This window comes from Onychostoma macrolepis, chromosome 02, assembly GCF_012432095.1.
Source record: "Onychostoma macrolepis isolate SWU-2019 chromosome 02, ASM1243209v1, whole genome shotgun sequence".
NCBI classification, from domain to species: domain Eukaryota; kingdom Metazoa; phylum Chordata; class Actinopteri; order Cypriniformes; family Cyprinidae; genus Onychostoma; species Onychostoma macrolepis.
The window spans coordinates 1,424,194-1,496,282 of record NC_081156.1 but is presented as its reverse complement, the minus strand read 5'-3'; the positions used below and the strand labels follow the sequence as shown (position 1 = coordinate 1,496,282).

Here is a 72,089-nt window from a genome sequence, read left to right as displayed (position 1 = left end):
GGCCCAATAAAGCGCGGCATCAGCTTACGAGAACTCTCCTGCATAGGCAAATTACGGGTGGAAAGCCACACCTTCTGACCACAAACATACCTGGGAGCCCTAACCCGGTGACGATTAGCGGCTCGACGTGTACGTGCTCTGGTACGACATAACGCTGATCTCACCCTCTTCCAGGTACGCTTACATCTCTGAATAAATGCCTCTACGGAGGGAACGGAGGCCTGGGACTCTTGGGACGTGAATAGAGGAGGTGGGTAACCCAGACAACACTCGAACGGGGATAACCCAGTGGCAGACGAGGGCAGAGAATTATGGGCATATTCGGCCCAGGACAGTTGGTCGCACCATGATGCGGGGTTCCGCGAGGTTAAGCTACGCAACATGCGACCCAGAATCTGATTAGTCCTCTCGGCTTGCCCATTGGTCTGTGGATGGAATCCTGACGACAGACTGGGGGATGCCCCTATCTGCCGACAGAACTCCCTCCAGAACTGAGAGGCGAACTGAGGCCCTCTGTCAGACACTATGTCCGAAGGAAGACCATGGATCTTGAACACGTGATCAACCATAACCTGGGCGGTCTCACGGGCGGACGGTAGTCTAGGGAGAGGGATAAAGTGAGCGGCCTTCGAAAATCGGTCCACAACGGTGAGGATGACCGTATTACCGGCCGAAAGCAGAAGACCGGTCACAAAATCCAACGCAATGTGAGACCACGGACGTGAAGGAATGGGGAGGGGTCTAAGAAGACCTGCCGGTGGAGTGTTACTAGATTTAGTCTGGGCACAAACATGACAGGAAGCAACGGCGCCCGAGCGTCACGTTCTCTAGTGGGCCACCAAAAGCGTTGACGAATCGCGCCAACGTACTAACTCCTGGGTGTGCCACCAATTTGGATGAGTGACCCCAACGAAGAACTGCAGAGCGTACGACCTCAGGAACGAATAACGTTCCCTCAGGGGCGCGGAGTGGTCTGGCGATACGTAAAAGGGCTCTCCTCACAGCCTGTTCCACTCCCCAGACGGCCGCCCCGACCACACAACGCTGAGGTAAAACACTCTCGTTGGTCGAGGGACCCCCTGACGAGCCGAACTGACGTGAGAGAGCATCCGGCTTGAGATTCTTAGAACCGGGTCTAAACGAAATAGAAAACTCAAAGCGGCCAAAGAAAAGCGCCCACCGAGCCTGACGGGCGTTAAGTCTCTTGGCGGAGCGGATGTATTCTAGATTCTGATGATCCGTCCAGACAATAAATGGCACACTGGCTCCCTCAAGCCAGTGTCGCCATTCACCAAGCGCCAGACGGATCGCCAAAAGCTCTCGGTTACCGACGTCGTAGTTGCGCTCGGTGGACGAAAGGCGATGAGAATAGAAAGCACATGGGTGAACCTTGTCGTCAAGGGAAGAGCGTTGCGACAAGATAGCTCCTACCGCGACGTCGGAGGCATCAACCTCAACAATAAACTGTCTCTCGGGATCTGGGGTGATAAGGATGGGGGCGGAGGTAAATAACCCCTTGAGCCGATCAAAAGCACCCTGCGCCGCCTCAGACCAAGCAAATCGAATCTTGGACGAGGTGAGGATAGTGAGTGGGGCAGCAACCTGACTAAAGTCTCGGATAAACGACGGTAAAAATTAGCGAACCCCAGAAACCGCTGAAGCGCGACTCGAGAATCTGGAACTGGCCAATCAATGACAGCACGAACCTTGTCAGGGTCCATGCTGATTCCCTCCGCCGAAACCACTGAACCGAGAAACGTGACAGACCGGGCATGAAACATGCACTTCTCCGCCTTGACAAACAGGCGGTTCTCAAGCAAGCACTGCAAAACTCGGCGGACATGCTGTACGTGTACCTGGAGAGAGGGTGAGAAAATAAGAATGTCGTCCAAATACACAAACACAAAGACATTTAGCATATCTCTCAAGGCGTCATTAACTAAGGCCTGAAAAGCGGGGCGTTGACCAGCCCGAACGGTAAAACCCGGTACTCAAAGTGCCCGACAGGGTGTTAAACGCAGTCTTCCACTCGTCTCCTCCTTAATACATACCAAGTGGTAGGCATTGCGCAAGTCCAGCTTTGTGAAGACCTTTGCGCCCTGTAAGATCTCGAAGGCCGACGACATAAGAGGCAAGGGATAGCGATTCTTGACTGTTATGCCGTTCAGCCCCCGATAATCAATACAGGGACGCAAGGACCCATCCTTTTCTTCACAAAGAAGAACCCGCACCGGCAGGAGAGGAGGATGGAACAATAATCCCGCAGCGAGGGACTCTGTGAGGTATTTCTCTAGAGCCTCCGCTCGGGCGCCGAGAGAGTATAATCGACCGCGGGTGGCATGGTGCCGGAAGGAGCTCAATGCTACAGTCGTAAGGACGATGAGGCGGCAAGGATGTAGCCGGGAGCGGCTGAAGACCGCCCGCAGATCGTGGTACTCCTCCGGAACTCCCGACAAATCACCAGGCTCCTCCTGAAACACAGACACAGAGGAAACAGCAGGGACAGCAGACACCAAACAGTTGACATGACACGACAAATTCCATGAGTGAATAGAACCCTTGACCCAGTCAATCTGAGGGTTGTGCTGAATAAGCCAGGGATGCCCTAGAACAATGGGGGTATAAGGGGACTGGAAAACAAAAAAAGAAATAGTCTCTTGGTGATTTCCTGAGACGGTAAGGCTCACCGGACTGGTGATATGGTGAACAGAAGAAAGTACACTACCGTCTAAGGCAAAGACTGTGGTGGTGTCATTCAAGTCCAGCAGGGGGATCTTCTGTTCGCTAGCCCATCTCTCGTCAATAAAATTGCCCTCTGCCCCCGAATCGATGAGCGCTGGACCAGTGACAGTAAACTCCGCCCATCGAAGAACAACAGAGACAGTCGTACGAGACCTGGGTGAAGAGGGGATGACAGTAGCGCTCGCCAGTATTCCTCCGTCTACTGGCGAGCTCTGGCTTTTAACAGGCACGAAGAGGCGAAATGTCCAGCCGCGCCGCAGTACAGGCAGAGACGGTTCAGAATCCGCCGTTGCCGTTCCTCCGCAGAGATGCAAAGCCCCCCCAGCTGCATAGGTTCAGGATCAGACTTGAGAGGAGAAGATGCCACAGCAGGTGTAAGAGTCTCTAGTGGTCTTGAATTCGAAGCTCGAACCCGCCTCCGCTGCTCGAAGCATCTGTCCAAACGAATGCCCAGTTCAATAAGCTGATCCAGCTGAGTCGGCGGTCCACGCGCATAAATCTCCTCTTTAAGATCCACATTTAGTCCCTCCAGAAAGCGAGCGACCAGAGCAGGTTCATTCCACTTGCACGTAGTCGCCAGGGTCCGGAACTCAATGGCGAAGTCAGCGACCGACCTTCTGCCCTGATGAAGCACAGCAAGAAGGCGCGAAGCCTCGCGGCCAAAAACAGATTGATCGAATACCTTGATCATCTCCTCCTTGAAGAGCTCGAAACGACCACAGCAAGGAGTCTGTGCCTCCCAAGCGGAAGTTCCCCATTCACGAGCACGTCCCGTGAGAAGCGACAGAACAAAGGCAATCCGGGCGGGATCTCCCGCATACGTCTGGGGCTGGAGAGAAAAGACAACCTCACATTGAGTCAGAAAAGCTCTGCACTCAGTGGGCTCACCAGCATAACAGGGGGGGTTGTTGACACGCGGCTCAGGAGGAGGATGTCGGCTGTAAAGAGTTGATGGATCTCGGTACAGTTGTAGTAGACGGGAAGATAAATCTGTTACCTGCGCGGTCAAACTCTCAACTGTGTGACGGGCGGCAGACAACTCCTCCTCATGTCTACCGAGCATGACTCCCTGAATCTCCACCGCTGATCGAAAAGGTTCCTCCTCTGCTGGATCCATCTTGGTTGGATTATTCTGTCACGGATGATATAAAGGATCCACGTGCAAAGGCAGTCAGTCAAAAACAGTCTTTAATGAAAGCATAAAACAAGGCAGTCTGTCGTACAATGACACAGAACTGGATGAGAACAAAACACAACTGAAGAAGGTCAGGCTCAGAGGACTCCCGACTTGGAGAGAGCTCGTAGGGCTGGGCTCACTGGAAGCAGCAACAGGACACCGAGAAAACTTAGATGAACACAGCAAGACAAGACATGGTAAGACTCCTGACGGTATCCTGACATGAAGGGCGAAACAAGAGCATAAGCATGACACACACAATAATCCGACAGAGAGCCGCATGCACAGCCACTGGAAATAGAGCCAATAATTAGAGCAGAGTGGAAACAGGTGTCACCGCCAAGCAGCGCGAGTGCTGATTGTGATGACAAACAGGTGGAGAAGAGAGCTAGAACGAGCATGGGCGTGCCTGAGTGTGTGAGTGTAAAATTGTGTAAGTATGTATGTATTTATGTGTAAGTGTGTGTGAGAGAGAGAGACAGAGAAGCAAACCCAGCTCATGACAATCTGAATCATCATTATGGTTGATGTTGAAATTTCAATGCAAAATAACCAAAACCCACGACGACACTGGCCAAACAAATAAATATAGTAAACAATATGATAAAACGGCAGATCATGTCCATGTTTTTGCCACAAAATTTCGCTTTATGTACGGAAAGCACTTATATCTCTCCCGCTCTCTCTCCCTCACAGACCGCACACACATAACAGTTTGCACACACACACTAGCATACACCTCGCTAATGTTGTTAGCGCTACTCTGACGATTTTATCAGTAAACAACTTAAAAACTATATGATTTCTCACAAGCGAGGTAACAACAACGGCGCTGTTCGTGAACAAAAGGAACTAAGTTTCACTATAACTAGAGACACTGCTGCCGAACACTATTGAGAGACGCACAGAGGTTTTTTTTCTCTCTCCCTCTCTCTCATAACTTAGTTATTAACTGCATTAGTCTGTTATCAACGGCTCAAGCCTCTGTTACTAGGTTTAAATGACGTTTTGGAATTATCAACGGAGGCGTTGGATGAGAATAATGCAATTATTACTCCGCTTCGCGTCGTGACCGCATCACCACCTCGGGTGTGCATTATTTTTCTAATAATTCAACGGCCCATCGTCAATTATTCCTTACTTAATCTATAAAGCAGCTTGGTAGAAAACAGTGATGTCATCATCCAGCTTAGCTCAGTCTTCCAATAGCGTCTCTGCAATCTTGTCAAATATCATGTGTCCCCAACTAAGCAAGTTGGGGGGTCCATTTGAATTCTTCCCAGACAAACACGAGTCAGACTGTAGACTGGCATCACTCTGAACATCCATCCAGTTCCTTCCCCTTTGATGATTGGGATACATCCTGCCAGCATTTGGTGGGGCTGGAGCTGGCCACAGGTTCTGTGCAGAGGACTGGTTCTGGTTCTCATGGTATTTGCTGAGGATCTGTGCCAATGGCCATCTAGTTGACGAGGTCTTTGCAGGATATCTGTCTCTGAGGCTCATTTAGTTGACATGGTCTCCGCTGACATTTAGAACCGCTGTGGTCATCTCTACCCAGACAGCAAGCCAACATTGAATAATCATTGTTTTTCCATCTGAATCATCATTATGGTTGATGTTGAAATTTCAATGCAAAATAAATGTTGAATCACGATTACCATATCGATGAAAACCTGATGTTATTAATGTTGATGGCAACAATATTGGAACAACATTGATCTATAGTTATCTTTATGATTGATTAAGCATTGATATTTGGTTTATCGGGCGATCGCTGAATGTGTTGAAGAGTCATCGGCATATAGTTGACCGGGAAATATGATTGAAAATGCATCGATATATAGTTGACCGGGAAATATGATTGAAAATCCATCGATTTTTGGTTGACCGGGAGATCAACACCAACGTACTGCACCGGACACAGCTCATTTCTGGACCTTGGCACAAGCGTACAGGTAGGCCTGTCGCGATAGTCGATATATTGATTTATCGCACGATATATGGAAATGAGCGCGATCATTTTTGGTGCCGCGATATATTGCGACTGGTCATTTTCTTAGAATTAAAAAATGATTATATAATTTTTTTACATAAAAATGAATATCACCAACATTTTAGTTGATCGCGCTGCCTCTGTCATCTCGTCTGCTCTCTGTGGCGGAGGCGGGGCTTAGGCAGCGTCTCCCTCACACACACGCACACAGAGCGGACAGCGACAGGTGAAGAGAAGGCGTGAACCCACTGCGTTATAAAGTGTTTCGTGACAACTACAGCCAGTTAGGAAGAAGAAGTCCTAATGGACTTGATTTCAAAGCCGCAATCTTCAGCTCCGGTGTGGGAACATTTTGGCTTTAAGCCGAATGAGAGAGGAGAGCCAATTAACGTGAATGAGCCGGTATTTGTTTTATTTATGTAGCATATATTTTTTTTCACATTCCGGTTCCAATGTCTAAATATTCTTAAGAATAAAATGTTCTTTGTTCTTTGAAAGAGTGTACTTGCATTATTATGCTATTATATTGTCATACTGTAATTACATAATTAGTTAAATAAAATTGTCTTAAAATGACAATAATATCGTTTATCGCAATTCATTTTGGTGCAATATATCGCACAACAAAAAGTAGTTATCGTGACAGCCCTACGTACAAGCTTGCTTAATGTTCGATATGAATGAATTGTAACAAATCAAATACTGTTAGGTTGATCGTTAACATGATGGTTAATGTAGTAACCGACGCAGTGCTGCAGTCACTGAAATAGATTTTTGTTTTACCAATGTGTCAAAATCTGCCAAAAGTACTTGATCTCTTCTAGGTTATAAAGTTAGCAAAACCTCATTGGTCCAGTCTATTTTTGTGACAGCTAGCTCAAAATACATGTCTGTACCCATTGCTAGTGTCGTGAAATCTATTAACAAAGCACCGCTATTTCTTCTGACCGCCGGAGAACACCGGCGGAACCAACGCTAGCATAGTGCTATATCTAGCGCTACCCACAGCAGTGACTGCGGCGGGCCAGAATTACACAAAAGACATAGTTCTGCATTGAATAAAGTAAAGGTAAACCGTTTCGAGTTGTAACGTTAACTGGAAATGCCGATTAGACCATCTCGTAATAGCCTACAAATCCAAAATATGAATAATCCTCGTGCATTGCTGCGATGTGCGATACAGTTTTGTAACTCCATTGTGTTTGTTTTCAGAAATGATAACAGTCGTTTTATACTAGTGCTTATGCGATATCACGATTTTTGATGATCTTCTGCACCTTTTCTGAGCGCGGGGAAGTGCGCGCGCACTGTTATACAGCGCCTGACAACCAGGCCTGGCGTCAAGGGGGGGCTTAGCCCCACATACTTCATTTAGAAACAATTAAAATGCCTAGTTAATTTTAAAGACATAGCCTTATTATTAGCCTGTTTTTGCGGTGAGATTTATGCATATTCCTCCATGCACCCAGTATTTAAGCAGAAATTAATGTGCAATTTAGTCAACCAGAAAAATCTTTTGTCTGTGGTAACTCTAATCAATACATTTACTATTTAATTAGTTATAAGTATCCAGTTATTTATATTTCATTTGTTGAGTTAACAATTAGTTCTGATTCAATAAAATAATAAACATGAATTTTTTTGGCCTCACTTGGCCTCATAAATTGTCCTTATGAAAGATGTCACTGCAAGCTAATCCTTTGCCTCTCTTTAATTCGAATACATCCATGAACATATTGGGCAGTTTTGAAAAGTGCTTTGAATGTAGTCCGTCTTATACAGCCTCAACAAAAATGCGTTTCTACCCAGAAATATAAAATGATTTACCCAACTATGAGATGGCAAGATGAGAGAGGGGGTAAAATCTTTGCGTGGCAGGTGGAGCTGCCACTCGACCAGTCACGGATATATGTTCCATTCAGACATTATAGCACATGTGACAGAAAATTAAGTGATGTGACGTGATATAGGTATCTTGTACTTAAATATAGTGAACGGAGTCCATTATTCATGAATAAAAATTGTTCAGTCTTTAGAAAAACCTTTGCAAGCCCAGTTTAAAAGAACATGTTATCATCTGCTTTGTGGGGAAATAATCAGGGCAGTGGATGATTCTGAATTAAATTGCTGTTTACTGACACTGTGATTTACTTTTTGTCCTTTTTTTCAGATCATTAATCCACATCGTTTTTCAAGTAAGCAAGTCTTTAGTATAATAAGCCTCATCTGAGAATCTTAAAATATCTGTTTCTGATTCTGCACACCACATGCACTCACAATGGCATCACGCTGGTCAAAGAGGCGCAAATGTAGGTCAATGCTTAAGGTCACAGAGTCAGAGATACTACAGCAATTTGAGGAGACCTTTAATAATACAAATATGCAAGGCAAGACTGACACAGCATCGGAACATGTAGAGTGCCCAAGGGAAGTAGTGGATCCAATTGTTTCAACCTCTAGTCACTCAGTTGTAGAGGAGCTACCAGTTATAGAGGAGCTTCCAGTTATAGTGAACTATGAGCCAAGTTCAGAATTCAGTGAGACCCATGAGTCAATAGACAACTCATATTGATTCAGATGATACTGAAACTCCATCTACAGAGTTTTTGATGACTGGTCTGAGATTTTGGGCCTCTACATTTTCAGTCTCTCTGGTGGCATTAACTGCACTTTTGAGCATTTTGCGCGTGTTTCATCCAGAATTGCCTAAAGATGCTCGGACAGTTCTGAGGACGCAAGGTCAAATAATAACTAAGAAGATGGAGGGTGGGGAATACTATCACTTTGGCCTAACCAATGGGTTAATGTCGAGGCTTAAATCTTTGACTCTCCCTGCCAACTTGAACACACTTAAGTTGCAGTTCAATATAGATGGGTTACCACTATTCAGAAGCAGTAGACTTCAATTCTGGCCAATTCTTGCAATGGTAGATGTTGATTACACCAGATCTCCCTTCCTTGTTGGCCTGTTCTGTGGCCATAGCAAGCCTAAAAGTGCTTTGGAATTCTTGGGCCTATTTATTGAGGACCTTAAGGCCATTCTGGAGAGGGGTTTAATTTATAATGGGCAGCAGCTAATGGCAAAAGTGTGCTCGTTCATTTGCGATGCCCCTGCACGAGCCTTTATTAAAAACACCAAGGGTCACAATGGTTACTCAGGTTACGATAAATGCATTCAAGTGGGTGAATGGCAGGGCAAAATGACATTTCCTGATGTCAATACTAAATTAAGAGCCGACGCAGACTTCGCCTCCATGATCGATGAGGACCACCACTTGAGTCGAACGCCATCTCCCCTAGTTAGTGTAGTGAAAATGGTGACAATGTTCCCATTGGACTACATGCATTTATGTTGTCTTGGGGTAACCAGAAAAATGCTGTATATATGGATGCGGGGCAAATGTCTTGCAACTAGGTTGGGCAGTAAAACAATTGGGGAGATTTCTGTGAAGTTGAAGGCATTGACACCTTACACTCCAACTGAGTTCAGTCGCAAACCCAGGGAACTCGCAGAAATTGATAGGTGGAAAGCAACAGAGCTCCGGTATTTTATGCTATACGCTGGCCCTGTAGTGCTGAGAGATACGATTCCTTTGGAGATGTTTAACAACTTTATGTTGTTTTCTGTTGCTATGCATCTCCTTTTGTCTCCTGGGACATCAGAGAAAATGGTGGACTGTGCTCACGAATTGCTAATTTCATTTGTGAGTCACTTTGGGCAGCTATATGGCAGAAGTGAAATAACTTACAATGTCCACCAGCTGACACACCTGGCAGCAGAATATCATCTCTATGGTCCCTTAGATAACATTGCTGCCTTTCCTTATGAGAACTATTTGGCCCAACTGAAACATTTACTGCAAACCTCATTTGCCTTTACAGCAAATAGTTAAAAGGCTTTCTGAAAGAGACCCTCAGACACCCCAAATCAACAAAGGCCATAAATTCATGCACCTCCATCATGATGGTCCATTGGTGCCTCATTTGGGACATGGGGATCAGTATAGAAAGGTTGTAACTAAAGATTTCACCTTATCATGTAGGTTTGGGGATAATTGCATTCAGATAGTTGAGGACATCGCTCTTGTTGACAACATAATCAAAGTAGCTGAGGAAACATATGTGATCTTCCGGAAATTTACAAAGAAGGAATCATATGTCCAATACCCCTTCGAATCAGCCATCATTGGCTGTTACAAAGTGTGGGACTTAAGCAGCGGTGTTGGTGTTGTAAAGCTCCAAATAATAAAAAACAAATATATACTTTTCCCCGATAAAAAAAGAGTTCATAGCCATTCCCCTCATACATACAAAGTAAATCATTTTTGTACAAATCAGTTCATAAAAATCAGTTCAGTTCATAAAAAACAGTTCATAAAAATCAGTTCATATGTTAATAACCAACCATTATCTTTACCATAAAAATAGTATGAAGCAGTGGTGCCTTGTAAAGTTCCACAGTGGTGGAACAGAAGTTGTGCCACACATATGGCTTCAGGGGGAGAAAGTTTTCTGGCCTCCATACCCTCTAAAAGAGTCTGGCAAGGTTCGTGCTGCCATCAGGAGGAGGGAGGAACCAAAAGAAAATTGGCAGACTTATGAGCCTGTCAGGGTCCTCATAAGCCGAGGTGGGTATTGTTAAATCGGGTTGACATTTTATCATAGCCCTTTGTATCAGTATCTCATAACAACTCTGTGTCTGCAGATACCTTTGAGGAAGCAGAGAGGTGCCTGGAGAGGTATTTGAAGCAGCAATGCGACACCACTGATATCCAGTCAGAGGAGGAGAGCCAACAGCCTCAGAAAAGGAGAAAGAAGTAATAATTTCCAAATTCACAGTGCGAAGTTGCTGAATTGTATGTGCACATGGCCATCCTCAGAAATATATGTTTACTGTAACATCGGAATAGTTGACATTTTGAATATTTCAGTAACTACAGATGAACAAATGTAAATAATGCAGTGTATTTATAGTTTATCCATGTTCACTTCTAGACCAAACCTAATCTACAAGAATTCGGATGACTCTGATGAAGATCAACCTCGGAGTAAATATGCCCAAGCTCCAAAAATTTTGTTCCCAGGTACAGTATAGTAGGTGTTACGATAGAGTTCCCCGTGTTTGTTCGTTCTCCTCCCATTCTCTACCTCTGCTCAGGTGCACTGCATCTGAGGACCTTGATTAGCAGCACATGACCAGCTGATTGATTGGGAGTTAAAGGCTCCAGTATCCTGTTCCTGAAGAGACGCCTTTGGTGTGGAGATTGCTGGCTGTCTTGCTGCTTCTCAGCCTGTGATTTTGTCTGATCTTGATTTGGACTTTGTGTCACGTATTAGTTTAGTGTCTTGATCTTAATAAATGAAAAAGTTATAGTGTGCACATCCCACCTTATGGCAGGTGCAGGACAAACTAACTCCAGTGAAGAAAAATATAATGTCTGCAACACTGATTTAGACTCCCATGTTTAATGAATGCAACGTTTTGACCCTGCTGGGTCTTCAGGCAAAATCTTCATTATATTTTTCTTCACTGGAGTTAATTTGTCCTGCACCTGCCAGAAGGTGGGATGTGCACACTATAACTTTTTCATTTATTAAGATCAAGACACTAAACTAATACATGACACAAAGTCCAACATGGGAGTCTAAATCAGTGTTGCGGTCATTATATTTTTCTTCATTGATCATAATAAATCCCACTGGTTGGGTGATTTTTAAAGGTGTTATTTATTAGGAGTTTGGGTCAGTGGTGGGCTTTTGTTTGCCCCTAAAGGGCTGTCTAAGGGTGGGGTGTAACATAGGCCACAGTGTGGTTTGTGTAACAAAGTAAGCAAAGAAGCCAATTCAGCATAATAACCTGTAACATCTTTTATACCCTCCCTTTCCACGCTTTCCACTCTGCAGTCTCCCTCTCCATCCTCCCAACTCCAACCTCTAGCCCCAGTAAATTTCCAGACCACTTTTAACAACCCAACCAGCTACCAAACCCTGCCCGCCCCAGCCAGCTGCCAGTCTCCGCTGCCCTACCCCAACAGCCAACCCATTACCTTCTCTGCTGAAGATTTTCAGTTGCCAGTGGCTTCTGCCGGTACTCCCCGGTGTGCACCCAATTTCTCTCCAGAAGGTATGTTTTAGAAAAGAGAGTTTCATGTTATTCCAAATACCTATAGCCAGTCTTATAGATAAAAAAATGTTTCTTCCATATTTGTCACAGACTCAAGAGACTCTGCCAGGCAGCTTTTAAAAGGCAAGTGCAAAACTGTTGTGCCTTGGGATTATTATAGGATTCCATTTATATATGAACGGAATAGCCTTGTGCATTAAAACACCTAAATATTACAGTGGTTTGCATTCTCTATGGAACAGTTAAAAACTAACTAAATATTGTGATTGGTGCTGGGTTGAATCCCCTACCTATAGCATTTAACATCCCTCGTGTATATTTGAAATTGGGTTGACCATTTGAAGAGTTTGGTTTCAAAATGCTATATCCACCATTTTCATTAATTTTCATAAATAATTTTACATTTTGTTTTGCAAGTAATTTCAGTAGAACTGCAATTGGATATTGTTATTTATCTTTACTCAATCAAAACAACAAAACAGCAATTTGATTGACATTACCTGAACTACAGAATTAAATAACATGACTTTTTAATGTTTTTAAAAATGGTGATATAGCGTTTTGGAACCAAACTCTTAATTTCTTTATTTTACGCTTTTTTACATTACAAAATAAAGGAATGCAAAGTTTTGCACTCAACCCAAAACTATTTGTTATTCCTGTCAATAGATGTAACCTTGCAGAAACTGCTCACCACTGTCACAGAGTTGACGAAGGAGGTGAGGGACCTGCGGCAGGACTTCCGAGAGTTCCGCCAGTCCTGTAGGTGTGGCCAAAGTGCTGGGGTGGTGGGCTTGACTGAAGAGCCACTGCAACTGCCTCTGCACAGCATGGAGGAGCTGGAGAACGCAGAGGTGATACTCCAGTCCCAGGAGGCTAGGATGGCAATGGTAATTATTTAATGATTAAATAGTGGTCACATCATTCTTCTGATTGACCTTCACTGATCTGCCCAATTTTGTTAAACTGTTTAACAAATCTGTTAAACTATGTGTGTTTAAGCTCATCCCAGACGAGGATAGAAACAAATATCACTTTAAAATGTCCCAGTCAACAATGTCTGATATTTTAGCACATCTTTATCAATCTCAGTTAAATTCAGACTTGACAATTGACAAACCTACATAGAGCAACATTTCATCATCTTTGAAAAAGAGCTTTTTTAAAATTGTTTACTTTTTAAACTGAAAATAGTTACTTTTTTATTTTGATAGGTGGCCCGCTTCACAGTTATTGGGGGGACCACCCTGGAGATCAGGGTCCGGCGCATGCTGGTATACAGCATGACCAATGAGCTGGCCTCAGGCCTAAACTGGGCAGGCAAGAAGAATAAGGATGTGGGCAAACAGAAGCGGCCCTTTAAAGAAATGGCTCTCTGCAAATGCATGTTTGGTAAGTCATTCTGCTTAAGTATGAATGCAGTATAAATGCAGTGCTTTCAGTAAAACAGTATGCCCTCAATTGAGTAAATAAACTCAAGCTTCACGCTTCTGTTCCATCCTATTCAATTTACTACCAATTGGACTATGTAACATGAAATTTATTATTAATTTAGCTTATTATTTTTTCCATTTTGTCTATATTTGACAAGTAGCCTAGTTTGACTGAACACCGATGTGCATTGAACCTTGAAACGAAAATGGGAATGAGTGAAGCTTGCTCCTATTCGGCCAATTCGCTAGTAGTTCGTCCATAGACTGTAAAGTTCGTCTGAAGAAAGGGCTAACCTGAGGCCGAATCACATCTGGCAGGCGGATGTCTACCTCAGCTAGGCTATTTCTCTAAATTGTGTAACACTAGACACATTAGGCCTACAGAAGAAATTAAAAGATTTTTCTCCCTCTGGTGAGAAGGGAGAAGCACTCCAAACAAATTTGAGCCTTAGCCTACTGTATGTCATAAAACTGTAGCCTAGGCTAAGATAGGCTATTTGACAGACTTTTCCAAATTGATGTTAAAAACGGCTACATTCACCTAGCCTATTAGACGTTGCCTTTGACTTACCAGTTAATGTTTCCAGATGTGAAGTTTGTTGTGGTGTCCCTGCTGCCACAAATTACCTCAGTGACTCTTCAGACCAGAGTGGAAAAATATCGGACCAGCACACACGTGACTGTTAAATTTTGCACCAATCAAAGAGTGATCACACCTGTAACGTGATTCAGAGAGAGAGTGGCGCGTGGGCCAGTGTGTGACATCATTTGTCCAGCTGAAGGGCATGAGCGGAAAATACATGGGTGTGCACAAATTAAATTAGTCAAGTCAATTGGGCTATTAAGACTTGGGTGTGAGGCGTTTTGAGGGAAGGATAGCTATGCCACACACACACTTTTTTCTACATTTCTAGGCTGCATGGCTAGGTTATCAAGTTTAGCCTATATCATTCACAGGCATAGGCTAATGTTAAACTGAAATGCACTGTAACGTCGGTGCCTATGCACTACGGCTCTGACGCTGATGCATGCTGGGATTCTGGGAGAACTTTGGGGTTGTTTCGTGTGTGTTATGCCTTATTTACTGTTTATGTATGTGTTTTAGTGTAGCGTGATTACCCTTTTAATTCTACCCCGTGTGTGACCCTTCGTGTGTGGGTGGCTGCGTCCACCCCTGTGTGTGTAGCGTGTGTGTGTATTTGACTTTCCTATGTGTACTGTGTTCGTGCCATGTTCTCAATCCTTGACGACAGCTTGATTGAACAAATCATTGACTAAATCACAGTAGCATACATTTACTTGTATTCTAGATGCCTTGACTCAGCGTCTTACAACAGCAAACACCTATGACTTCGCTCAAGCTGTACAGAAGTCCCTGATAGCACACGTACATCTTGGAGACGTCTATTTGATGTCTGCATTTACATCTGCAAGACGTATTTTTTATGGTGTTTGCTCATCTTCAATACGTCTATAGGATGTTTCCTTTTAGATGTCAAATAGAGGTCTATTAGATGTCTTTAAGATGTTTATGATTTAGAATGTATGTAAAACTGACATCTGAAAAATGTCTGTTAGACGTTTGTAGACAGCAGATGCTTTCCAGATCAAGAGATCTTTAAGAGATAAACATCTTAAAGACATCTAAAAGACGTCTATTTGACATCTAAAAGGAGACGTCATAGACGTATTGCAAAAAATATGTCTTGCAGATGTAAATGCAGACGTCAAATAGATGTCTCAGAGATGTACGTGTGCTATCATTAATTAAATAAACCCAGATAGCACACGTACATCTGCAAGATGTCTGTTAAAGATCTCTTGATCTGGAAAGCATCTGCTGTCTACAAACGTCTGACAGACATTTTTCAGATGTCAGTTTTACATACATTCTAAATCATAAACATCTTAAAGACATCTAATAGACGTCTATTTGACATCTAAAAGGAAACATCCTATAGACGTATTGAAGATGAGCAAACACCATAAAAAATACGTCTTGCAGATGTAAATGCAGACATCAAATAGACGTCTCCAAGATGTACGTGTGCTATCAGGGAACTCAGCAAAAACAAAGTTATGACTGCATATTTGCTGTACACTTCAATACTGGTCTGCGCTTGACTGTAGTTTCGTTTGTCTGCTGTTTAGTTTACTGAGTTTATTTAACCCATCGCAATTTATTAGAACTGTGTGAACTATAGGGGTAACTCACCTTGTTATTCTAAAGGCTTATTACCTTCCTTTTTGAACACAAACACACACACAAAATGTCTTGCTCTCATTTGGCAGAGAATGGCAGAGATGACTTTCACTTTTTTAAAAGGATGCAAATCTGTCGTAAAATAATCCTAATCCCATGCCGTATTCCAAGCGTTTTTAATGTATTCTGTGGGGTTTGGTGAGAATCAACCCGAAATGCAAGTTACATTCATGAAAATCTTGCGTTACAGTCCTGTGTGCGAGTGCACACGCAGATCACGGCCGGTGTCCTGACATTTTATCCTACCCGTCAGATTTTCCTACCAGAGTTTATTGCGCATGCGCACATCAATATTGCGTCTTTTTTTCTCATGCTGAACAACAATATTTAATGTATCTGCATTACTGTATGGGTAGGTTTAGGTTTGGGGTAGGTGTAGACATTAATAAAACACAATTTAATAGGTAGAAAAAATTATTTATTTTTGGTTTCCGGTAGCTGTATCCCTTCTAGCCACAACCGCGAATATAACACATAATTACTGTATTTGCATTACTGTAGGGTTGTGGCAGGTGTAGACATTAATAAATCATAATTTGACAGGTAGCATTTTTCGTTGACGAATTGTACTACCTGCAGTTTTAATGGGAGGTAGCAAAATCTGACAGGGTAGCACAAATCGACAGAACACCGGTACAAGCGCATATCCTTTTCAGATCTAAATTAATGAATTAAAAAAAAAAAAAAAAAGACTACATTATAAAACTCAAAAGAGTAGGCCTATGTATTTTATCTCTGTTGTTCTCCGATTGTAAAATAGTCAGAATGACAGTTCTTGAACGTTATCGCCTAATCGGCCTGTTATATAAGTCTATGCATTGTTCTTTCCTTTTTGTTAGTGTTTAAAATATTTTACTTAAAATTAATTAGTTAAACAAACAAATTTACTGAGCGACCAGGGTAGGCTATGACAGCCGTCATATCATACATGCCCAGCTGATGCAAATCATAGAATTTATATCTACACAGAAGAACAGATTGTATCGAGCTATTCATTTGTCTGATTATTTGATGAGAAAAAGATGAAATGTAGTTGCAATAAACACATCAAGAATCCGTAAACCTGCAGCAGTGGAGGACTTCTGCCTTGCGGAACTGCAGAAGGGCTGACCAATCAGCAGAAAGGGGCGTTTAATTCCCGCCCACGTGTAGAAATCGAATATTCAAGCCGTTTATTCATTGTTCTACTCCTGAACGAAAAACGAAAAATTAAGCTGAATTCTTGTTTTTCGTTTCTTGGAAAAAAATGAAAAAAACTAATAAGGAGCCGTTTTCTCATTTTTCTACATTCAATATTAAAACAAAAAACGAGTGACCGCTCGATTCCCGATTTTAGTTTTCTAATTTCAAAAGGAAAATCCGTTGGCCGCCAAGTACAAGCATGGACCCAACAAGTAGTGGTGTTTTCGTAATCAGCGTAACCTATTTGAAGGAATCAGTTGAATGGATTGAACTCACTCGTTAAGACAGTGACTTGGCGCCACCTAGTGTCTGTTTTAGTTTCATATTAAACGTATCATTTAATTGATTGACATAGACATATTTCTGCCTTCAAAATTTCAAACATTAATTTCATAACATTTTATGCATTTGTAGGCTTATTGCAGTGTAAATGCTTTCAGTAATGATGTCTCTGATGGCTTTTGTTGACACTGATTTTATTTTTACTAGTAACAGCCCTTTATTATTTTAACTGAGTTTATCGATTGGAATTAAGAACGTGGCATTCCATATTCATGATGCATGTGTCACAGGTCGGGGTGGGCACGTAAACGACCGGCCGTCACCCCTAACTTACACACCACCGTGAGGAGCTGCACCACAGGACACAGCAGGCAGGACAATGACAGGTAAGTATAAAAATCTCTTTATTCACTTTAAAACATTTCTTTAAAACGATTACTGTAGTGGCTTCAACGTTCTCTTCACCAGGATCCGGAGGAAAGTGCCCATGCTTCACAGCTTCAACAGGCTCCTTGTTGGACTCACAGCTTTAGCAGGCTCTCCACTGGACTCTCGCAGCTTTAGCAGGCTATTCACTGGACTCTCACAGCTTTAGCAGGCTCTCCACTGGACTCTCGCAGCTTTAGCAGGCTATTCACTGGACTCTCACAGCTTTAGCAGGCTCTCCACTGGAATCTCGCAGCTTTAGCAGGCTATTCACTGGACTCTCACAGCTTTAGCAGGCTCTCCACTGGACTCTCACAGCTTTAGCAGGCTCTCCACTGGACTCTCACAGCTTTAGCAGGCTCTTCACTGGACTCTGACGGAGAAGAGGGTACATACACCGCACAGCTTTAGCAGGCTCTTGCAACTGGATTCAAACAGAGAGAAAGGTGAGTAATTTCAACCACATCAGCGGGCGTTCACCGCTTTTGGCGTCTTCAGTTACTGGATGTAAACAGAGAGAAAGACGAGTGCGTTCGCTAGGACCACCGATGCCTTCCGCAATTCGATCCCACACTAGTGTTTCACTTCAACCCACACAAGTAATCACACGTGAAATATATATATATATAAAGCACTGCAAATCTCACAACTCACAGAGAAGACGCAGGCATGGGGTCTCGTCCACCACTCGTTGAAGTGAAGCTAAATGGAGGACAGCTGTGAGGCGCAAATCACTCAATGCAGTAAAAAATCCTCCACGGGAAATTCCAATCCCCATACAATTCCTTCAATCTCTCACTTTCTCCTTCAACCCATCCTTCTCCTTGTCCAGATCCAAATCTCTCTCTTCTTCTTTCACACGAATACTCGACCGCCTCCGAACTCCTCGAATGCTTCCTCGCGCCTCTCTCCCCTGTCCCTTTAAACTGAGTCGCAATGCCCTCTTATACTCCCCTACTACAGCACACGCCCCAATCACCACTCTATTCCTCTCACTCCCGCACCTGATCGCAATTCCAGTCGTCAATCCCGTCATTTACCCATACACCCGGAACCGGCAGCCTCCTCGGTCCCCCACCGAAAGTGGCCCCTACAGAAACTCGAGCTCCATTTCAAGTTCCTGCCCGTACGAAATTCGTCACCCGTGACATATGCATTTAATACGTTTTTTTTTTTTTTTTTTTTAAATGCCCCTGGACATCAATTTACAGGTTTGTTTCTGATGCTGTCAATGTTGTTTTTGGTTTTTGGTTACATTAAAAAAATGCAGTTAGCTCAAAAAACTGAGGGCACGACAGGCGCTGTTTGGATGAGCATGATGCGTGTATGTTCAATACATATCGTGTGTGTTTCACTAGCTCCGTTCCCATGGACACCTCTTGTTTGACCTAATTCTGGATATTTCCAGCCTAAAACGTGTGATTAATCCTTATCTAAAGCCGTGTCTACACCAAGAGAACCCATTATAATCAGTTGATGCGGTGACTGTCCACACGGGAAGAGGTGCGAGGCGACCAATCTTCTACAGTAACCTCCTTCTATTCCGAATATTGGAAACATGCCTTGTATGCTTTGAAAGTGAAACCTAAAAAAAACAGCGCGCATAAGAGTGCGATTGCACGCTTTCGCAAGCTTCAGCAAATGCACACGATCAGCAGGCTTCCCAGCCGAAACAACCCCCCACGTGAAACTGAAATAATAACGGTGATATAAGATTTTGGCCATATGGCCCATCTAAGTCATTCATCCCACACTATCAACAGGCGCGTCATGTAGGCTACACTTCTTGTACTTCGTTTGGGCACCACAAGGTGTCACTGTGGCCTCAAGCTTACCCTTCGACTACTCTGGCTCGATTGCTTTTCCTGACGTAAAACACGCCCTCCTCATTACCCTACGGACAAAGAAATGTATAAATAAATAAATGTGGAAATATATAAATGTATAAATAAATAAATGTGGAAATATATAAATGTGGAAATGTGGAAATAAATAAATACGTAAATAAATACATAAATGTGAAAATAAATAAAAGTGGAAATAAATAAATGTATAAATAAATAAATAAATAAATGTGGAAAAAAATGAAAAAATACATAAGGAAATAAAATGATAAATAATTATTCATTTTTGCTTTTTTACATTTCTTTCTTTCTTTCTTTATTTCTAATTATGGCAGGTTTGGCATTCCATAATCACGTAATTTTCGGTGATTCCGTGATGCCACCACAGATTCGGGGGTTAAGAGTCCATGGTCATTACACGGAATTCTGTGAGATCAGGTTGGTTTATGACCTCAAGGTTAGACTATTGTAATGCTTTATTGGGTGGTTGTTCTGCATGCTTGGTCAACAAACTACAGTTGGTCCAAAATGCAGCAGCTAGAGTCCTTACTAGAACCAGGAAGTATGACCATATTAGCCCAGCTCTGTCAACACTGCACTGGCTCCCTATCAAACATCGGATAGATTTTAAAATCTTGTTAATTACTTATAAAAGCCCTGAATGGCTTAGCTCCTCAGTACTTGAGCGAGCTCTTATCACATTATAGTCCTCCAGGTCCGCTGCGTTCTCAAAATTCTGGCCGTTTGATAATACCTCAAAATCGACTGCGGGTGGCAGATCCTTTTCCTATTTAGCTCCCAAACTCTGGAACAATCTACCTAACACTGTTCGGGAGGCAGACACACTCTGTCAGTTTAAATCTAGATTAAAGACACATCTCTTTATCCTGGCGTACACATAACACACTAATACGCTTCTATTATTCAAATCCGTTAAAGGATTGTTAGGCTGCATTAAAGGTGCTGTATGTAGGATTGACACCGAGTGGTTGAACTAGGTATTGCAGTCCAAATTCAAAATATCGGAGACGGTTTACATTTACATTTACATTTATGCATTTGGCAGACGCTTTTATCCAAAGCGACTTACATTGCATTCAAGTTACAGTTTTTACATTTTATCAGCTCTTGCTTTCCCTGGGAATCGAACCCATGATCTTGGCGTTGCTAGCGCCATGCTCTACTATTTGAGCTACAACGGTTATTTTCACCCGGCCCCTCCTCCTCAGACTTGACGCACACGCAGGTTGCCAGATTAACGACATCAACAGGAACGAGCGCACATGACGATAAATACAATTAAATACGCTGTGTTTTCCACCAACTGGCAACCCGCGGTGCCGAAATACAATTGGGTAAACTGGCAGTGGGCAGGTTTCACAAACCATAACAAACACAGACATTCCGGGCCGGAATGCACATTTTCAAAGGAGAATAATTGACTGTAGCATTGTTTTTCAGATAAACAAGTATGTTAACTTAGCATGTTTCTTAAATATCTGCAAACATATTATGGTATTTTTATGCTTTAGTAGAGTCAAAATCCTACATACAGCACCTTTAATTAGATCAACCGGAACCGGGAACACTCCCCATAACACACGATGTACTCGTTACATCGTATGAAGAATGGCATCTATGCTAATATTTGTCTATTTCTTTCTTATTCTGTTTCTCAGTCCGTATCCGATCAGATGGTGGATCAGCAGCAAGAGATGATGTCTGCAGCCCTGATCGTCAGCGGAGAGCCCCTGAGACATAAATTTTAATTATAATAAACAAACAAATATATATTATAAAAATACACAGAGAAACAATAAATGCATTAAACTATACATTACAATTATAGCAAATGAATAAATCATATAAATGAAAAACTTCAAATAATGAATAAAACACAAACATAACAAATACATTAAATGATAAATTAAAATGCTCCATCGGGACAAGACCATGAGAATCAGATAAGCCCTTTACACAATCTGACATGGCTGCAGTTGGAATTTAACTGCGGGTTTCGTCTGGCCAGAGGACAACTGGCCCCCCGACTGAGCCTGGTTTCTCCCAAGGTTTTTTTCTCCATTCTGTCACAGAGTGAGTTTTGGTACCTTGCCGCTGTCGCCTCTGGCTTGCTCAGTTGGGGACACTTGATTTCTAGCAATTATCGTCGATTTGGTTGCACAGATACTATTTAAACTAAACTGAGCTAGACAATGATATCTCTGAATTCAATAATGAAATGCCCTTAACTGAAAATTTAGAAAATTGAGTGTTTAATCTTATCATTATACATTACTGCTACTCTATCCTCCAATTTGATACTGTTAAGTGCTTTGACACAATCTGTATTGTTAAAAGCGCTATATAAATAAAGATGACTTGACTTGACAGAGGAGATCGGGGATTGCCAGGTTATTAATTTGAATCAATTCTTAGACACTCCCATTGTATACATATACGCCCAGGGTTTAATTGTCAGCAACTTTTATTCTAAAAACCCATTAAACCAGCTCTTACTCATACAGTTTACTTAATACACTCTCAAAAATAAAGTTGCTTAAAAGGTTCTTCACAGCGATGCCATAGAAGAACCATTTTTGGTTCCACAAAAAAACATTCAGTTAAAGGTTGTTGAAAAGAACCATCTCTTGCTTACCTTTTTATAATCTGAAGAACCTTCTTTCGCCACTTCAGATGTTAAAGGTTCTTTATGGAACTATTTAGACAAAAAGGTTCTTTTATGGCAGTGCTCTCAAACTCAATTCCTGGAGGGCCATAGCTCTGCAGAGTTTAGCTCCAACCGGCTCCAACTCACAACTGCTTGGAAATTTCTCGTGATCCTGAAGAGCTTGATTAGATGGATCCGGTACGTTTGATTAGGGTTGGAGCTAAACTGCACTCTTAAAAATAAAGGTGCTTCACGATGCCACAGAAGAAGCTTTTTTGTCTAAATGGTTCCATAAACAACCTTTAATATCTGAAGATTGTAAAAATGTAAGAAAGAGATGGTTCTTTAAAGGGTTAGTTCACCCAAAAATGAAAATTAGCCTGTGTTTAACTCACCCTCAAAGCATCCTAGGTGTATGTGACTTTCTTCTTTCAGATGAATCTAATCGGAGTTATATTAAAAATTGTCCTGGCCCCTCCAAGCCTTTCAATGGGGGTAAGTGGATGTTTGTTGTCAACAGTTTAGAAGACGTGAAATAAAGTGTGCACATCCATATAAAACGTCCCTCACACGGCTCTGGGGGGCTCTTAAAGTCTGTGTAGAGGATGTGAACCGGGTCTTCAGAAAACAGAAATCTAGGAAAGCTTCAGGACCAGACGGTATTTCACCTGCCTGTCTAAAAGTCTGTGCTGACCAACTGGCCCCCATCTTTACACAGATTTTCAACAGATCTCTCGAGCTGTGCGAAGTTCCCTGCTGCTTCAAACGCTCCACCATCATTCCCATCCCCAAAAAGCCCAAAATCACTGGCCTTAACGACTACAGACCTGTTGCTCTCACATCTGTGGTCATGAAGTCATTTACCTACCTGAAGGACATCACTGGACCCTTGCTGGATCCTTTTCAGTTTGCCTACAGAGCAAACAGGTCTGTGGATGACGTTGTCAATATGGGACTGCATTACATCCTGCAACACCTTGACAAACCTGGGAATTACGCAAGGATCTTATTTGTGGACTTCAGCTCGGCCTTCAATAACATCATGCCTGACCTTCTCTCAGACAAACTCACACAGCTCTCTGTGCCCACCTCCATCTGTCAGTGGATCACCAGCTTTCTGACAGACAAGCAGCAGCTAGTGAGGCTGGGCAAACTCACATCCAGGACTCTCACCATCAGCACTGGCGTGTCATGACAGATGCGCGGAAACAGTCTGCAAGTAAAACTCAGTTTTATTGTAAGACAGAAATGATGATAAGCACAGTCCAAATAGATACAGGGTAGTGGCGCAGGGACTTCGATGGTCAGATGAGTCCGTGAAGAGAAGTGTTGATGTGACGTGACGAATCCAGAGTGACATCCACAGAAACACGAACAGGAACGGCGGATTAATACGTGAACGAAAAACGGGCTTTATTTTAGACACATGAAAGACGGGATGAATTCTCCTGTACACCGGAGGAAGGTTGAGGCGGACTGCCACCGGACTAATGATCTTGGTGACAGTGAACGGGCCAATGAATTTGGGTGCAAGTTTATTAGACACGGAGCGGAGAGGAATGTTCTTGGTAGAAAGCCACACTTTTTGACCAGCGACGTATACGGGAGGCCTAGACCGGTGGCAGTCGGCTCTGGCCTTGGTGCGTGACCCCACTTGGAGTAGAATCTCACGGGCTCTAGTCCAAGTGCGGTGACACCTCTGGACGAAGGCGTGAGCGGAGGGGACCGTGACCTCGGATTCCAGACTAGGAAAAATTGGTGGCTGGTAACCTACGCTACACTCAAACGGAGATAGGCCCGTGGATGACACTGGCAACGTATTGTGGGCGTACTCCACCATAGACAGTTGTTGGCTCCATGATGAAGGATTCTTGGATACCATACATCGCAGCGTTCTTTCTAAATCTTGGTTGGCTCGCTCAGTTTGACCATTGCTCTGGGGGTGGAACCCTGAGGATAGACTGACAGTCGCCCCCAGTAACTTACAAAACTCTCACCAAAATCTGGACACAAATTGGGGTCCTCTGTCGGAAACCACGTCCACCGGGAGGCCATGTAACCGAAAGACGTGGTTAACGACGACCAACGCTGTCTCCTTGGCTGAGGGTAATTTGGGCAAGGGAATGAAATGGGCCGCCTTCGAGAATCGGTCCACCACGGTCAAAACTACCGTGTACGAGAGAGTAAAATCAAAACGACCGAAAAAAAGAGCCCACCGAGCCTGCCTGGAGTTTAATCTTTTAGCCGTTCTAATGTATTCCAAGTTCTTATGATCGGTCCAGACGATAAAAGGTACCCCCGACCCTTCTAACCAGTGGCACCATTCCTCCAATGCTAACTTTACTGCCAACAACTCTCTGTTACCAATGTCATAATTGCGTTCGGCTGGGGATAGACGATGAGACAAAAACGCGCAAGGGTGCATCTTGTCATCTGGGGGAGAGCACTGGGATAGCACTGCACCTACCCCCACCTCTGACGCATCGACCTCCACCACGAACTGACATGAAGGATCAGGGGTAATAAGGATGGGGGCTGAAACGAAGCAGCCTTTCAGTTTGGTAAACGCAGCCTCGGCTGCGTCTGACCACCTGAACGTCGTTCTGGGGGAGGTCAAGGCGGTCAGAGGCGCGGCTAGTTGGCTGGAATTGCGAATGAAACGCCGGTAGAAATTGGCGAATCCCAGAAACCTCTGCAGGGCCTTGCGGGAATCTGGGCTTGGCCATTCCACCACAGCCTTGATCTTCTCAGGATCCATACGCACTCCCTCAATCGACACGATGTAACCTAAAAAAGGAACAGACTGTGCATGAAAATTGCATTTCTCCGCCTTGACAAAAAGCCCATTCTCTAGCAACCTCTGGAGAACTTGTCGGACGTGCTGCACATGTTCCTGGAGAGACGCAGAAAAAATCAATATGTCATCCAGGTAGACATATATGAACTGATCGACCATGTCTCGCAGCACGTCGTTGACAAGTGCTTGGAAGACCGCTGGAGAGTTGGACAGCCCGAAGGGCATAACCAAGTATTCAAAATGCCCTCTGGGGGTGTTAAAGGCGGTCTTCCATTCATCCCCCTCCCTGATGTGAACCAAATGATGAGCATTACGTAAATCCAATTTTGTGAAGATAGACGCTCCCTGCAACTTCTCGAAGGCTGAAGACATCAACGGCAAAGGATAAGTATTCTTTACCATGATGCTGTTCAGCCCCCGGTAGTCAATACAAGGTCGCAGAGACCCGTCCTTCTTCCCCACAAAAAAGAACCCCCGCCCCCACTGGAGAAGAGGAAGGAAGGATGAACCCCGTTGCTAGAGAATCAGAAATATATTTCTCCATAGCCTCACTCTCTGGAGCAGAAAGTGAATATAACTTGCCCTTAGGCGGAGATGTACCTGGCAGTAACTCTATGGCACAGTCATAGGGACGATGCGGGTGAAGAGAAGCAGCCCGAGACTTACTGAACACCTCCTTCAGGTCCAGGTACTCCGCGGGCACGTTAGATAAATCCACTGCCTCCTCCTGAAACACAGGGACAGAAACAGACGGACAGGCAGACACTAGACAAGACTTATGACAATGATTGCTCCAAGCTGACACAGACTTTAATACCCAGTCCACTTTAGGGTTGTGATGGGTAAGCCAGGGGTGACCAAGGACGATGGGTGCAAGGGGGGTGTCCAGTATGTAAAAATAAATAGTCTCGGTGTGATTGCCTGATGTGATGAGGGTGATGTCCTCCGTGATAAATGAGATAGTGGGAAGTTCCTGGCCGTTGAGAGCGTGTACTGTGATCTCGTGTGTGACGGGTCTGAGGGGAACTTGGAGTTTGCGTGCAAATGTGTGATCCATGAAATTACCTTCTGCCCCAGAATCCAGAAGTGCTCGACAGTCGTGAAGGTGAGTTGACCATCTCAGTCTTACCGGAAGGAGAGTAGATGTGAATGAGGTCTTCTCGGCGGAGATCCCGCCCGACAGTAGCCTCATACTTACTATCGGGCTGACCCTTTTAACGGACAGTTATAGGCAAAATGACCCGCTCCTCCACAGTACATGCAGAGGCCCTGGGACCTCCGCCTCTCCCTCTCCTCCCGGGAAAGCCGAGCTCGCCCCACCTGCATGGGCTCGTGATCGTAGACGGGGCTGACCACGTCCCCGCCTCCAAATCGTTGGCCCTCAGTCCCTCCGGTGGGATGACTGGGCTGTGTGCGGCGACCCATTCGTGACAACCGTGCGTCCACTCTCAATGCCAGAGCGATCAGTTCGTTTAGCGATGTGCGAAGGTCCATGGCATAGATCTCTCTCTGGATGCGATCAGCCAGCCCATGCAGGAACATGTCCCACTGCGCCTCCTTGTTCCATTGACTCTCCGCCGCTAGGGTCCGAAACTCGATCGAAAAATCTGATACGGATCTCTCTCCTTGTCGTAAATCGGCCAACATCCTTGCTGCCTCTCTACCAGCAACGGCCCGATCAAACACCCGTCTCATCTCGGCGGAGAGATCCTGGAACGAAGCACAGCATGGATCTTGATTCTCCCACACCGCTGTTCCCCAGAGTGCCGCTCTCCCAGTCAGTAACGTCAACACAAAAGAGACCTTGGTTCGTTCATTATTAAATGTCCTGGGTTGGAGAGAAAAATGCATGGAACATCGTGTTAGGAATGCTCGACAGTAGTTGGGTTCACCTGCGTATGACTCAGGGACTGGTAGGCGGGGCTCCGACTGGGAGGGGTTCTCCGGTGGTGGTGGGGGAACCGGCGGTGTGGGGAGCGCAGTGGAACCTCGCAGATGTTGAAGCTGTTGGGTGAGCTCGGACACCTGCGCCACTAGAACCTGAACAGCACGAGCTGTATCGCTGAGGTTCTTCTCCTGGGAATCCATGCGAAGTATGCTGCTGTTCACAAAGTCCTCCAGCGATCCGGTAGAGCTACTTGCTGCTTCCATAGATTGGTCAGATCGTTCTGTCATGACAGATGCGCGGAAACAGTCTGCAAGTAAAACTCAGTTTTATTGTAAGACAGAAATGATGATAAGCACAGTCCAAATAGATACAGGGTAGTGGCGTAGGGACTACGATGGTCAGATGAGTCCGTGAAGAGAAGTGTTGATGTGACGTGACGAATCCAGAGTGACATCCACAGAAACACGAACAGGAACGGAGACGGCACAGACTGGAACGAAGATGGGATCAAACACAACCGGGACTCACAAACAACGATCTGACAAAGGAGAGCAGAAAATAGTGAGTATTTAAAGGTGGTGTGATGAGCTGCAGCTGGTGAAGATGATTGGATCCACTGGAGCGTGATCAGTGCCGATGAGTCGGCACGCCCACACACTCTCACACACACATAAACAACGAGCACGAGACAAAAAGGAAGCATAGGATTTATGAACCGTGACATGGCGCCCCTCAGGGATGTGTTCTCTCCCCACTGCTCTTCTCCCTCTACACAAATGACTGCACATCTAAAGATCCCTCTGTCAAGCTCCTGAAGTTTGCGGACGACTCTACAGTCATCGTCCTCATCAAGGACGGAGACGAGTCTGCTTACAGACAGGAAGTTGAGCAGCTGGCTGTCTGGTGCAGTCACAACATCTTGGAGCTCAACACGCTCAAAACAGTGGAGATGATAGTAGTCTTCAGGAGGAACCCCCCTGCACTCCCCCCACTCACCATCATTAACAGCACTGTGGCTGCAGTAGAGTCATTCAGGTTCCTAGGCACCACCATCTCCCAGGACCTGAAGTGGGACATTCACATTGACTCCCGCCAGCTGAGGAAGTTCAACCTGCCACAGGAGCTGCTGAAACAGTTCTACTCTGCCATCATCGAGTTTGTCCTGTGTTCATCTATAACTGTTTGGTTTGGCTCAGCTAGCAAAACAGACATCAGAAGACTACAACGGACAGTCAGGACGGCTGAGAAGATTATTGGTGCCCCTCTACCCAACCTCCAAGATCTTTATATCTCCAGAGTGAGGAAAAGGGCTAAGAAAGTCACTCTGGACCCCTCACACCCAGCTCACTCTCTCTTTGAACTGTTGCCCTCTGGCCGGTGCTACAGATCACTGAGCACCAAAACAGCCAGACACAAGAACAGTTTTTTCCCCCAGGCCATATCCCACCTGAACAACACATAACACACCCCAGTACTGTACATCTGTAAATAACTCATCAAACCTTCATCTGTACATAGGACACATGCATATTCGCAGATCTGTCTATGGACATTTTTCTTTTCTGTATATTTTTATCTTTTATTACTGTTGTTATTTATAATTTATTGTCTATTCTCTTCATTATTAGTCTTTTTATTACCTTAATTATATGTTGTCTGCACTATGTTTGTACCTATGTACTGGTAGCTCCTAACACCAAGACAAATTCCTTGTGTGTGTAAACCATAGACTGTAAAAAAAAAAATGGACGTAGTGTCCGTGACGTCACCCGTAGGTTTCTGTAAAGCGTTTTTGAAGCCTAAAGTGGGCGGAGCCGACCGCCGCCATCTTGGAAGCGCGTCACCGCGCATCACTCACGGATAATCGAAAATTGCAAAAAGGCGGGACGTGGGTGAAGCTGAGCTGAAACCACGCCCCTCTATAGTGATAGCAGTGCTGCCGTGCAAAGACAAAACACCATAATTTCGTTTTTGGTCGAAAATGAGTTCATTGATCATTTTGGGACATGTGTTTAAGTATCATGGAGAAAAGCCCCGGAGAAAGCAAGGCAGAATACAGTATAACATCAGTTACCACTCTTGATTTTGTTTTGGAAAGCTCAAATAAGTTACGGTGCTCTGCATTTGTTTGCATTCGTTGTCAATACTGTGCCAGCCTGGAGTTATACGGTATTCTGCCTTTGTTTTACTGTTCATTAAAGTCTACCGCGTTTATTGTGTACTTCTATATCTGTCGGCACTTCATTAGACAAACAAATGAGAGAGATCGCGATCTAACAAACTGCTCCATATAACAAAGCACTGTAAGCAATAACGATTCGATAACTTGGCAACAATAATTGACAAAATCCATTGCAATGAACACCATCTGAGATGTTTAATTCACAATCATTCGGAGCATTATTCCTGCTGGCCTTCACATCAATCCACAAGTTGTTCTTATAGGTTAAGCTATTTTCATTCAGTTTGATGTAAAAACAATAGGCTAAGTATATCCTTTAATGTTAGAACATTGCAAATAAATTGGTTGCAAAACGGTATCCACCCGTGTTTAACTTTGTCTGGTTGTTATGGTCAGAAAAAAAAAAGAATCACATTACTAGATAGCCTAGCCAATGATCACTAGATTTTATCCAGATGTTACTAAAATGATTCTGTAAATGGTGATCAGCACCCAAATACTGTATATAATGTGGAAGTTACTGCCTTTTTCCTTGGCGTGACATCTCACTTTTTGCAGACAGTGCAAAAGCAGAGTATATCAATATAGCCGTAAAAATCAAGTTTGAGATCATTTTCATTAAAACATCTAATTGCCAGATTCCCAGTGTCCTACCTATAATTATTTTTTTCTGTTCAAATATAAATCTTTAAAGCCAGTTTTCTAAGTTTCACACTCTAGCGAGTTTAGCACTCTGGAGCAGAGCGCGCGGCAGTCCACCTGTCACTCAAGTGGCCACGCCCTTAATTATGCAGAACTTTAAGGCTTAATATAATTTAAACGGATGAGTTTAAAAAAAAATCCACCCCCCTCACAGTTGTCAGGAAGGGCAAAATTAGCTATATAGACCAAAATAATTTTTTGTACCAGGCTTTTTTTCTGTTTTCTGTTTTTTTCTGCTGTAAAGTTGGGCATTTTAACATGGGGAGTCTATGGGATTGACTCCCTTTTGGAGCCAGCCTCCAGCGGCCAGTCGATGAATTGCAGTTTTAGTCACTTCCGTGTTGGTTTCAAGAGAAGGAGCGGGAGGTTGCCGCTTGGTGTAAACACACTTGGCAATAAAGCTCTTTCTGATTCTGATTCTGAATATAGGCCTTCTGTAGCGAATCCATGCATTTTTATAAGATAAATATCCATATTTCAAACGTAATAAACACTTTTTTCTCACTTCATCTAACTGTGGTAAGCAGAAGCCGTGCAGGCGGATGACGTAGGATGTCGGCATTGCGTGATTAGTGATGAACGTGGAGAGAGAACAAAACAAAATGCCGGTCACGAATTAGAAGCACAAAACAAGGATTTGTAAAGAAAAATGTCGGAGGATTTCGATATAAGCCAAGAGGAGACTGGTTTGCCTTTGCTGAAGTAAGGAAATTTTGTTTCCTTTGCTCCTGCGTATCTCAGAGGTGCACGCATGGCGCCTACATCCTACATCTGCATGAAGTGAGAAAAAAGGATATGGATATTTATCTTACAAAAATGCATGGATTCGCTTCATTCATCACCTTTATTCATCCCCCGGATCCATCTGAGGGATGTTTTATTACGGATGCGCGCACTTTATTTCACGTCTTCTGAACTGTTGACAACAAACACCCGCTTACCCCCATTGAAAGGCTTGGAGGGGCCAGGACAATTTTTAATATAACTCCCATTGGATTCATCTGAAAGAAGAAAGTCACATACACCTAGGATGCTTTGAGATTGAGTAAAACACAGGCTAATTTTCATTTTTGGGTGAACTAACCCTTTAAAGAACCTTGACTGAATGGTTCTTTGTGGAACCAAATTGGTTCTTCAATGGCATCGCTGTGAAGAACCTTTTAAGTAGAGGTCTGCGCTGGACTGTTTTTTAAGTCCCGCTCCCGCGAGGTTATATCCCGCACCCACCCGCTCCCGCAATATATTTACTCTTTGTTCACCCGCTGTCCGCTTTGAATAATCTTCTTCCTGACCCGACCGTTCCCGCTAAATTTAGATCTCGTTTCCAGAATCACACATTTAAATTTCCTCTACTGAAAGAAAGACAGATAGGCTAACAAATAAAAGTTTAGTCTGCACAAAATTGTATTTGTTATTTTATTCGTCTCGTCAAGAGTCTTTTATTGACAGCAAAATGTTAAACGAATTTTGTGTCTTAAGACACAGTAGGAAAAAAAAGTGTCACAGAGAAAATAAAAATGTACAAAAATTGTATTCCTTATTTTTATTCGTCTTGTCAGGATACAATTCGTTTAACCTTTACAACACAATATAGGAACAAGTGTCCCAGAGAAAAAAAAAAGAAGTAGGTTGTACAAAAATGGCCTATTATAATTTTATTCGTCTTGTCAAAATACTAAATTCGTTTAACATCTTGCTGTAAACACAGTAGCCTAAGAAAAGTGTCGCTGAAGAAAAATAAATAAATAAATAAATTCGACATCTGTCATTTAAAATTATAGGCTAAGCAAAATATAAACAAAACCGAGTTGAGCGCTCCACATTTTGCTCCATCTTTATTCTGCTCTGTCACTCATGGACAACCTGCCTGTTCTGTCTGCGGGCCGTAGGCTATATTCACCGGTAGGCTAGCCTGCTCTGAGCATCCTTATGCGTATGCTGCTCACAGACACTCGCAAATAAAACGAAGCACTGTTTCATGCGTGCAGCGCGTGCATAACAGTCCAGTGCAGGCTGTACCAGTGCTTGAATAAAGCACAGATATGCTGTTCTGAAAAGACGTTGAGAACGGGATATTGTTAGACCGCCCGCTCCCGTTCAGATTGCAGCAGAGACCGCAACCGCGTTTTATTCCTTAATTTAATCCCGCGTCGCAAGAAATCTGATCGGGGAATGCAGACCTCTACTTTTAATTTAAAGAGTGTATTCAGAGCTGTGGCCCTCCAGGACTTGAGTTTGAGACCAATGTTCTATGGCATCGTGAATCACCTTTATTGTACACCTAGTGTATAGAGTCACTTATCTGAGAGTGATCTGTATGCAACTGAAATACAAACAGTTGAAAAGAGAAGCATTGCCAATAATACTTCCTTTTTTCTTGTCAAAAGGTCAAATAGGTGATATTGGTGAAACAGGAGATCTGGGTCCATTCGGCTTAAAAGGACTCAAAGGAGAACGAGACCCCAAGGGTAAGTTAGTTAACATTTATAGCAATTTGAACAAAATTGTAAAAAAAAAAAAATGAGATTACCAACTTGCTAAACATTCTGTCCCAGGTGATAAAGGGGACAGGTGTTTGGATGGAAATCGAGGACAGCAGGGTTCCTGGTGTGTCAGGACAGTGTCCAGTAATTTGTTCAATCCAGGGACCTACAGGAGAACTTGGCCAACCTGGCATGACAGGGGGAAGAGTACTTCCAGGGTTGGGAGGAAGTCATGGATCGAAGGGCCAGAAAGGAGATTTGGGGGATGATGGTCCACATGGAGCTCCAGGTTTAAATGGCCAGAAAGGAGACTAGGGTGAAAGGGGGAGTGTCACTGCAGGGATGGAAAAGACGGTGCAAATGGAACAATCGGGATTCCAGGACTAAAAGGTAGTAATGGGGACACTGGCCATCAAGGTGCAGCAGGGGTAAAACAGGGGCAAAGGGCAAGGGGCAAAAAGGGGATCTTGGGGTAATGGGAGTTCCAGGCCCTTGCTCTTCCGCAATTCAGTCTGTTTTTGTTTTTTTAGCTGCACTAAGCAGCAAATACCCACAACCAGATTTGCCAGTTTTTTCACTAATATTTTTTTGCAACAGAGGATTTAACTGGGGAGGTTGTGGCCTAATGGTTGTACCAAGATCCCCTTTTTGCCCCTTGTCTCCATTTACCCCTGCTGCACCTTGATGGCCAGTGTCCCCATTACTACCTTTTAGTCCTGGAAAGGTCCTCCCAAAGGTTGCGAGTTCGAGTCTCAGGTCCGGCAGGAATTTTAGGTGGGGGAGTGAATGTACACATTCAATACCACGACTGAGGTGCCCTTGAGCAAGGCACTGAACCCCCAACTGCTCCCCGGGCGCCGCAGCATAAATGGCTGCCCACTGCTCCGGGTGTGTGTTCACCAGTGTTGGGCAGTAACTAGTTACTAGTAATTTAGTTACTGTAATAATATTACTTTTTTTGCAGTAACTAGTAGTGTAACTAATTACTAATAAGATTTCAGTAATAATATTACAGTTACTTTCCATAAAACAGCTTAGTTACTTAGTTACTTTTGATGCCTCAACCCCGCTGATTTAAAATCTAACAATCAAATAATTCCTAGATTTATTTTCATAATTTTCATGACTCGCACACGCATGTGATGTCCCCAGTGCAGCAGGTAAGCTTGGAATATGGAAAAGCTTACATTCAGCAGATAGAAATATTGCATTATATTGATTTTGTCAGGAAAAAAAAGATCTGTTGTGTAGGTTGTGGCTTTACTTTACTCTGGCATTACATCTCTCTGATCAGCATGTGGTACATTATATTAATATAATTAAAAATATTGTTGGACAATTAAACAGTTTCTTACAAACTCATGTGATTTGATAAAATACATAACGAAATTTAATCGCATATGGGTAACGGAAAAATTACTTCAAGCTACACATGAGATGAATACAACACTTGAATGTCACAATCAATCACTATTGAGTGTTTGTAATAACTTCTGACTGCGATCCAATGTGGATTTTGGTCAAATGATGAGGCAGAAATATGTTGTTAGTAACATTCTAGAAGAATTTTATCTGGAAGTTACACAGTTACAACTTCTGTGGGGTGTGAAGAAAAAGTAATGTAACTAGTAGTGTAACTAATTACTGTTGCCAGAAAGTAATGAGTAAAGTAACAATATTACTTTTGAAAGGAGTAACTAGTAATGAGTAATATATTACATTCTTTGAGTAACTAACCCAACACTGGTGTTCACGGTGTGTGTGTTCACTGCTGTGTGTGTGCACTTAGGATGGGTTAAATGAGTATGGGTTTCCGAGTTCCGAGTATGGGTTACCATACTTGGCCACATGTCACTTCACTCACACTTAACTTTGGGCATCTACAGGGCTCCACTCAGTGGTGCCTATGTCATCAACTACCACTTAGTTGTTTTCAACAAACTACTCATAGTGGGGCTCTTCCACAACTTCAGACCTGTCATCAAAAGTACAGGGTCAATAGGTCTTGGTACAACTTCTCAACAGGTTGCCCTGCATCTTATGATGGGTAATGAAGTTTGGCCACAGGTGAGAGGTTCCAACTATTATGTATTTTAATAGTGAGAGCAGCAGTACCTTCTCTGGCTTCCTGCTCTATCCAGATAGCTGTGATATGCCAATGTCATGTGGTTTACCAGATCCTATAAATGGAACATACAGCTGGGGTGAACTAGAGGAATCTACTACCACTCTTGCCCCAGATGTCCAGCCTTGATGTGACCTAAGCCCAAACACCTCCCTAATATATTTGGACACAGAAACCTCAATACACTCCAGAACTACTATCTTAAAAAAATCTTTAATTAAGGAGTCATCTAAGTTAACTGAATATATTAAGAGAAATAAGCTGTTATTTTTTATGCCCATTTGTTTAGGGTAAGACATCTCCTTGTTGATGGTCCTATTACTTTTTGTTAATTCAATAAAAAGGTGCCTCATGATTAGTTTCATACATGTCACACAGTTAATGTTGTTTGAATATGCCAATTTACTTGAAGTCAATTAATAATATCTTGCTAACCCTTTTAAGCCCATTTTCTGAACAGGACAGTCACATTTTTAGTAAACCTTTTGAAATGTCGTCTAACCTTCCTCTATATATTAAAACAATGCACATAAGATGTTCCATAGAATGGACACTAGGTACATTTGTGCAGCATCAGCTAACATTATACTCTGGAAAATCCTTGAAAATGTGTGGATTATATGAGGGCGCTGCCTGTGATACCTCACTTTATCAACACATCATTGTGGAATAATTTCAAATTGTTTTGTAAGCATGCATGAGCAGATGCTTCCTTTTAATTAGCTTTGGTTAATGTGTATAATTGAGATAATTATTAAAATTGTATTAAACTATTAGTTACATTTTTGTTTGCATAATGTATGAGTGACAGAGGATTAAAGCCCAATGCTCAATGTGCTTTATCTGCAAGGTAGACAGATTTTTAGTGTATCAGCTGCAGTTGATTAAAGCTAACACCAGTAGGAGTACAAAAGAGTCATTATGAGCAACAGTAAGCAAGCTAACTATTGTTAGTGCTGTATAAATAAAATATTTACAGATTTATCTTTAATCATTGTAAGTAGAGAAAATATTAAAGATATTTTTGATATTATATATAATTCTTCTAACTTTAGGACAATCAGTTGACAATCAATCTCATTTGAGAAATTGTGATATTACATATCATTATTGAGATTTATATACAAATGATCTATTTAATCACTTTGATCTGTATAGGACAATATGAAATATATGTCATGCAAAATATTAATGAAAATACATTTGCCTTTGCACCTTGCTGAGTCTGTAATTTAAAAACATTCATATGGATGCACTTGGAAAACAGATCCACTTCCAGAAACGGAATCTGTATCGATACTGTTATTTTATCAATTAACAAAAGATCAAGAACTTATGTCGAAACTTTGTACTGCTTGTAAAATACTATTTAACTTCCTTATCATGTGTTCATAAACTGAACATACTGCGACAGCTAGTACAGATTTTTATTATAATACAGTATTTGTAATAATACATTTATCTGAGTGTTTTAGTACAACAAAGAATGTTGAATTGTAACTAAATGAACTGTTACAACTAAAAACACAGGTATGATTTTACTACATTTTTACTTGACTACTCTTGTGTATAGTCACCAAACTCTAGCACAAAAGTTTCTTCCAAATTTCTAAAGATATACACCAAAATGATACAGCAGTATCAAAAGAGCAGCACTCCCACTACCATAAAATAGGAAAACAAAGCTCTCTATTAATTTCAGTAACAACTCCAGAAAATCTCATGGAGGTCAGGCAGCTGAAGAATGGTCACAGCATGGTCTGGCTGGTCTGCAGAGAAATATCGAATTCAATACAAATTACAACTTGATCTGCTAATAAATGTTCAAAGTAGTGCTATATTGTGATAATGCTCTATGTATAATTGTCTGTTTTGGGCATCCTTAAATAAGTCCTACTGTATAGAGGGATACTTTGAGAACTGGCTAAATTCTACATGCATTCCTCAGTGTTCGCCAGGTGATACGTTTCCCTCATCCTCATCCTCGGCCATGCCCTTCAGGTTGGTGCGCTTAAACTCCTCGAAAACCACTTCATCCTCCAGTTCACTACATACAGACACACATTCATATAAAAGGACAATAAGCAGATAAATTACACATATATTCTTGAGGCTACATAAAAATAGATATACAAATCTAAAATAAAAGAGATGTAACTTGTAGAAACTAAATTTTTGAACATACAAAAAAGCCACACTTTTATGTATGTATCAACCTCAAATTTGGAACACAACTTAGATTCATGGCTTTGGTTTAGGAAAATATATATATTTCATATTTTTGTGCATTTTTCATAAATTTTAACTTGTATAACTTTTTTTTTTTTAGTTTTACTTCTTTAGCTTTTAATTTTAATCTAATTATTTTTCACTTCAGCAGCTGCCAAGTGCCTCCTTTAAAAAGAGATCAAACGTAAGTCTGAGCTCCAAAACATTCCAGATTTACAACAATTTCAGTTTTAACATCTACGCTCAAAAATGGTTTACAGGTAATAAATGGATCATAACTATTCCATAAATATAATTTCATACCATGAAATCCACCAACAATGCAAAATGTTTGATAAAAAACATTATCTTATGCAGCTTTAAGCTGTTCATTTAAGCAAAGATAGAGAAGCAAGGCATGATGGAAAAAGACATTACTATTAACTTTTAAAATGCTTACTGACCTTTCTTTCACTTCAAGTGGCATTAAAGAGGAAACATTTTAAAAGAGTTTATACAAAATTGTATGTGAACCAAAAAATATTTAATAGACAGATAATATATAGGTATATAATAGGTATAAGGTATATAATACCTGTGTCAGGATTCGGGTGCATAAGCTGGAAAGGGAGCTCCACCCCAACTTCACTGATATGTAAAAACATATATAAAGGGATTATAAACTATAGTTGAGTCCAGAAGTCTGAGGCTACTAGCAAAAATATAAAAATTAATAATGAAAATAATGAAAATTCTATTTATTAAAGCCATGTATGAATCTCATCAAGTTAGTGTTTTTAGGCATTTTACATTTATTCCAAAATAATAACTCAAGGCAGTGACAATTTAAGCAATATATTTTATTTGTGAACTTATGTTTAGCCATTCTTTTTAATTAACTTTTAACTATGCTTTAATTGTTTGGATCATCAAGCTCTGTAAATATTGGTCACAGACACAGAGTTTTACTTAAAATTTAACCAAGCTGATTACTCAAAAACACAAAATCCCACAGATCATGTTTTCAACCCATTTTAAGTCTTTTCACGTAACATGGTTATATCTAAGTGTTCAGTTGTTCAGTTACTTTTTAAAATCAGTCTTCCCATTAACACAATTTTCAGACTGATTCGTGAATGCAGAACGCGCACGAACACAAGAGGCGGGATTTATCGCATGAACCAATCATAGCTGAACATAACCAGTCATATCCAATCATATCGCGATGGAGGCATTGCCTCCTCTCACGTAGTCTCAGCCTCAGACGCCACGCCCACGGACCGTTGGTTAAACGTCTGATGCATATGGCACACTTATCTGGAAACACTTCAGGAGTGTCGAAGTCGTCGTCGGATTGGATGAATTATACAGGATTTCCGGGAGACGTGTGTGTCGCGTTCTTTAACGTTAAACCTGGAAACAAAGATGCCGTGGTGCCAAACCCCCTCACGAAAGAAGAAAGCCGTCATGCTTACAACTGTGACGACAAATGCTTATCAGGATCAAATAAACGCTGGATTTTCAAAATGTGAAAAAAAATGTGTGTAATATGTGAAATATTTAAAGTTTGCGGCATAGAATCTTTAAAATACATTTCACACACCTGTTATTGTGGCGACATTTCCATGCCCCAAAACGTGACGCTGAACGAAACGAACTGTGATTGGTTGTTTGACATGTCGGTCAAACGGCATCATGGGCGGGCCTTGATCAATGAAAGCTGCCATCTATTCCTGGCTATGCGAGACTACCCCCCCCCCCAAGCCTCCACTGTAACTTTACCTGCGTGTGTCACTGTTGGACAGTGTTACTTTATAAAAACAAGTGACTTTTATACTTTTATTTTAAATTTTAGCATGGTGATGGATATGACAATGTTAATGTATTTGGTCTTGGCGGAATAGATCTGCTACTCTGCTGCTGCTGTTGGTTATTGCTGTAGTTGTAGATTATTGCTGCTGCTGCAAGCAAGTACAGGAACATGCTACTGCCAATGCATATGACGATACGGTGCCGTGAGTATTTAAGACATACTGCTGCTGCACAAATAGCATATAAAATAATCTGTAGCAGATCTATACAGGTGGAGCTGGGGAAGGTAGAGGTTTTCAGAGAAACTCTGAAAGCGCGATGCAAGAATCTCAAGTGAATGCTAGCCAGCCATATACTGTAAATGCAAGGCAGTAAGCTCATTGGCTGCATATGCAGCATGAACCAATCAGCTTGTGCTAAGTCGATTAACACTCTGAATATCATTAGTTACGTTGACAACCTGTCTGCCTGCACCATCTAGAGTTTCATGACTGAACTATATATTTATATCATATTCATATTTAGTAATATTTGCATTGTTTTATTTCTGTAATATCGACCATTTTCTTATTCATTTTTTTGAGTAGACAGTGCCTCCCTTGCCTCCTCCTTGATGTAGAGTGCGAATTACGGGGGGTTTGATGGGGGACCCCATGGATGTCAAAACTAGATATAGGGGGGTCAGATAGAAAGTAACCTACGCATAACATGGAGATTTACTTGTAAATATTAAGATGCATTTCTATAGCCCTGACTGATTATAAAATGTAATTTTGGCACCCCCTGAAATGGGTTGTATTGGCATTACCTGAGCAGTTAAAGAATAGCGCTCATTCAAAGACGTGCATTCATTGATTGGACGGAGCAAGAACACTTCAAATGCATGCGCAGATTCAGTCGAGTGATCAAGTTTACCCTCTTCAATTTAATGCTGTTGAACTGAATTTATGGAGCAAACTATTTGCTAAAATAACCATAACATAAACAGCAACGCTGTGTGGTTCTGTCAGTCAGATGACCATGAAAGTTGCATTTTACTATAACAAACACTGGCTGTTTTCTTTCAGAATCATCACTGGCAAGTAGAAAGATAAAAAAAGGTTAGCCTACATAAAAGTTTTTACCTAAAAATGAATAAAAGGTGTGAATAATTACATTTTAGACACATTGTAAGTAATTTCCCCAATGAAAATAAAGCCCTAGGAGAACTGTTGTGCATCTCTGATCAACACACAGTGGTGTTTCATTAATGAATCCACGTTTTTAAACAAATCGACTGGATCAATGATTCAGTGAACCATTGATAAAGGCAGTCACTTGCTTTGTTTCTGAATGAATCAGCCTTTTGAACGAATCGATTGAATGAATGATTGAATGAATGATTGAATGACTCACTTATTAAGACAGGGATTTGCCACCACCTATTGGCGCTTTTAGTTTAATATTTAGAGCAGAGGTCGCGTTAACCGAAAATTCCGTCATTGACGATGGGAGATTGGAGATTACACACACTGAGGGTGATCTATTGTAATTTATAACTGTAATTCCCAGCCCTGTCCAGTTGGTGGCGAGTGCGCTGCAGTGAGGCAGCAGAGCGCGCGATCGTCTCCAGAACAAAAATAAAGGTCTTTTGCTGTGTCTTTGATTACTCACAGGCGAGTATAGTAAAGCGAATCGCTTGATCTGAGGTGTCTACAGCGATCTATCACGCCACATTAAAGAGCGCCAAAACGGTATTTATTGCTTGAATTTCCTAATAAAATGGACAGAATTTGAAACCTGAGACTGCATTTCATATCAAAAGTAACAACGCACAAAGTTTAGCCGATTGTCTAACGTTACTGTGCTTTCATCAAATGAAAACAGCATCGATTGGGAGTTAAGAAACGATATTGGTTCATAAAAATAAGAATCTATTAAAACAGAGAAATCGGTTTTATTTTATTTTTTATTTTTTTATCCAGCACTAGCATATTTTGTTGTTTTAAGTGTCCTCCGCTGTCACTGACGCAGTCTCTGTTCTCTTCATAAAGAAATAAATGCATAAGCCAATATGCTCGTCCTTTAGGTTCATTATTAAAAATGAAAACGTGAACAAAAATAAAAGCAATTAAATGGGTTATTATAATTAAAATACGAAAATTAAAATGACGGATAATAATAGATTATGACAGAATTTTTACGACCCTGTCCGTCAAAATGACGGATAATATTAAAGTCTAACGCAACCTCTGATTTAGAGTATCGTTAAAAAAAAAAGTTAATATTTCACTATTTATTTGTATTTTTGTATGTTGAATTAAAATATTTCTTTCTAAAATGACTTATATTTCAGCTACTTTTTTGTAATGTCTATTCAATGTTTTTTCCCCTAAATTATCACAATGATAACTATTATTTTGATAATAACTTCATCTTTAATTGGCACATGATGTGCATGTTAATTCATTAATCTCATTAATTTGAGATTAGTTTGATTAATTAATTGGCACATTATGTAATTAATTAGATTTAAAAAAAAATCACTTAACAGCCCTATTTTAAACATAAGACATAAAAAAGCTTAATTGATATGCAGGGCCATCGGTAAAAGGGAGAAAGGTGCTGATGATTTCAACCGCAGGCCCTTCTGAATCCAAGATTAAAGAAATAATATTCACCTGGATCCCATAATTCTATGAAAGAGAAGAACAAAATATTAGGATGTACATATAGGCATGTACGGTTTTATGTTATATACTGTAGTAGTATATGGTGTGTTGGGATGCTAACCCTCCAACAATAAGCTTCACAACAATTCTGTAAGACACCAAGATCCCCAGAACTTCCTTCAGAACACCTTCTTTGACGCTGCAATAAAGCATTTGAACATTGTAAACACTGTTGATTAAGCAGGCCTATATAAACATTCATTAATGCACACAACGCCCAGTAAACTAAAACAACTCTTATTATATACACGCCAATGTTTTCCATGGGGACTCACATGCTTGAAGAGGCTAAATTGGTGTCTTCATGCTTCAATTTTCCATCCAGTGCAATACCTCGCCTTTCTCTGTTATTGCCAAGTAGGGGAAGCAAAGTGTAGACTTTATCCAGTTTGGCACCAGAATCAACAGAGTCCCTGCACCAAATAGCAACCTTTAATCAGATTAACATTTTTATTTTATTTTTTTAAATTGAATTACATCAAAATTTCTGAATAAAACAATTACCCAGAGTCCTCTGTGGCCACTGCCTTCATATAACTGTCATTGGAGTACAGCACCACATTGGCAATTTGTTCCACTAAAAGACAGACATCCACAAGTGTTATTTCATATTTAAAGCAATCTACTTAAAGTATGACAGTGTATACACATAGACCAACATTTTTTCAATAAATTAGTTCATTCAGATTTCAATCAGATAATGCAGATAATCTATTAATTTATATTAATACATACACAGTCACACACACATGCAACTCTACTGACATGTTTCGAATTGGGGTAGGGGTCCAAAATATTAGGATAGAACAACTATGCTGATATCATTAAAAGAACAAAATTCTTGAAAAAAAAAAAACTTATTTATGACCACTCTTCTTTCTTGTTTCTTAATACTTATTTCTAATCGATGTAATTGATCGATCTAATTGATTCTTATTTCGATCATCAATGCTTTCAAAAACTGATCTTACCAGAAATTATGATGTTCCTCACATTTTTGTTGGAGTCATTACTAATTTTGACCCTCACGCTGATAGGTTCCCCATGATAGTAAGTCTACAAGAGAAAATTCTTTAAAATTTAATAAAAATTATGGTGCGTGCAATATTCCACGTTGATTTATTATATTCCAATAAACATTTTTCATTTAAAAAGACAACATGAAACATTGCTAATCACACCAAAGAAAGACAAATTATGAGACATGCATGCTCGACTAGTGGTCTGTTTAAAACCCACCTGCTTCTGTAAGCTTGCCTCCATATGCAATGGTTTATCAGACATGAGAAAGTCACGAGTGGTCTCCACACAGGGAGCTGCTCCTAGATTCTCTGGAGCATACTGGACCTTACGAATCATCAAACGTACTGAGCTCCTGATTGTGGAAGAGGAGAAGACGACATATATCATTGCTGAAATACCCCAAAATGGTCTACATTGCTCCATAAACTACATGAAGGAATTAGGAGAATGGTAGGATAATAGGCAAGTAAATCAGGCAAGTTTCCCCCTGTATAGAGAATAAGAACAGCTTGGACTAACCGTTTGCGAACTTTGGCATCCTGGCTTTCAGCACAGAAAGCTTTCACCTCAAACTCAACAGCACAGTGCTGTGAAAAACATTAGACAGTTCTGTGAAAAAATAGATACTAAAGAGGCTATATATCATGCACATACAAAAGAAACAACTATGTCAAAATTAGGTAGAAAAATGGGTTCAAAGTTTAGAAGAATGGTTTGATGTTAATGGATACCTTTCCAACATCTTTTGGGGCTGGCTGTAGTCCTACTGAATTGGGTAAGTTGTCAGGAACTAAAGAAACAGAATTGAGAAATCCTCTTTATTATCAGGTCCAATAACAGACCAAAAAATAAATAAATGTATACTATATATACAGTACATATAAGTAAATAAATAAATAAATAAATAAATATATATATATATATATATATATATATATATATATATATATATACACACACATCACCTCGTACTTCAGCTTCTCAGAAAAAAAAAAAATATATATATATATATATATATATATATATATATATATATATATATATATATATATACACACACACACACACACACACACACTACCAATCAAAAGTTTGGACACACCTTCTCCTTCAGTGTTGCCTTTTTGGAGTGTCTATTTACACTAAGTGCAAATAGGCCACATTGTTGGCAGAGGCTATTTACACTAACTCCGCCCACCAATGTGTGATTGGGCTAGTCAACACTAGCTCCAGTGGTGTAAATGGTAAAGCACGTGCTGCAGTCATTTTTGAAGCAATCGACCAGAGTTCGTATCCACCTTTTGCCAAACTTTTTTTTCTCCCTTTACAAATCTCATATCACATCAGGCATTTATTTTCAATAAGAAATAATTGAAAAGTTGAAAATAAAGTAGCGGTAAGGTTAGGGTAGGTGTAGAGAGGGCTTTATTGTCCCAATAAGGTGGCATCCATTTAATAATTTGAATTAAAGTCCCCGTCAAATAAAAATTGAAGTTTTTTGGGTGTTAGTATCAATATGTTAGTCTTAAGGTTATCTATAAGCTAGTGTGCTCCAAAACAGTGACAAATTTTGGATTTAGAAGATATAAGCATTCAAAGCTTGCAGTTCATCACTTCCACCAAAATGGATCAACGATTTTTTTGACGTCACCTCATACTTCAGCTTCTCATCAAATCTTCTGAACAATCAAATGCTCTCTAGAATCCGAAGCGGCCGCCCTCTACACTATAAATAGACGCTATGGGGTGGTATGGGAGGGAGAAAAAAGTGCAAAAAATTCAATAATTAAACAACACTGCGTCGGCTGTAACTGTTATCTGCAGCAAGTGCATTGCATTATATGCTTTCATCAACTTTTACAGGTTATATAACTTTGATTGTAGCTATATGGGCGCTTAGTTTTTTCTTGTTGTTTAATACACTTGGCCAAAATCTCAAATTAAGCGCTTATGCACAGGATATTTAAAACGCATAGCCTACACAAGTACATAGATGGCAAATAACTAATTCTTCTCCACTCTTCAAACACACAAAAACATTATCCTTTACAGACATAGTGTTTGCGTAAAGAAAACGCTGTACTATTCAAACATCAATTATTTATTTACCCTTGCATTACGAAAAAGCGGAGATCTCCAGGCTGTGCGCAGTGAGTCAGTCTGAATGGAGGCGGGGTGAAGTTACGAAGTCTCGCTGAGAGCTCGATGATCCAATGGAGTTACGAAGTTTTACTGACAAGTTATTTTAGTGCTTATCATTGGTTTACTATTTTTAAAACTCTCTGATTTAAAATAATAAAAACGAATTATAATCGACTCAAGTTTGTATATTTTTTCACAGCACCTGACTGGGCTAGGGTATGGCAACTGCCATACTCTGCCATACGCAAACGGCGCCCCTGGGCTGGGGGAAGGAAGAAACAATAGCCTAATTAAAACAGGAATACAGGTAGATGGAAAAAGACCATACAGAATGTTTGTCCAAAGGCCCTGGGTTCAGTTTTTGTGGTAATATTGTATTTTATCCAATAGCCACGCTACCTGTTGATGCAAAATAGAGCCCTGTGCGAATTGAAATTATATCATGTTTATCAGCAGCACAGCCTATCAGTGAGAATAACGCGATATCTGCCTTTGATCTCGTAGGTATCTGTTCTACTTCGAGAGGGCGGAACTGTCCGTCTTGACTGCGCTTATTTCACTCCTCCTCTCACTGCAGCCGCTGACTCTCGCCTACAGGCGAGGCAAAGCGCATCTCAAACAAGCCTAGTGCTTTCGAATCGCTCTCGCGGTACTTTGATGTCATACACTGATCATTCTGCGCAGCGCCGTTTCAAGTCAAACACACCTATTGATAACACCGTTAAAAGACAGCTGTATCTGGCCCCAGACAGAGATGGTGGCCGAAAAGAGAGGATGAAGAACAAAGTGCATGAGGAGAGTATGACTGAAAAACAGACTTTAGGAATGGATGTTCAAAAGCTCCGTCCAGAGTGCAACTTGTTCGTTGACAGAATCATGACTGTTTCAGAGTCATTTGAAGAGTGCTACTTGTTCCTGACAATAAATGTGGACGCTCAAGTGTTATGTGAAGTGAAACTCAATGATGACTAGACACATGGATGTTCAAGTGTTATGTTGAGTGAATCTTATTCCTGACCAGAAACATGGACGTTCAAGTGTTATGCAAAGTTTGAAACTTATTAATGACAATAAACATGGATATTCAAGTGTTATAGGTAGAGTAAATCTTGTTCGTGACCAGAAACATGGACGTTCAAGCATTAGGCAAATCATGAAACTTGATGACCAGAAACATGGATGATCAAGTGTTACATTTAAAATGAAACTTCATGAACAAAAACATGGCACTGAACTTCTACTTGAAGTTCTACAGAAAGATCTTTCTTCCTCACCATATTTCATGAGAAATGTGACTTGCTTAATAATGTGGAACAACCTCTTTAAGTAGGGTTTCCATTTACCTAAGAAGAACTGGCAAACTATTGAACAAACCTGTCTGAGATTGATACCAGTTAACTAAAAAGATGTGAAAAACAACACAAACAAAAATCTGACTCTTTATTGTACCAAAATCCTACTGATATCTCACTTGCATAATAATTTGGAACGCAGTGTAGTTCAGCTGTGTATCAGGCTCAGGTGTGGCTCAGTTTTGGGCTTTCTGGTTAAAGACTGGTGTTGATATGGTTTACTTAAGGCTGTGTTTTGGTTCCAATTTTGATCTGGCCCAATTCAGGGACAGTTATGGGTAATTAACTTGGCTGAGACTTGAGCCAGTTATGGCCCATGTGTGGCCCTTGTCTGGAATCCAGACCTGGTCCACAATAGGACTGTAATTCATTGTGGTATGTGGGCCAAGCAAAAGCTGGTTTGTGTGGGCCGGAGCTGGGCCAGAGAAAAATTGCTATGTGGGAAGGTATGCGATAGAGTACGAGACCAAATGCAACTTCAGCATGTCTCAACACTTTAAACAAAACAAGCGTTTCCTAGCAACGACAACTGCGCTAATCACAGAAAAGATGGTGTCGGGTGGAGGCTGCAGGTTGGCAGGTTCTGCGATTTCACCTTCCTTAATACGTTCTGAGGAGCAACAGTGGACCTGATGCTGAACTGCAGTTGCCTTATTTGAGAAAAAGTGGGCGACTAAATATAAATCAGTATGTGATTATTGTCTTGTGTGTGCTTGCTGCTGTGCTAATATCAATGTGGAGTGACTGGAAAGCTCTTTGCTGCCGGTCGGATTACAACGCGATGCGCCATGTACTACCACCTTTCAACACATTGGAGTAAACACGCCATTTATGCGTCTGTTCTAAAACACGGATGCGCAGTTATGCCTTTGTCGATCAGCTCCCGTTTTGATAAGCGCCGCCGAGGTTCAGCTGTTTCAATCTTGCTGTGCACTTTACTTTTACTCTGTGGGGATATACATCTAAACCCCGGACCTGGCGGCGGGGAAGAGCTGACGGGAGCAAATGGCGTTTCACCCATGTGTGGCTCTGCAGTCACGATCGCAGTGAGTTACTCTTACGAGCACACACAAATAAATGGACAAAATTGCTTGCCATCAACACTGTGCACGGCGGAGGATAGACCTGGAATTTCGCAAGTTCTTCCTGCGATAAAGTTAGATGCGCCTTCCCCAGATGGTACCGAGACATTTCGTAAAAAGAACTTGTCGGGTGCTTTGGCACAGACACTACGCACAGATAAATTTTGTCTGGATACTGGGGTAAACAAACGAAATGCTGCTGTGGAGAAAGTTGGAGCAGCATGTGACTTGGAGTGCTTGTCTCATCTATTCATGCCGTGTCACTCAAACGCTGTTACCAAACAACAGAGATATAGACTATTTCAGACTGTAAACCATGCCAAAGTACTCTGGGACCCAAAGGTTAAACCTAAAGGTGTATTTGGGGGACACCTAAATATAAGAAGCGCTGTATCGAAATCTGAACAACTTGAACAGTTACTAACACATTCCAACCTTGACTTTTTGTGTCTTTCTGAAACTTGGTTAAAATCTACCATTTCAAATAGTGCTGTATATATTCCAGGTTACAACATCTACAGGCGTGACCGTGGTCATGGCAAAGGGGGTGGAGTAATGATCTATGTCAAGGACAGTTTTCAATGTGTACACATGGAATCAGTGGGAGATGTTTTGGAATGTGTGGAGATAAAAATTAGGCTGTCTCCGGAAATGTAATTTGCTGTTCTTGTTTTGTATAGGCCTCCGACATCAAACAATGTATTTTTTGATCACTTAACTAACATTCTTAAAAAATGTGATGCGAAAGAAATACTCCTTATGGGGGATTTTAATATAAATTGGATTGATAAAAAGGGTAGAAAAAAATTAAAGGAGATTACTCAGAAATTAAATTTTATACAAATGATTGAAAAAGCAACTCGGATTACCAAGACATCTCAAACGCTTATTGATTTAGTTTTTACTAATAAAGCTGACCGTATCGGTAAAGTTTATAATTTAATAACAGGTCTTTCTGATCATAATTTAACATTAGTTGCAAGGAAATTGTCAAAAGCGCGTTACCGAAAATTAAATAAAGTTGATATTAATGAATCTGTAGTTTATATCCCCAGGAAAGATATGGAGAGGTTTGATAATGAAATAAGAAATATAAATTGGTTTGAAATGGTTGATGATAAAGATAGTAGTGCAGCTTCTAGTGAGCTGATAAAGATGTTTCAACGGCTTGTTTTAAAATATTCTAAAGGAAAAAAGGTAAAGCCTAAGGGCAAAATTTCTTTACCTTGGTTAAATGATAATCTATGGAAATTGATGAGAACTCGAGATTCAGCATTAAAAAAGTCCCATAAAACGGGACTTAAAACTGATCGCTTGATCTATAATGGACTTCGGCAAACTATAGATAAATTAACTGGAAAGATGCAAACTAAGAGTGGAATAATAGAGTTGAAAATAGATGACGAAAATAATAAGGATGGTCTAACAGTCTCAAATTATTTTAATAATTATTTTATTGATTCAGTGAATGAAATTATCCAACATGCTTCTGGATTGCCTTATCCTTGCTCATCACCTCAGCCCTCCACTTGCGATTATGAGTTTTTGCATTTTGAACACATTGATTATTCTAAAACACATTGATAATTCAAAAAAATTTGAGTTGGATAAAAAATCTTTATCCAACTCAAAAGCCAAGGATTTCTGGGGACTTGATAGCTCTCTCATTAAAAAACATAGGGAGATTTTAATACCAGCTATTACATATATTGTGAATAAATCTATTGATGAGAGTATCTTCCCCAGTGTCTTTAAAACAGCAGTTATAACCCCAATTTATAAATCTGGAAGCAAAAATGAAATAAGTAACTACAGACCTATTAGTATACTACCTGTAGTATCTAAAATTCTTGAGAAAGCCATTATAGAGCAGCTAATTGATCACTTAGACTGTAATAATTTGTTGCACCCTATGCAGTTTGGTTTTAGACGTAACCATTCCACCGATGCAGCTTGCTGTTATCTGATAGAAAACATAAAGGCTAACTTGGACAGAGGGGGCACGGTGGGTGCCGTGTTTTTGGACTTGCGAAAAGCCTTCGACACGGTAAACCACCGTGTCCTTCTGTCTAAACTCTCTAAGTATAATCTATCCATGGAGACATTGCATTGGATACAATCGTATCTTTTAAATCGGATGCAATGTGTGAGGGTAAATAATGCATTGTCCTCTCTGAAGCCCGGTACAACTGGGGTCCCGCAAGGATCAATCCTGGGACCATTGTTGTTCAGTATTTACATCAATGATCTTCCGGATGTGTGTAAGGGCATAGACATCATCATGTACGCAGATGATGTTGTCATCTACGTACATGGGAGGGATAAGGAGCAAGTAGCCATTAAATTGTCCTTAGTCATGGACAAAATAAGTAATTGGCTTAAATCTTCTTGCTTAACATTAAATATTGAAAAAACTGTTGGAATGTATTTCGTTAAGTCTAATAAGTTTAAAGATATGTCTAACATCTATTTTAATGGACAAAAAATTAACATTGTGACAGAGATAAAATATCTAGGGGTCCATTTGGACCAAACTCTGAGTTTTAAAAAACATATTAAAAGAATGTGCAACTGTATTAAATATAATATTTCCACCTTTAGACATATTAGGAATAGTTTGACAACTGAAGCATCTTTCATGTATTTTAATGCCATGATTTCTTCACACATTACTTATTGTTTGTCCTGTTGGTCTCAGGCCAACGAGACCACACTTATAATCAGGCATTAAAGGTGCTTGACAGAAAAGCCCTTCGCTATCATCATTGCAATATTCTCAGTAAATATAAAATATTAAGTTTTGACTCTTTAATTCGATATACAAATCTAAGAACCGTTTTCAAAATTATTAATAATATTGCTCCACCCTCAATGAAAAAATCATAAAACTTTATTCTGAACAAACGAGGCGAACATCACGCTCCACTGCTCACAGAAACTGTGCTGTCCCAAAAGATTCTCTGCCTTTGCACAGACAGCCTTCTCATTTAAAACCATTAAACAATGGAATCAACTTCCAGACAGTTTAAAGTTGTCTGTAGATTTGAATAATTTCTCTCGAAACTTAAAGAAATATATCCTTGATAATCAGCTGTGTCAGCATCAGTACACTTAAAGTTTATAAATGTAATATTGAAGTAAATGTTTTTTGACTATGTTGTACATATTTTATGTTGTGATGGTTTTTTGATTAGTTTTTCATTTGAACATTTGATTGGTTTTAAATGATCACTGTTCAATTAATATTGCATGTATTTGTTAGTACTATTGACAGTTATTTGTAATGTAATGTTTTTATCGTATGTGCACCTGCCCGGGGACTGCAGATGGAAATTAGCATTTGCTAACTCTGGTACAAAGCATCTTTTCGTAAGATTAATGTTTTTTGTACATTGTCCCTGATAAATAAATTAATTAAAAAAAAAAAAAAAAAAACACTAATGAGACAAGAAATAAGTACACTTACGATTCCCGGGTACTTCCCGGGTTTGTGACATCACAAACCCTGATAAACCCCGCCCCCGGGAACATGCAACAAAGGGGGCGGGGCCATGCTGTTCTGCTTTAGAGAAGAGGAAGAGTCGTTGCCATGCCTTCAAATCTAGGGGTGCACGGAAAAATCTATTCATATATGAAGTCTTCTAACGATTCTAATGGATTCACAAGTTTCAAAATCAATGTTCTAAAGCAGCGATTCTCAATCCTGTTCCTCACGTCCCCCCGCTCTGCATCTCTCTTTCTCCCTCTCTCTCTCACTCACCTGATCATCAGCTTGTCAGCTCCAATAAGCTGTGTTCCAAATGTACACTTTATGTGTATAGACAGACAGATACTTTTCACATACAGTAGCTATGAGAAGCGTTAAACATGGACGTGCATGCGGTTGCCGTGCTGTATTAAAGGAGACATATTATGCCCCTTTTTACAATATGTAATATAAGTCTCAGGTGTGCCCAGAATGTGTCTATGAAGTTTCAGCTCAAAATTCCCCACAGATAATTTATTATGCATATTTTGAGTGGAAGCAGAAACAGGCTGTTTTCGTGGATGTCTCTTTACATACAAATGAGCTGCTGCTCCCCGCCCCCTTTTCCAGAATAAAGCTGCCATTACAGCTCGTACTTGCTAAAAAACATCTGTTTTGGTTCTGATTATCATGTTTATCGCGCTGAAATCATGCGTTTTAAACCATATTAGTATAAACTTCTGATATACAGTTTTCTGAGAACACACATCTGAAGCAAACGTACAGAAAGCAGCTGTCACACGGCATGTGAGTACTAAACTAAGTTCTCATTCACACACAAGTTAAGTTAAAAACATACGAGTTACAAAAACAATCTGCTATGTCTGTGAAGGTAAACAGCTGGGAAAGAAATTGCATGTTTATATCTGTGTGGCAGCAGCAATATACAGTAAATAAATAAATCCACTGCTCTCCTCACCTCTGAGGCTGTGCTCATCAGTGCAGCCAAAGGCAGAACAGTTAGCATGTTTTGCTCAAACTTTCTCCATGACATTAGAACTGGTACACCGTTGTCACTTGCAAAATTAAAATGACGGTGCCGTGGGTGGAAAATGTGCAGTTTAAGGTTATAGTTTTTTTAAGGTCATAGTTATAGTTGTTATGTCAACAACCGCTTAAAAATAACTGCAATTAGTATGTACAGATAAGTGCAACGGTAATATGTATTATGTTTATTGTTCTTTAATTCTAATATAACATGAATTGCAGAGAAACTATTATCAGTGTTGGGCACGTAACTTTAAAAGAGTAATTAGTTATAGTTACTAGTTACTTCTCACAAATAGTAACTGAGTTAGTAATTGAGTTACATCATTATAAAAGTAACTAATTACCAGGGAAAGTAACTATTGCGTTACTTTAAAAAAAAAAAAAAAGTTCAAATGTCAAATAACTTTGGATGCCCCAATATTAAATATGTTAAATTAATGAAATGGACACTAAAAAGAATAAATTATTATTATAAAACATTATACATTAATCTACACTATTTATCTACTGACACTTAGCATCAGTCAGTCAAGCATTATAATATGATATTATGACAATTTAATATTATATGATGATAGAACTTTAGTAATTAGAATAACCAAGTATGAATGCATATTTGTCATCAATAGAAAACACACTAAGGATTAATGAGCTGCTGGATTCATGAATATTAATCACGTTGTCTGCGTTCACTCGAATTGATTTGCTGAAATCAAAACAGGGACAATAATAGGTGAGCACCAGCCAATGAGATTTTCGTTAATTTCCGCCCACTACCGGAGAACCCGGCAGTTCTTAAAAGCTGAAGAATTCCAAAGGAACTCCGTTATTTTGACAGGAAAATGCAAGAAAGAATATCGTTTACATGTAGCGCGTCAATTCTGCATGTTATGAAAGACTCTCTCGCTCTGTATCTTTCTTTGCGTGCGTGTATGTGAGAGAAAGCGACGGCGAGTCGTTCGCCTACACACTAGCGTTTATGGTACGTCAAAATACAGCTGCACTGCGCATCCATTCAGATGAACTGAAAAATTAAATTCTAATAATATAATATAGTAACGCCACATTTTATTGTCAGTAACGGTAACGGCGTTGTAATGGGGGAAACAGTAATTAGTTTGATTACTCGTTAATGAAAAAAATAACGCCGTTAGTAACGCTGTTTATTTATAACGCCGTTATTCCCATCACTGACTATTATACAGTTAAATTTATTCATACCATAGTCTCATAATTGAAGTGTAAATTCTGCAGGTTACATCATTGTCTAGTATTGTACTTGACGCTACAGCAGCACTTCTTCATCGTCATCTTGTCTGATGCACTCAACCAAGCGTTCTAACCACAACCTCGCCCATCCCCACCCCCAACCATTCAAATTTTCGTAGGCAGGATTTATTTTAAAGATATTATAATGGGCTGCTTTATGACATCACAAAACCCCCGGAAAACAACGCTGTAGTCCAAATGAGCCGTTCGTTGTTTCTTGAAAAGGGATTAAAAAAAAATAAAAAAATGAAATGTCTCCCTTTGGAGTGGACTTTGAGATTTGTAACTTTGTAGATCTTTTTTATGCCCAAACATACACACTACACACTGACTAAAATTCAAAAAGTGAAAAAGCATAATAGGACCTCTTTAAGAGTCATGTGCTTGCACAGGTTCCGTGCGATCCTCTTCACTAATATTTTCTGGGTCTCAATCAAACTCAAATTGATAAGCAATATTGACAACGCCATTGTTTACAATACAACTGGAGCACATGCCACTGAACTGAGGGGCGTGACGTTTAGACGCGCACTAGGCGGTTTAGCGAATCACAACACACTGTGCCAACTAACCAATCCAAGCCCATTGCGTTTTTCTGAGGGAGGGGCTTCATAAAAACAGGAAATCATCGGCGCGTTCAAAGGAGAAGGGATAAAGTAGGATAAAGGTAATTATGTGAAAAGTAATATAAATTTTTTTCTTAAACAAAGCATTAACAACATGTTAGACTGCACCCAATAAGCACAATCAAGCCTAGAAAAAAACAGTCAAACACCCCTTTAACATAGTGTATATAGAATCTTTAGCTATTTGCACTTATTGTAAATAGCATATAGCTAAGAAAATACTGATATTTTCACCTAGTGTAGATGGAATCCATTGCTATTTTCACTTAGTGTAAATAGCATCTAATTGTTTTTTTAAATTATTATTTTCAACATTGTACATTAATACTGAAGACATCCAAACTATGAAAGAACAGGCATGGAATTACAAAAAAGTGTTAAACAACCCAGAATATGTTTTATATTTTAGATTGTCCAAAGTAGGTACATTTAGCTTTGATGACAGCTTGGCACAATCATGGCATTCTCTTATCAGATTCATGAGGTGGTCACCTGGAATGGTTTTCAATTCATGGGTGTGCCTTGTCAGGAGTTAACTCATGACATTTCTTGCCTTCTTAATGTGCTTTAGACATCAGTTGTCTTCTACAGAGGAAGGGCGGGTACAGTCAATAGCCCTATTAGTGCTACTACGACTACTCTACAAATTCATAGAATGGCAAGAAACGTCTCGGTTACATAGGTAACTCTCGTTCCCTGAAGGAGGGAACGGAGACGTATGTCGGACTGACCAAGGAATAGGAATCTCTCTAGAGAGGCCAATCTGCTTCGAGTGTAACTAAAACGAGCCAATGCACATTGGCATGCAATCATATGCAGCAGCTGCTCACTTCGCAGCGCGGGTATATAATGAGCAGCAGGTGCATTGCTGAGGCTGAGGCTTCGAGTTCTGTCTATGTACAGTCGCAAGGCACGAACTGGACAGAGCAAAGCCAGGGCTGCGTCTGCCTCCTCCGGGGGCAGCACTTGCAGGCTCACTACCTGGTCCCTGAAGGGAGTGGTAGGAACCTTGGGCACATAGCCAGGCCGGGGTCTCAGTACCACGTGGCCGTCACCCGGCCCGAACTCTAGGCACGATTTGTCGACCGAAAATGCCTGCAGGTCCCCTACCCTCTTGATGGAGGCCAATGCAACCAGCAACAAAGTCTTCATAGATAGAATCTTTAAGTCTGCTGACTGCAAAGGTTCAAAGGGAGCAATCTGGAGTGCTCAAAGCACCAGAGCAAGGTCCCAAGAGGGTATGGAGGGGGGTTGAGGAGGATTAAACCGTCTCGCCCCCCGGAACCTGGCGACCAGGTTGTGCTTACCCACAGACTTACCATCGATGAGGTTGTGTCATGCGAAAATAGCGGCAGCATGAACTTTGAGGGTGGAGGGAGACAGCCTACGCTCCAACCCTTGCTGCAAGAAGGAAAGCACGACACTGATCGAACATCTTCGGGGGTCTTCTCGGCGAGAAGCACACCACTCGACGACCAGGGACCAGACATGGAGTTTCCAGAGGTCTGGACGCGGGTGCCAAAGAGTGCCCCATCTCTGAGAAAGAAGATCCTGCAGGAATTCGCCAGGGAGGGGCTGTCGCGAGGAGCGTGAGTTCCGGGAACCAGGACCTGCTCCTCGTCCTCCCTGACTTTGCACAAGGTCTGTGCAAGTAGGCTCACTGTGGGAAACACATATTTGGCCCCGGGGCCAGCTGTGCGCTAGTGCATCTGTACCGAGTGTCCCCCCGGACAGGGAGAAGAACAACTGGCAGTGAGAGGTTTCTGGCGAGGCAAACAGGTCTACCTGAGCTTCGCCGAACTCTCCCCAAATCAGCTGGACCACCTGGGGCTGGAGTCGCCACTCTCCCGGCAGCGCAGCTCATGAGAGCTCGTCGGCCGCACGGTTGAGCACACCAGGGACATGAATGGCACGAAGCGAACTCAGATGCTTCTGACTCCAAAGGAGGAGATGGCGGGCGAGTTGCGAGTTGCGACATGCGACGGGAGCGCAGACTCCCTTGATGGTTGATATACGCAACGGTCGCAGTGTTGCCCGTCCGGACCAGCACATGCTTGCCCCGTAACGGCCCCTTCAGGCGGCTCAGGGCAAGGTGTACTGCTAGCAACTCGAGGCAGTTGACATGCCGATGCAGTTGGGGGCCCGTCCACACCCCTGACACTGCATGCCTGTTGTATGTGGCACCCCAGCCGGTGGCAGAGGCATCCGTGATGACCACAGCATGCCGGGACACCTGCTCTAGGGGCACTCCCGCCCGAAGAAACAAGGGGTCTGACCATGGGCTGAAGGCTTGGCGGCATTCTGGAATGATTGCCTCTCAGTACGTTGCCACGTGTTGCCACGCCCATCTCGGGACTCGGCCGTGAAGCCAGTGCTGAAGCAGTCTCATATGAAGCAAACCGAGTGGGGTTACTGCCGCTGCGGTTGCCATATGCCCCAGGAGCCTCTGAAAAAGTTTCAGTGGGACCGCTGTCCTGCCCCTGAATGTATTCAGGCAGTTCAACACCGACTGAGCACGTTCCTCTGTGAAGCGTGCTGACTGTTCGACCGAATCCAACTCCATACCGAGAAAAGAGATCCTCTGCACTGGGGCGAGTTTGCTCTTTTCCCAGTTGACCTGAAGGCCCAACTGGCTGAGGTGACCGAGCACCAAATCCCTGTGTTCGCACAACTGCTCCTGAGACTGAGCAAAAATGAGCCAGTCGTCGAGATAGTTGAGGATGCGAACGCCCCCCTGTTCTCTCATGGGAACAAGGGCTCCCTCCACGACTTTCGTGAAGACACGGGGAGACAGGGCCAGCCCGAAGTGCAGGACCTTGTACTGATATGCTCGACCCTCGAACGCAAAGTGCAGAAACGGCCTGTGTCGAGGAAGAATCGAGACATGAAAGTACGCGTCCTTCATGTCGATCGCTGCAAACCAATCTCGGGGATGGATGCACTCGAAAATGCATGCGTGAGCATTTTGAACGGTAGCTTGTAAAGGCTCCAGGGGCTCTCTTTGGGAGGTGGCCCGTAGCAGGGTCTGAGTGTGCTGTGCTGTGCAACATTTACCTCCCCCTCCCCCGGCAGCTCTACTGGCTGCGGAGTGTAGGAGGAGTGAGGGTTCCTAGGGGGTTGGTTCCCCGAAGGAAGCGCACTCACTGTAATCCTCAGATCACCAGCACCACCGCTTGCAGCATCCCTCTGAGGAGGATTGGAACGAGGCACCGGCACTGGGACTCAGGGGCATAAATTTCATCTAACAGTAGGGGGGGACAATACACATAAAATTTCTGAAGAGCAATTTTTGAAGGGGACACAAATAATACAGCCAAAATTGTACTTGTAATGATAGATATGCGTACACAGCATGGACCATGTTTAAATATGAGTTCGGTTCACCACGCGGTCATATTATAATTATTATTTTGCGTCATCTATAGTATTTTAGGTTTTGTCTGAAACCTAGTAACTTACTTCTCTTTCGCATTAATTCAACCGCATTAAACCCACTGATCTGCCACTTAACATCATATTGAACGAAACCCAACACATAGGACTACAATATTAGCCTAATATCAGTTCACACACAGGCTTGTCGCCATGTTAGTTGTAGTGGGTGACAAGCTACGGTATTAAGCTTGTTAACCTTATAATTGCTCATAGAAAAAACATCAAGGATATCATAAAATTGTCATGACTAATTTATTAATGATCCAGCATCATCTGTATTAAAGAGAATGAACCATTTCACCTGATGTTTAAAGAGAATAAAATAGCCTTGACAGCCTACTTACATATAACTTATTTGCTCTCGCTCACCGGACTCGTGTGCGTGTATCGGTAAAGAAGGAAAGCAGGCAGTGGACCAAACCACTATGAGGCAAGGGAGGGGGGAATCAAAACATTTCTGAACTTAAAACGTTTTTTTTCGTTTATTTTGTTTTACTAATCACACAATTATTTTAAGTATATGTCCATTATATTATTTTCAATACACAGAGTCGCTTGTAATGATATTTTTAGGGGGGACAAGCCTCAGATAGGGATTTACTCCTATGCTGGGACTCCGCCCCTTTGCAGGAACTGGAGTCTCGACCGCAACTCCGAGATGGTCATCTTCCCACAATGGGTACATGACTCATCCACAAACGCTGCCTCAGCGTGCGCTAAGCCCAGACATGCGATGCAGCGCTCATGACCATCCCTCGGTGCCAGGTAATGATGGCATCCAGAAACACACAAGTAGAATGTCATCTTTAAAAAGACGCAAGCTCTACTTGTGTAAGCTTTTTTAGGGACTTTGCTCTTTTAATCTGTGCTGAAGCACGCAGGGGAACGGCCGCGGAAACACAGACAAGGATTGCAGCCTGTTGTGTGCTCTCTCTCTCTCTCCTCAATGACGCTCTCTTACCAGCTGTAAAAACAGCTTTTACGCGCTCTTTAAGTGCACCGTTTACCAGCTGTGAGAACGGCCTTTTCAGCTCTTCAGCTGACTAACTGGAGCCCAGGTCAGGAAGCAGACAGACTGGCTAAACCGATCGTGATTGGTGTTAAACAACACATGTCAGGACCTACTCATTGTCGAAATCATACTCTAGATTTAATACTGTCACATGGAATTGATGTCAGTGGCATTGAAATTTGGCAGCAGAGCAACGATATCTCAGATCATTATCTAGTCTCCTGTATATTCCATATAGCTAAAGCTGTAAAGCCAACTCCTTGTTACAAATATGGTAGAACCATTACCTCTACCACAAATCTTCCTGACTTATCTCAGTTCCTCAGCATATCCAATAGCTCAGAACAACTTGATGATGTAACTGAAACTATGGACTCTCTCTTTTCTAGCACTTTAGATGTGGTTGCTCCTTTACACTTAAGGAAGATTAAGGATAAGAGTCCAACACCGTGGTATAATGAGCACACTCGCGCCCTAAAGAGAGCAGCCCGGAAAATGGAGCGCAGCTGGAGGAAAACTAAATTAGAGGTATTTCGTTTAGCTTGGCGGGAAAGTACCCTATCCTACAGAAAAGCATTAAAAACTGCTAGATCTGATTACTTTTCGTCTCTTCTAGAAGAAAACAAACATAACCCTCGGTATTTATTCAATACAGTAACTAAATTAACGAAAAATCAAGCATCAACAGGTGTTGGCATTTCCCAAGAGCATAGCAGTAATGACTTTATGAACTACTTCACGTCCAAGATCGATACTATCAGAGATAAAATTGTATCCTTGCAGCCGTCAGCTACAGTATCGCATCAGATAGCGCACTATAGATCCCCTGAGGAACAATTCCATTCATTCTCTACTGTGGGAGAGGAAGAATTGTATAAACTTGTTAAATCATCTAAACCAACAACATGTATGTTAGACCCAATTCCATCTAAACTACTAAAAGAGCTGCTTCCAGAAGTCATAGATCCTCTTTTGGCTATTATTAATTCATCATTGTCATTAGGATATGTCCCCAAAACCTTCAAATTGGCTGTTATTAAGCCTCTCATTAAAAAACCACAACTTGACCACAAAGATCTAGTTAATTACAGACCGATCTCAAATCTCCCTTTTCTGTCAAAGATACTTGAAAAGGTAGTATCCTCACAATTATATTCCTTCCTAGAGAAAAATGATATCTGTGAGGAATTCCAGTCAGGATTTAGATCGTATCATAGTACTGAGACTGCTCTCATTAGAGTTACAAATGACCTGCTTCTATCATCTGATCGTGGTTGTATCTCTTTATTAGTTCTACTGGATCTTAGCGCTGCATTCGACACTATCGACCACAACATTCTTTTGAATAGACTAGAAAACTTTGTTGGCATTAGTGGAAGCGCCTTAGCATGGTTCAAATTGTACTTATCTGACCGCCATCAGTTCGTAGCAGTGAATGAAGAGGTATCACATCGATCACAAGTACAGTATGGAGTACCTCAAGGCTCAGTACTAGGGCCGTTACTTTTCACGCTTTACATGTTACCCTTGGGAGATATTATCAGGAGACATGGTGTTAGCTTTCACTGTTATGCTGATGATACTCAGCTCTATATTTCTTCGCGGCCTGGTGAAACACACCAAATTGAGAAACTAACGGAATGCATAGTCGATATAAAAAACTGGATGACGAGTAATTTTTTACTGCTAAATTCTGAAAAAACAGAGGTGTTAATTATCGGACCTAAAAACACCACATGTAATAACTTAGAACATTATCTAACACTTGATGGCTGCTCTGTCAATTCTTCTTCATCAGTCAGGAACCTAGGTGTGCTGTTTGATAGCAATCTTTCATTTGAAAGCCATGTTTCTAGCATCTGTAAAACTGCATTTTTTCATCTCAAAAGCATATCTAAATTGCGACCAATGCTCTCAACGTCAAATGCAGAAATGTTAATTCATGCGTTTATGACCTCAAGGTTAGACTATTGTAATGCTTTATTGGGTGGTTGTTCTGCACACTTGATCAACAAACTACAGTTAGTCCAAAATGCAGCAGCTAGAGTCCTTACTAGAACCAGGAAATATGACCATATTAGCCCGGTTCTGTCAACACTGCACTGGCTCCCTATCAAACATCGGATAGATTTTAAAATCTTGTTAATTACTTATAAAGCCCTGAATGGTTTAGCTCCTCAGTACTTGAGCGAGCTCTTATCACATTATAGTCCTCCACGTCCAATGCGTTCTCAAAACTCTGGCCGTTTGATAATACCTAGAATATCAAAATCGACTGCGGGCAGCAGATCCCATTCCTATTTAGCACCCAAACTCTGGAACAATCTACCTAACACTGTTCGGGAGACAGACACACTCTGTCAGTTTAAATCTAGATTAAAGACCCATCTCTTTAGCCTGGCTTGCACATAATACACTAATACGCTTCTATTATTCAAATCCGTTAAAGGATTGTTAGGCTGCATTAATTAGATCAACCGGAACCGGGAACACTCCCCATAACACACGATGTACTCGTTATATCGTAAGTAGAATCCCTGATAGCACACGTCTAGGAGATGTCTATTTGATGTCTGCATTTACATCTGCAAGACGTATTTTTTAGAGTGTTTGCTCATCTGCAATACGTCTATTGGGCGTCTCCTTTTAGATGTCAAATAGACGTCTATTAGATGTCTTTAAGATGTTTATGATTCAGAATGTATGTAAAACTGACATCTGAAAGACATCTGTCAGACGTTTGTAGACAGCAGATGCTTTCCAGATCAAGAGATCTTTAACAGACATCTTGCAGACGTACGTGTGCTATCTGGGATGGCATCTACGCTAATATTTGTCTGTTTCTTTCCTATTCTGTTTCTCAGTCTGTATCCGGTCAGATGGTGGATCAGCACCAAGAGATGATGTCTACAGCCCTGATCGTCAGCGGAGACCAGGACACCCAGATGACCCCCAGAGACATATCCCCAGTGAAAACCTCGATTGAATACAATAAAACTAAAAAAATAACAAACAAAATAACAAAAATATAATAAAATACCTAACTACATAATACTACTATTGTTAGAAATTGCAACAAAATTAAAATAGAAATATAAACTTTTGAACTGCGGGTTGCGTCTGGTCAGAGGAGAACTGGCCCCCCGACTGAGCCTGGTTTCTCCCAAGGTTTTTTTTTTCAGGAGTTTTGGTTCCTTGCCGCTGTCGCCTATGGCTTGCTCAGATGGGGACACTTAATTTCTAGCGATTATCGCCGATTTGATTGCACAGATAATATTTAAACTAAACTGAGCTAGACAATGACATCTCTGAATTCAATAATGAAATGCCTTTAACTGAAAATTGAGTGTTTAATCTTATCATTATACATTACTGACACTCTATCCTCTAATTTGATACTGTTAAGTGCTTTGACACAATCTGTATTGTTAAAAGCGCTATATAAATAAAGGTGACTTGACTTGACTCTTCTTTGCTCAATAAAAAAAAAAGTAGAAGAAAAGGAAAAATGGAGAGAATTCGACCCCGCTGCTGTGCTGTACACCCGCACTTCCACGCGAAAGAGATCATCCTGCAGAGACTTGTTTAGCACTTCCAGCAGAGAACAACTGTTCGGCTCCGAAGCGAAAAGCTGAAGATGCAATGCACCTGCTGCTCATTATATACCCACGCTGCGAGGTGAGCAGCTGATGCCAATGTGCATTGGCTCGTTTTAGTTACACTCGAAGCAGATTGGCCTCTCTAGCAAGATTCCTATTCGTCGGTTAGTCCGACGTACGTCGAACGTGACCGACTGAATGGGAACACTCAGTTAAAGGGATAGTTCACCCAAAAATTAAAATTACCACATAATTTACTCACCTTTAAACCATCCTAGGTGTATGTGACTTTCTTCTTTAAGACAAATACAATCAGAGTTACTGTATATTAAAAAATGTCCTGGCTTCAAAGCTTTATAATGGCAGTGAATTGGTGATATTTAATAGACCAATAGAAGTCCAATAAACTGTGCCAGTCTGTCATAAAAAAAAGTGCTGTACATGGCTCTGTGGTGGGATGGGGGAATGCATCCTGAAGCATGAAAAACATCCACATTTAAAACTAGCTTCTGCTAACTGGTACGTGCATACATGATTGAGTGCCGTTCCAGCCGGATGATGTAGGACTATGATATGATGCAATCATGAAATTGTCCTAGGAAAGGAAGACCAAGAGCAACCTCTACTGCAGGTGATAATTACCAGCCTCAGAAAAAAAGCCTATTGACAGCACCTCAGATAACAGTCCACATAAATTCTTCTTGGAGTTCAAGTGGCAGACATATTTCAACATCCATTGTTCAGAGGAGAGCGTGTAAGTCAGGCCTTCATGGTTGAATTGTGGCAAAGGAACCACAACAAGCAGAAGAGATTTGCTTGGGCCAAGAAACACAAGGAATGGACATTAGATCAGTGGAAAACTGTCCTTTGGCCTGATGAGTGCAAAATTGAGATTTTCGCCATGTCTTTGTTAAACATAGAGAGGGTGAATAGACAGTTCCTATGGTTCCCATGATGAAATGGAAGAGGTGTGATGGTATGGGGTGCTTTGCTGGTGACACTGTTGGTGACACCTAACAAGCATGGCTACCACAGCATTTTGCAGTGACATGCCATCCCATCTGGTTTGCATTTAGTGTGGTCATCATTTGTTTTCCAACAGGACAATGACTCCAAACACACCTCTAAGTTATTTATAAGCTATTTGTCCAGGAAGGAGAGTGATTGAGTGCTGAATGAGATGACCTGACCTCCACAATCACCTGATAGTTTGGAATAAGTTGGACAGGAGAGTGGAGGAAAAGCAGCCAACAAATACTCAAGGTTTTTGGAAAACCATTTCAGGTGATCTCATGAGGCTGACTGAGAGAATGGCAGGAATGTGCAAAGCTGTCATCAAAGCAAAAGGTGGCTACTTTGAAGAATTGAAAGTATAAACCATATTCTGGCTACTTAACACGTTTTTGTTGACTGTTGACTACATAAGTACATATTTGTTCTGTCATAATTTAATTTCATTCTCTTCTGTGTGTGTGTGTTTATGCCTGAGGTAAATGTATCATTATGCAATGTTTACAAACAGTTTTACTGAAGTCTTTCTGTGGTTGAAACACTGATCCTTTGTTTATTTAATGCTATAAATAATAGTAAAAAAGAACAGATGAACGTGTTCACTCACTCTGTGCTGCCGTTTCAACTGGCACTACATCGATCTGTCATGCCACATCAAAGAGCATCAGAATGTTGATTCTTAACAATTATAAGAATATAACAATACAAGGCTTATTGCATTTACTTGATGATAGCCACACTAGCCTATAAGTCTATAGTCCAAAGTTTTATTATTCACGCATCAACTTAAACAGCATACAGGTGCATCTCAAAAATTTGAATATCGTGAAAAAGTTAATTTTTTGTAACTTATTTCAAAAAGTGATACTTTCATATATTCTAGATTCATTACATGTAAAGTAAAACATTTCTAAAGTTTTTTTGTTTTAATTTTGATGATTAGAGCTTACAGCTCATGAAAGTCAAAAATCCAGTATCTCAAAATATTAGAATATTTACATTTGAGTTTCATTAAATGACCGTCCCTACAGTATAAATTCCGGGTATCTCTTGTGCTGACTTGGAAATGGTCCAGAAGACAATCATTGACACCCTCCACAAAGAGGGTAAGTCACAGAAGGTCATTACTGATAGGGGTGGCTGTTCACAGAGTGCTGTATCAAAGGATATTGAATGCAAAGTTGATTGGAAGGAAGAAATTGGGCAGGAAAAGGTGCACAGGCAACAAGGATGACAGCAAGCTTGAGAATACTGTCAAGCAAAGCCGATTCAAACACTTGTTGAGAGCTTCACAAGGAGTGGACTGAAGCTGGAGTCAGTGCATCAAGAGTCACCATGTTCAGACGTCTTCAGGAAAAGTGCTACCAAGCCACTTCTGAGACAGAACAACGTCAGAAGCATCTTACCTGGGCTAAGGAGAAAAAGAACTGGACTGTTGCTCAATGGTCCAAAGTCCTCTTTTCAGATAAAAGTACATTTTGCATTTCATTTGGAAATCAAGGTCTGAAGTCTGGAGGAAGACTGGAGAGGCACAGAATCCAAGCTGCTTGAAGTCCAGTGTGAAGTTTCCGAAGTCAGTGATGATTTGGGGTGCCGTGACGTCTGCTGGTGTAGGTCCATTGTGTTTTATCAAGTCCAAAGTCAATGCAGCCGTCTACCAGGAGATTTTGGAGCACTTTATGCTTCGATCTGCTGACAAGCTTTATGGAGATGCTGATTTCCTTTTCCAGCAGGACTTTAGCACCTTGCCCACAGTGCCAAAACCACTTCCAAGTGGTTTGCTGACCATGATATTACTGTGCTTGATTGGCCAGCCAACATGCCTGACCTGAAACCCATATGGACTCTATGGAATATTTTCAAGAGAAAGATGAGAAACAGTCGATCCAACAATACAGACGAACTGAAGGCTCAGTAGTGCCTCAGCAGTGCCACAGGCTGATCGCTTCCATGCCACACCTCACTGATGCTGTCATTTGTGCTAAAGGAGTCGCGACCAAATATTGAGTGCATAAATGAACATACTTTAAAGAACTTGAACTTTTCTGTTTTGCAAATCCTTTTTTTGATTGATTTTAGGAAATATTCTAATATTTTGAGATACTGGATGTTTGACTTTCATGAGCTGTAAGCTCTAATCATCAAAATTAAAACAAAACATTTTTTTTGAAATGTTTTACTTAACATGAAATTAATCTAGAATATATGAAAGTTTCACTTTTTGAAATAAGTTAGGCAAAAAATGAACTTTTTCAAGATATTAAAATTTTTTGAGATTTTAAGTTTTTTTAAGGAATTTAAATTTAAAATTAATATTGATCAATATTGATTCGTTTAAATGAAGATAAATAAATCTAGGAGTTTTTTTCAAATTAAGTTCACTGTATTTGTTCAGTATACAAGTGTGAACTGAAAAGCCCATAGCGGAAAACACATTCTGAAAATATGTGTAACGTTATACCCCTAATATCAATATGAAAGAGCACAAATGCACACACAAAAACTGTTTCAAATGATTTCATTATCGGGGTGGCACTGTCGCCTCACAGCAAGAAGGTGCTCCTGGTTTGAGTCTTGGCTGAGTCATGAGGCTTTTCTTTGTGGAGTTGGTATGTTCTTACTATGTTGGAATGGGTTTTGTCCAGGTTTTCCCCCCACAATCGAAAATTAGGTGACATACAGAATAGATGAATTGGAGACACTACATTGCCGTATAGATCTGAGTAAGAGTGTAAATGTGTTTTTTTCTTTGTGTGTGAGCCTGCTATGGACTGGTTGGCCATCCATCCAGTGCTTTCAAGTGGTTTGGAAAATTGACGGAAGTAATTTGTACTGAATGCAAACAAAAAAATATAATGGTACTAAGATGGATTTTAAACAGTACGTGGTCTTGAAAGCATGTAAATTACATGTAAATGCCATAGTACATGAATAAGGCGATGATTCAGTATCAAAGTACCATTTTCTTTGCAATGAAAGGGTCTAAATATGAATTAAGCCACTTGAAGATACTTACTTCAAAGAAAAATGGGTAGGCATTGACACCCAGTTTACGCAGTAGTTTATCCTGCACCTTGGTGAGAATGCCCTGCTCTTTGTCCTGCAGTGGGGGGTAGATCTGCCGGGTGGATATGTAGATCTCTCGCCTGAATGCGATGCCCAGCACATCCATGTCATCACCTCCATATCTGAACGTGCAGGATAAAGTGACATATGCTAGAGGGTGACAGAATCACAAAGCGAATCTCACTGTTATACATGTATGTAATCAGATGTATCTGATTTATTGCCTGTTCAGTATGTAAACTTTGAGTGAATTTATTGACCTTTTTTCCCCTTAAGCTGTTCAGGGTCAACGAGAAGGACACCATCTGATGGAAAAAGAAAAACACAATAATACTAAAAAAGTAAACAGAAATGAAAGTTTTAAGAAAACTTGATACAGTAAGTGCTTAAAATCACAGGCAGGTTAATAAAATTATGCCTATTCTCTCACATACCCACTGGATCCACAGAGTCAACACGGTCAACAAAGTCTCTCTTCCCCATATAAACACCCACCTGATTTAAAAACACAACATAAAGTATATTACTTGATGAGCCTAAAAGAGAAAAAGCCTTCATTCTGTTGTGTGTGTGTGTGTGTGTTTTTTTTTTTTTTCAGGTCGCTCTAATATATCCAGAAAAATAGCCAAAATTTAGTTTAATTTAAAACGCACTTCACAATTATTAATTAAAAAAATTTTTTTTTAACACAAATCACATTTTGTTGTGGTTGTACTAAATTGTTCATTCTGAGGTGGTATAATAATGGTAATTTTAGATGACCTTTCAGATGTATTTAATTAAAACAACAACAACAACAAAAAACTTTATAATCTATAATAACATTAAACTTATTTCATATTTTCCCTAAACCTTCTTGGATGTACCTTACAGGCACCTGCAATTCTGGCCAAATTAAAGATATGTTGTGTGTGAATTTGCACATGTTATAATGAAAGTTTTTTTTTAACCTTTGTAATGCCTCTAACTTTATTACATTTTAATTAAACAGTAAATTCAATTAAAATAATAAGATACAATAAGGAAGAGTAAGTTACTAGTCAAATGAATTTATACTTTAAAAATAAAACTGAAACCGCCAGTAGGTAGCAGCAAGTCACTGTCTTTATCACTGAATCAGTCATTCAATCGATTCGTTCAAACGGTTGATTCATTTAAGAACGAAGCAAGTGTCTTTCTTTATAAATGGGTCATTGAATCATTGACTCACTGGATTTGTTCAAATATGCAGATTCATTCATAAACAAAAGACAGCTGTATTTGCGGGGACATGCGCAGGATCAGCCGTGACAACTATTTTCTTTGACGAAACAGAGCACAATCAGACAACAGTGTTCCTAAAATGTAAGTCACTTAATATTAACTTCTGTATAAAACTGTTGTAAGTTCAATTTCACATTTGCAAACTCCCTTTATAATCATTAAAAAGATGTCACTCGTCTTATTTCTTCACGATCTCACAAACTTCCATTTTAATTAATGAGGCTCTCCACACTGCATAATGAATCTATTATTTACATCGTCTTTACACTTCGTTTGTTATAATGAATGACAAACTGCAGTCTCTCCGGAATCCGTCCCACCGCATCCCCCACATTTCCAGCCCTGCCTTTAACAATATTTCATATTGTGTGTTCCCTCTGTCCCCTATTTTCTTTTGGCCATTTAGAATCAAGCAGACAACCACATACAATCCAGCAAGAAACCAACCCTACAAATGCATCCGATCACACCAGCTTGTGAACAACTCCAAGTAAACACATATTTTAACCAAAAGGATATCAAAGAAAGTATCATCACCATGACATTATCATACACACATGCAGGGCCGTCCTTTGGGTGGTGCAACTGGTGTGGTCATGGTGAACGGACCAGTTGCACCCCCAACTCCCCCACCTAACACCCACCCTGGAACACGATCGGAGCTCACCATCCGGTCCTGGGGACCCACTGATCTGCACATTAGAAGAGAGATCAATGAATTGAACTATAGAGACATAACAATGTGCAGATCGTGGGTCCCCAGGACCGAAGTTGAGGACAACGGTTTTGGAAAATTGATAAATAGATGGATGGATGTAAAGTGAATTCCATATATTGTCATCTCTAAAGCACAAGACACACTGCACAATTTTAGCAATCCTATAAGATCAGTTTTATGTTTTAGCGCCATGTAGCATTTTTATTGATTGGTCAGTAAATGTGGATTGTAGCAGCAAACACACTGTGCGATGATCATGCTGTTCTTCTGACACTGTCAGAAATGATCGTAGGCTATCTTTGGTTGCAAGACCGTGACAATGGCCGTCTTTGAACATCTCTCACTGTATGACACAGCGCAATTAGGAGCCACGATCACAATCGCGGCGATTGTTTCACAATGCCAATATTTCGTCTGGGACAGTGGAAAATCATGCAGTGTGTTTCGGGCTTAATGCTTTTTATTTACCACTTGTGGTATATGCTGATGACATTTTATTCTTCTATTGTAACGTGCGTCATAGCCTACGAGTTAATAGGTGTCAACATCTTGCAGTCTACTTGCAGTCTATTTACAGTTTTTGCCACACCTCAAGACATCGATCAGATGATATATTTCAAGACATTCGTCCGGTATTTCTACTTAAATAACTATTGTGAGTAGGATTATTTCTTCCGCATCTCAGCCAACGCCTCCATTGCTAATTCCAAAACTTCATTTTAAACCTAGTAATGGAGGCTTGAGCTGTTAATAACAATAAGTTAATACAGTTAATAACTAAGTTATGAGAGAGAGAGAGAGAGAGACAGAGAGAATTACCTCGGTGCGTCTCTCAATAGTGTTCGGCAGCAATGTCTCTAGTTATAGTGAAACTTAGTTCCTTTTGTTCACTAACAGCGCCGTTGTTGTTACTTCGCTTGGGAGAAGTCATGTAGTTTTTAAATTGTTTACAGATAAAATCGTCAGAGTAGCGCTAACAACATTAGCGCAATGTATGTTAGTGTGTGTGCAACTAACTGTTATGTGTGTGCGGTCTGTGAGGGAGAGACAGCGGTAGAGATAGAGTATGTGCTTATAATAAAGCATAATTTTGTGGCAAAAACATGGACATGATCTGTCGTTTTTATCCTTTTATTTACTATATTTATTTGTTTGGCCAGTGTCGTTGTGTGTTGTAAGACCTTTGAAATAACAGAAATCATTTGGCAAAGTGATATGGTCATGTAATGAGGTCAAGAGCTGCCTGGAACTACGTTCGCTGTGTGTTTCCCTGAAAATAATTGCACACCTTAGAACGTTTATCAGCCAATCAGATTCAAGCATTCAACTGCCCCGTAGTATAAGTAAGGGATAATCAACGGCTAGTTGTGCATTAAACGATTTGAATGCACGACGTGGAGGCGAAGAACCGCCCGACGCGCAGCGGATCGTACGTCTGCAAGATGTCTGTTAAAGATCTCTTGATCTGGAAAGCATCTGCAGTCTACAAACGTCTGACAGACGTCTTTCAGATGTCAGTTTTACATACATTCTAAATCATAAACATCTTAAAGACATCTAATAGACATCTATTTGACATCTAAAAGGAGAAGTCCAATAGACGTATTGCAGATGAGCAAACACCCTAAAAAATACGTCTTGCAGATGTAAATGCAGATGTCAAATAGACGTCTCCTAGATGTACGTGTGCTATCAGGGGAGGGTGGTTGCCTCCGCGAAGTGCATTCAAATCGCATAATGCATTCATGGCATAAACAAACGTAGTTTTGTTTATGCCATTGTCATTTACCAGCATTCACATATTAAAGATGTTAATAATATTTGCGCTGCAATATTTGACTGGAACGATAAAAATGACGGTTATTTTCGTCTGTATTACTATTCAACTCTAACTGTATGTTACTATGGTTACCAATGTTTATAGAAAGCGCATTAATATGGAACGTGATTAAACTGACCTGGAACTACCTGTGCGGTTCAACGAATTTAATCAACACCTGCCAGCCAATCAGAATCGAGTATTCAGACAGACCATGGCATAAGTAAGGGATAATCAACGGCTAGCTGTGCATTAAACGATTTGAATGCACGACGTGGAGGCGAAGAACCGCCTGATGCGCAGCGGAGGGTGGTTGCCTCCGCGAAGTGCATTCAAATCAGGACTGGTGCTGGGCATTACTGTCTCATTTGTGACCACATGCAACACCCTATATAAAGGCACACCTGTATGTCACTGCCACATTTTTTTCATCAGAATGTTATTTTGGTAGTAACATCAGAGTTTATACTATTTAAGGAAATTACGTTCATACTACCGTATCTTGAATTATTAAATTACATTCATTAGTTCATACTATTTAAGGAAATTATTAAATTAGGAACTTGCCAAAAAAAAAAAAAAATGTTAAAAGTGAGTCTGGAGAATGAAACACTCAGGATCACAAATGGTTCAGAAATGACAAAATAGCGGTGTGTTCGTGCCATGGTGGAATTGACAGAATTACAAGATGAAAGTTGGAGCTTTCATAAAGTTTAGTTTACATGTTATAAAGAGTTCTGTGATGACGTGAATGCTTGTATTAATTTGGAGTTCTGTGAGGACATTAAGAACGATATGAAAAGACAAGAACACATCAATGCTTCTCGTGTCCATTGGATGTATCCTTTTTTAACTCCCTTGAAATTATTAGTTCAAACAAAAATGAAAATTTTGTTATCATTTTCTTACCCTCTTGTTGTTCTAAACCAATAACACTTCCGTTCATCTTTGATGAGGATATTTTTAACAAAACCTGAGAGATTTCTGTCCTCTCACTGTAAGTACATTCAGATAAAACTTTAAGGCTTCAGAAGAAAAAAAAATCATAAAAATATCGTACAGTAAATCCATATGAATCATGTCTGTAGAGACATGGTCACTTTTTAATTTAGGGTTTTATTCCCCTTAAACATTGATCATCACACATACATGGAGCATAGCAAATATGGTTATATAACAAAAGTAACGGAAGCTCAAACATGCTTGCTTGACCAATTTAACATCCCTTTAAATTAGTGCTGTCAAACAATTAATCGCGATTAATCGCATCCAAAATAAAAGTTTTTGTTTGCATAATATATGCATGTGTACTGTGTATATTTACTATGTATATATGAAGAGTTCAGATGCAAAAGCCTCTTTAACCTCTTAACTGTCACCGTCCCCTCTGTGGGACGCCTATGTTTACTTCACTATTTTACAATTAAATCCTAATCTAATCATAACAAACTATATATCGTTGGAAAGGTCTAAGACTCCTAAATATGTATTTTATCACTTTTTCTGTTAAAAAATTATGTAGGAAAAGTAATAGATTAATTTATGACAAGAGTGCACCTGAAAAAAATCTACATCATAACAGGAATTCTGACCTTTGTCACATAAAGTATTCTTAGTTGCCTTTTTCTCTATCACAAATTAGAAATCATAAGAAATTATTTATCAGTAGAAAACTTAAAATCTCAAAATTCATCCTTTGAAACCCATTTTAAAATCAGACATTGCATTACCATGGAAATGGTACATTAAAACCATGTTACAAAATATTTTCATTCATGAATTATAAAAATATAATTCGGATAGTGCACTATAATGTCTCTGTTCAAAACTGTGAGTGACAGTTAAGGGACAGTTAATTTTCATCTAAAATTAGCATTTTCATTTAATCTTTTGACAACTAATTGTGACAACCAAGATTGAACATTTGGACCTTTTCTGCAGGAGAAAGACAGCTGAATAAATTCATTTCATTTTCTCAAATTTTTCACAAATTATCACATTAATTTGTAAAAGCTTATTATTCATGTTAAAAATGGAACAAACAAACATTTTTTTCCCTTTAATCTATTTTTGTAGTTTATTAAACTACAAACCAACAAAGCTTCCAAACTAGCAATGCTGATTGAGCATCATTAACTTTTTTTTTTTTTTTTTTAAATATACTTTTCAAATTTGGTCTATTCAGGGTATAAACTCTATTTACGCATTACTCAAATTTGGTAGCAGGTTTGCAAAAACTTTACAGAAAATGAACAGAAAATAAAACAGCTAGTAATTAGTTGATCTTCCTGATGTTGACTATGAATATTTAAGGTCCTTGTTTCAATAACCATTTGAAGAAAAAAAGAGGCGGCAGATATTTTCTTTTTAAAATTACTATAGTAATGTACTATATATATATATATATATATATATATATATATATATATATATATATATATATATCCACCTGTGTAGTTATTTTAACTTACCGACTTGTCCTTGGATATTTTCTTGAAGACGATATGTTTTGGGCTCATAGTTGTTTAGAAACTTGAACACAATAATAAAAAAAGCAAAAGATTAATGCCTAAATAATGTAATACCATTTTGAAATATAAACCTAACTTCAACAATCATTGCATGTTACTCACTGGCTTTTATAAAAAGTCCTTCAAGCTATACTTTACAATAATGTTCTTCATATATCATCTAGTAAACCTGCAGTCTTAATCAAGACTTTCCATTATACATAACGGTGACATAAAATCTAAATTACTCATTGTTATACTCTATGTCCTAAATAACACCCACCAGTGGATCCTTTAAATTCTACACTCATTATGAATTTCATACCTGGTAGTGATGATTTCGAATAATTTGTGAGGTCTGAAGCTTGAGGATAGAAAGAGCAGTGGGGAGGAGCTGGTATTTGTACCCAGGATGTGTATTGCCCAACTAATCAGGTTATCCAGGGTTATAGCTAAAATCCCCTTCACCCATTCTCCAGCTTTCCTAAATAGACAGATGGATACAAACAGATACCTAGCCATGCTTAATGCAGGTGCTATACCTGCCTGAGCGGATTGGTTTGGTTCCCTTGGTCAGCACTGGGGGAGATTACTAGGCACT

At 40.7% G+C, this 72,089-nt stretch overlaps 2 protein-coding genes across 2 annotated transcripts; one reads left to right on the top strand and one right to left on the bottom strand.

Annotated features, from left to right (window-relative positions):
- The first annotated feature begins 7,654 nt into the window (after positions 1–7,654).
- LOC131521463 (uncharacterized) lies at positions 7,655–14,199 on the top strand. The gene is made up of 7 exons (XM_058746192.1): positions 7,655–8,110; positions 10,344–10,543; positions 10,621–10,732; positions 10,911–10,963; positions 12,709–12,929; positions 13,254–13,431; positions 14,060–14,199. Exons 2-7 carry the CDS (start codon positions 10,345–10,347, stop codon positions 14,197–14,199), a joined length of 903 nt encoding a protein of 300 aa, XP_058602175.1. The 5' UTR covers positions 7,655–8,110; position 10,344.
- A 21,994-nt stretch (positions 14,200–36,193) lies between these two features.
- saga (S-antigen; retina and pineal gland (arrestin) a) lies at positions 36,194–71,497 on the bottom strand. The gene is made up of 16 exons (XM_058764931.1): positions 71,450–71,497; positions 65,613–65,673; positions 65,439–65,483; positions 65,129–65,328; position 64,813; positions 42,800–42,858; positions 42,588–42,655; positions 42,285–42,420; positions 42,017–42,101; positions 41,550–41,622; positions 41,321–41,458; positions 41,107–41,184; positions 40,995–41,009; positions 37,118–37,170; positions 36,987–36,996; positions 36,194–36,361 (listed from the first exon to the last, which is right to left on the bottom strand). Exons 1-16 carry the CDS (start codon positions 71,495–71,497, stop codon positions 36,259–36,261), a joined length of 1,173 nt encoding a protein of 390 aa, XP_058620914.1. The 3' UTR covers positions 36,194–36,258.
- Positions 71,498–72,089: the final 592 nt, after the last annotated feature.

Coding starts and splice junctions, on each gene's coding strand:
- LOC131521463 (XM_058746192.1), top strand. CDS start 10,345: ATGAAGCAGTGGTGCCTTGTAAAGTTCCACAGTGGTGGAACAGAAGTT. Junction 10,733..10,910: donor CCTCAGAAAAGGAGAAAGAA/GTAATAATTTCC, acceptor GTTCACTTCTAG/ACCAAACCTAATCTACAAGA. Junction 10,964..12,708: donor TGATGAAGATCAACCTCGGA/GTAAATATGCCC, acceptor TCCTGTCAATAG/ATGTAACCTTGCAGAAACTG.
- saga (XM_058764931.1), bottom strand. CDS start 71,497: ATGAGCCCAAAACATATCGTCTTCAAGAAAATATCCAAGGACAAGTCG. Junction 65,484..65,612: donor TGACTCTGTGGATCCAGTGG/GTATGTGAGAGA, acceptor TTTTTCCATCAG/ATGGTGTCCTTCTCGTTGAC. Junction 42,656..42,799: donor CCCCAAAAGATGTTGGAAAG/GTATCCATTAAC, acceptor TGTTTTTCACAG/CACTGTGCTGTTGAGTTTGA.